The following is a 72,089-nucleotide window of genomic DNA, read 5'->3' as shown; positions in this document are numbered from 1 at the left end:
CATATGTTGCCCCTAACAGGAGCAGGTGCTGTTTCAATTTTGGTGTCAATAGCTCAAACGGAGGTTGAGTTATAGAACATTTTTTGTCGTTAATTGTGACTGCTGTATCTCAAGAAATAATGACCGGAATCAAACAAAAATGTTTTGACAAGTAGCCCTTAGTGGGTATAAGAGCTGATTTTATTTTGGTGTCAACAGCTAAAAAGGGGGTAGCGCAATCGCCCGTTCTTTTTTTTTCCATTGTGAGTGCCCTATCTCAAGAAGTAATGCTACGTTCTGGTTGAAATTTGGAATATATGTGAATCCATACGTAAACAGGCTTTGGTTCAATTTTGATTCCAATCGCTCCAAGAGGTGTTGATTTTTTTTTTTTACTTTCTTCTATATCTAATATATAGAAGAAAGTATTGGATTCCTGCAAATTTTCGAATTTCGAATTTTGACGGATTCGAACGTTTTGAGGTGTGCTGAGTCCATTTCGACCATTTTTGGAAAATGTCTGTCTGTCTGTGTGTGTGTGTGTATGTATGTATGTGTGTGTGTGTGTATGTATGTTTGTCACGTCTGTGTGTGACCAGTTTTTTGTGGCCGCTCTACAACAAAAACTACCGCATGAAATCGAACGAAATTTAGTACACATATGTGCCCCTATGTGAACTTGTGCCCATTAGTTTTTGGCGCGAATTCCTCCAAGGGGGGTGGAGCAATGGGACGTTTTTCGAGTTACACGTGCTTGCTATTCCTCAGGAAGTAACTGGCGGAATCAAACAAAATTTGGTCCATATGTTGGTATTAACAGGAACAGGTGCTGATTCAATTTTGGTGTCAATAACTCAAACGGGGGTTGAGCTATAGAACGTTTTTTTTGTCGTCAATTGTGACTGCTGTATCTCAAGTAATAATGAACGGAATGAAAGAAAAATTTATCGGCAAGTAGCCCTTAGTGGGTATAAGAACTGATTTTATTTTTGTGTCAACAGCTAAAAAGGGGGTAGCGCAATCACCCGTTCTTTTTTTCCATTTTGAGTGCCCTATCTCAAGAAGTAATGCTACGTTCTGGTTGAAATTTGGAATATATGTGAATGTATATGTAAACAGGCTTTGGTTCTATTTTGACGCCGATCGCTCCAAGAGGTGTTGATTTTTTTTTTTTTTTGAATAAAAATAGCTTTATTAATGCAACAATAAGAAAGATAAATCGTAATAGATTGTCGTCTGCGTATTTCTCATGATTTTAATTGAATGGAAATGATCGGAAATATTATCTCAATGACTTAAAATTTTTAACTGTTGCCATCTTATGTTTGTTAACAAATAAAATATTTGTAATTAATTCAAGCAAGGCTTTTAAAATAACTTTCAATTTTCGCTCTTTGCTTTGCTTTTGCAATAATTCAGACATTGGGATGGTCGTCAAGTTTTTGCATGTGTAATTTTGTTTTTGTTGGGAATATTGCTTCCTCGTCAAGCATGGGGAGGGATCAGAAAAAAAAAAGAAAAATATAGAAGAAAGTTTCGTGATGGCCACAACATACTAGTTTTTTTTTCGAATAAAAATAGTTTTATTAATGCAACAATAAGAAAGATAAATCGTAATAGATTGTCGTCTGCGTATTTCTCGTGATTTTAATTGTATGGAAATGATCGGAAATATTATCTCAATGATTTAAAATTTTTAACTGTTGCCATCTTATGTTTGTTAATAAATAAAATATTTGTAATTAATTCAAGTAAGGCTTTTAAAGTAACTTTCAATTTTCGATCTTTGTTTTGTTTTTACAATAATTCAGACATTGGGATGGTCGTCAAGTTTTTGCATGTGTAATTTTGTTTTTGTTAGGAATATTGCTTCCTCGTCAAGCATGGGGAAGGATCAGAAAAAGGAAAAATATAGAAGAAAGTTTCGTGATGGCCACAACATACTAGTTTTTACTTCCTTTTACGAAAAAGGAAGTATTGTATTCGCGACAAAATTTTCTCTCAAAAATCGACCTTAATTTCCATTTACTTACCGCCGAATGAATGTTGATTTTTTTTTTTTATTTATTCGACCACATGTGCCTAAGAACGTATAGACACGCGAAATATCCGTTTTGACGATTCCCGAGTTAGTTACAACGAGTTTTCTCGTGACGTCTGTATGTACGTATGTATGTATGTGCGTATATGCGTATGTGCGGATGTGCGTTAGTGCGTATGTTCGTATGTATGTCGCATAAATCAAGAACGGTATGTCCTAGAAAGTTCAAATTTGGTACGTAGACTCCTAGTGGAGTATAGTTGTGCACCTCCCTTTTTGGTTGCATTCGGTTGTTTCTAAGGGGGTCTTTTGCCCCTTTTTGGGGGGATATCATTGTTAGATTCGATGTAAACTCAAGTGGTGTTACAATTTGGCGAACACTTGGCGATATACTGCCAGGTTTTTGGTCGTCAAGTTTTGTCACCAACTTGGCGACAAAACTTGGCGACGGGAAAATATTTCTTTTTTTTATTTGAACAATTTTCTGTTCAATTTTGAACAGTTCAAATCCCTTAATATAAGCGCCTTAGGCGAAACTAAAAGTAAATACAGATCCCGAACTTAAAGGCAAATTTACTTCAAGCAAATTTTGTTGGAAACAACTCCCGACTCCGACTCCTAGAATTTTAGTGCAGTCGTCTCCAAATCCGATTCCTGCACTCGAAAATTCGTCGAACTCCGACTCCACGACTCCAGCTCTGCTTCGGCAAAAATTTAGAAACGGAAAAATGATTGACTCCGACTTTTGGAAATACCAAGTCTTCGACTCCGACTCCGACTCCTTTATCAAAAAAAGTTCGACTCCGACTCCAGAAACAGTGGCAGAGTTGCGAACTTTAAGGGAAAATGACCGATTCCAACTCCGAGTCTGAATTAAAAACCTTCGACTCCTGATTCTGACTCTTTTACCCCAAAATGAGACTGACTCCGACTCCGACTCCGTAGCCATGTTTTTTACTTTGAAATAATTACTGTGTGACACGATTTTTCTAACGTGAATACTATCACGTTTTTTAGTTACTTATTTAACTGTAACCGAAATTGCCAAATAATATGGGTGTCTAACACGTCACGTTTCTTTGCTATAGCCTCTCTAACATTTTCATGTACCCTCGCTTATAATGTCATAAAAAGAATTTGATTTCATATAATATTTCAATAACTATAAGTATCAAACAGCCTACAAGTATATGCTGTGAAAAATGCCATCTGCAACAGTTACTCTTTAACAGAATATTTTATTTCAATTTGACTTCCTGTATATTTTTGAAGTGGCAACACTTAGTTTTTTTAATTTACCTCTCATTCCAAAAGAAAATGATTTTTCCACCCTTGCATATCAAACTCAATTTGACGAAAAATTTTGTCAAATCTATGGAAAAAAAATGCAAAGGATTTTTGTATTTGAAAAGTATTTTTTCCGAATTGAATGATGCTAAATTTAAAGAAGGCATTTTTGTCGGCAGTCAAATAAGAACGTTTATAGAGAACGATGATTTTTATGGAAATCTCACTTTAAAACAATTAGCGGTTTGGTTGTCTCTAAAGGAGGGAGCTCCGAGGATTTTTAGTCGCTCAAAATAAAACTAAAAATGCCAAAGTTTTAGTGAAAAACTTGTTGCAAAAATTTGAAACGATGGGTGCAGAATGTCATACAAGATAGATGCATTTCTTGCATCCTCACTTTGATTTTTCCCCTCCTAATCTTGTAATGGTGAGTGCTGAACAAGGTGAACCCTTTCATCAAGATATTAAATGTATAGAAGAACGTTACCAAGGAAAATGGAATACAAAAATACTGGGAGATTATTGTTGGTTTCTAATTCAAGAAGAAAAGTTAATTTTTCATCATTTTCTTTTATAACATTTGGCTTATTTATCTACTCAACGATAAAACCTGTGCTATTTCTCCTCACAATGTATGTATAAATGTATATTACTACTATATCTGCATTGAGATTCAAAGTATAAGTTGATAAACATGTTTCGATTGGATTCAAAATTTCAGTTTTTAGCCATTTTTGGAAATTAAATTTGTCATAACTTTAAAATGGTACTTGATACAAGAATATAGTTAACATATTTATGTTTAGCAGGCCCAACTCGATATAAATCAGCTATTTTTCTCAATGTTACAGAAAAAAAGTAAAATTTTGTCACACAGTGTTATTGTCGATAACATTTCTTTTTATTTTCACTCGACAGTTTTAACGTGTTTGGAGGAGAAATTCGGAGTCCTTTATGTTTCTACATAAAGATGTGAGCAGACGTTTATTTATTTATTATTATTATTATTATTATTGAAATTATTTCTTTAAGCTGTTTTTTTTTAAGTACATTTTTCTCATTTGTTAAAAAAAAATAATAGACCACAGGGGAAAAACAAACGGTATTTTTTTTAACAGAATATATTTATTTTAATGAGCTTATTCGCAACTCCAGGGCTCGAATACGCTACCTTACGATGATTAGCAATACTATCGAAAAAGGTAAAACATTCCATTCCACGTGTTTTCTTTGGGGTAAACTACAGGCTTCAGACAGTTTGTGGTGTAATGCGCATTAAGAAGAATAGAAAAGAAAGCTTACCACAAACATGATGAAAAATTAGTCATTCACTAAGCGTCAAAGCAAGTTATAAGTTACGGAGTTTGTTAGTTTTATCTTTTTCATCCGGTCATTAGACAGTGGCTGCAGCGCACCCTATAGTTTATTGGAGTTGCGAATTATTTTTCATTCTTTTGTTTTTCTTTTTGAAAGCGATTGAAGATCTTTTTAGTGGAAAAAAAATACATTAGCCGCATTTTTTTAAAATGTGCTACTACCTTAATTGTTCGTTTATTTATTTTTTACGCACCTAATGATGTGGGAAGATGAGGGAGGCATATTTTATTAAGTTTAAAATGTTAAAAAGTTATGTTTGAAATGATTTGCGGTTTTAGCTAATTTTGAGAATATTGATCAAATACTAGAAAGTCAATATTGGTATACGGGAAAGTAGGTTCGTTTAGTTTCTGGCGGAACTTCTTGTTTTGAATGAGACTCTACTGAATTTGCAAAACCTGAAGTCCCTGAAAACTAATAGATGCTTTCATTTCTGCATGTAAACCGGAGATTAGTTTTTCTATCTCAACGACTACGATTATAACTACTATCTTATTACATACACTTAGAAGTGTATACATCCCAGCAGAACGTTTCAGTATTTAGTAGATCCTCCACGTTCTGCGAAGACATCGTTACAGTGGTCCTGTACAGAAGCTATCGATTATGAATGCACTCCTAATTTCATGAAACTAGAACCTAAAAAGGATTTCCTGAAGTAGAAAGTTTCTAAGTAGCAATTTTGTACTCACTTTAGGGCAACAAATATCAATATTCAGAACTATCCTCAGTTTAATCCAAGACTTCAATGCCAGATTTTTTTCATGTAAGACTGTAATTTAAGGGAGAAAATTGTTGGTAAACCACTTTTCCGGTGTTTGTAATGTTTAGTGAAGGAAATATGCAAATTAGGCAACAAAATCAACTATGAATAAAATGGTTTGTAAGCACCAATTGTGTTGAGTTAGGGTGAAAAGTCTGTTGAAAAATGCAATTTTCTGAACTCTTCAAACTGATCCGCAGGAGTTGGATGCTTGAAATTTGATTGTGGAACAGTAAATGCTTCCGTTTATACCAAGATCTTGGGAAGGGAATGAATTGAGTGGGAAGTTGCAATTTTCAGTAGAATCCCTGATGAGAGACATCCTCCTGACTGTTCACTGTCATGCAGAGAAATCGGTACTTACAACCAAAATTATTCTTGAATGATTTCGCTGGGTAATTTACAAGTTTTGACCTTCACATCAATATAGATATTGAAAAAGGGATTTTCCAACGTGTTCCCCCCCTTTATAAACAGTCCTACATGAATACGTCAAGTATTAAAGTTTTGGGTTGGATTAAGGTTCGCACTGATATATGAAAATTGTTGGCATAAAATAGGTACACTACTGCTGCTAAGGAGCCTGATAACAGATAAAACCACAAGAAAGCCTTAATAGGCTCTGTTTTCAGGGAATCATTCAAAATTGATATGCTTTAGGAACGGGGATCGGATGCAAATCGTTTAATTTTTCGTAACTTTAAATCGAATCTAACAGTTCTAATGATTTTAAATTATAAATATTTAATTCATAATTGAAACACAGAAATCTAAATGCAACGTTTTTACTGGTTTATAAAAGTACTTTTTTAAATTACTACCAAAACAATGCAGAAAACGTAGGAAAGCGGAAAGGAAAAACACGTTTTTCGAGTTTCGTTCGAGAATTATTTTAAATTGTTTTCAGTATCAAACTAATACTAATGGGAAACTTAATAATTCGGCTAAAATCTCAATTGGATTATGTACAAACTTTCGTCGTTTTGTACAATTCTAAAATTCAGCAAATTTTTCTCGCTGTTTGGAAAATTTGCCAGTTTTTAACCGTTTTCCTGCCTAAAATACCATTTTGCTGACGACAACTACCTGTCCTAATTTGTAATAGACTATTTTAGTAGATTTTCTGATCCTTTACCCCACGAATTTATCCCCTCTTTAAGAGGCATTTCTGGGAAGCGTTTATACTATAAGACATTAAATGCTTTTGTGCTCATTTTACGCTTTTTGGTGAGGAGGAGCAATAAATCTAATCATCTGTTTTAGATGCTGATAATTAAGTCCCCATAGTCATTGTTGCATCATATGATCTCTGATGCTGTTTCAAAATAATCTGAATCCTGTAGAAACGAGTGCTGTACACTTTGATACATGTATTTTTTACGCTCAGCTCTTAATTTTGTTTCGAGTTATAAATTATAACCCATTAATAACGTTTATTTATTTATTAATTTGTTTTCCCGGTTCTTGCCATTTTTTCTTATACTACATTCGAAATCGTATAAGAAATGGGCAAAACACTTTCCATTAACACTCTCGGAAAAATGAAAACAAAACCTTGCAGATGAGCAACTGTTGCCATTGTCTTTCACTATGCATCCATAATGTTGTCGAAGTCCATTTAACATTCGCGACTGCCGAATGAGCGACAGCGGACGAGAAACATAAAAAAAGCACCAAAGGGAAAAGTCCTGAGCCTCTGGATTGACGCCAAAGCGTGCAAATATATTTAGAGCGACATCAAAAATATCCTTTCGCTTCCGTCGGCTGAGTTTCGGAAAAAGCGCAAATCCACGCCAAGGCAGCGATTCGAACTCTAGGAACTAACTCTTCTGTATTTTCGCTGATATCTCCGGGGCCTGTCAAACTCTTGTCGCCCTTATAGCTGGGGAAGAAAAAGTATCGATACAAGAAAACGGCGGCAAAAAGATCTTTGCCACGGATATTGGCAACACCCCAAAAGTACCTTCTGTGCCCGGCCGAAACTTGTTTCCTGGAAATAGTGCACCATTGAGAAATTTAATTTCATCCTTGCATTCAAAGATTCGAACTAGTAACAAGAAATTCGATATTGATACCTTGAGGCTGCTACAGAAATCGAACAAGAGTACCTCAAGCAAAATTTCAGATCAAGAAAGAAGCTTTGACAGATTGTGCTTAAATCGTGTATTGTGTTTTGGGATGCCGACAAATGCCGGTTCTTATTGCTATAAATTCTTTCTTCAATGTCAGTGATGCTTCTTACAAGTGTGTTTCAAAAGAACAAAGATCTCCCTATACTGTCCTCGTTAATTTCCCAACCCTCTACATCAATGGTAAACAGCAAATGAAATTCCTTGCATTATTTTGTAATGTGATGCGATTGATAATTAGTACAAGATTGGTTATTTCCTTAAAGTTTGCATTGAAATGATTTCAGTAAGTGAAATTTGTTTCTATTGTGAGAAAGATACAACATGTTTAATGGATAACTGAATTCTGTATGGTGATGTGCATAATATAAGCTTCATTATTATACAGAAGTAGTGCTAATTCAAGTGCATTTATTCTACCTGATGGATCAAAATTCCAGAAAAATTCTCTCCGTGGATTATTTTCTTTGGAATCTATTAAAAAATGAAGCACGTCTTTTCAGTTAAAAATGGAAGTTGACTAACGATCTACTCACTGCTTTGTGTTTTTTTCGTGGAAATTTCGTTGCGCATTAAAGCAAGTGGTAAACAAAACGTGCTATGTGGTAGTCAAGTGCTTTGCATGGGTAAATTTCCAAAATTAGTAGTATTTTTTCTTCACTTAATTGTTTTAGTTTTGGTAATAATTGGTTGATTTAAATTAACCAAGTCCTTCAAAAAGTTTACGGGTTAGATACTTAGGGGAATGTAATGTTTACAAAGGAATTTATTGGGGGGGGGGGGATATATTTTCATTTAAATTTGCAAAGCGCAAGCAGCATAAACAATGTAAGATTAAGACTACTGTTCAATCTCTCTTAAATAATGACGTAATTAAAGTTTTTAACAAAAGATTGTTAGTAGATGTGTCAGCAGGTTTTACAAAATTGTAATCTGAAGAAAATTGTTCGTTTCTTAAACCAATTTCCAAGTGGTAAAAGTTGTTTAAAAGTGACAAATCTTGTACATTGAACGTAGTGTAATAATTTACATTAAAGAAGTTACAAATTTCTATAAACATTATTTGAATGCATACCAAATTTTAATTACAATACGTTGGTTGGTTGAATTTAGATACCATGTTTTGTGAATTTCAATTTTCAATATTAAAAATTGTAAAAATGGTTTTTGATACTTAAAACAAATACAACGCAGTATTCAACCTGGCAAATATAAAGAATTTCTTAAGCAGTTTTCAATTCAAAACTTACTCTATGGAACGAAGTTTGAAGAGTGGTGCAAAGAAAGAGTCTTATATATATGAAGGAAAAGTAATGCTTTAAAAATTCTTCTTATTATGCTCATTATTTTTCTATTTCAATAAATAAAATTGTACGCCAGAGCTGGTTAAATGGTATTAATACTTGAAAAGTGGAAAAAGATGATTTATTACACCTAGTAAGATCCCGCAGCATAGGGGCTAAATTGCTCTTTCTTCCAAATGTTTGCAAAAAGTTTAGAAAAAAACATGGTTACATTTCTTAGTGAATATATTTCTCATGCCAATATGCGTAAAATTTGAAAAACATTGAAAAACACTCCTTCATAATTTCAATTTGGTGTTTTGTTACAATAAACCTTTACATGTCTCAGTACATGTTTTATTTCTATGATAATAAGATGAGTGCTGCGACTACTTTTAAGATCTTTGCACCTTTAATTGAAAGACTACCATTAGCGTGAAGGCGTTTCGGATTGCCGAGTTTCAGGTCCTATCCCATAAACCAGCTTCTTCGAGCAGTATATGTCTCCCAATAGCCTCTCTGCTCCTGTATCGTCTTCTGTTCAGCTATCGATGCGTCGGGGCGGCCCGCCGCAGGCACAGGGGGCAGCGACGCCCCTAGCGCTGCAGAGCTCCGAATTCGAAGACTTCATGAACGCATACCGCCCCACTCTGGAACTCCCGAGGCCCCCACCCCCGAAGCCTCCAGAGGAGAGCAAATTGAGGAAGTTCATGAGGAAGTCGAGTGTTCTCAACAAGAGCAGGAAGGAAGGGGTTCAAAGAACGCCGAATGATCGAGAAAAAAGCGTGGGAACTGAGGTAGATAAGAAACCTAAGAGGCCTCTATCTGCCGTTGTGGAAGGGACACCATTACAGACTATAGTCTCGGAGCCAGAAGCCATTCCATCGTCAAAAAATCCAAAACAATCTATATCAAGGACAGGACGAAATGGATCCGAAGAACAGCAGCTTAAAGTTCCGGCCGCATTGGAAGTGCCCAAATCGGCAATGCCAAGAACGGCCAAGATGTCAGACCAAGATATGGTGTCTGATATCAAAATTCCTGTTCCAACTTCCAAACCTCCCATCCCTGCTGCTGGTCCAGTTCCCAAATCGCCAACGGCAAAATCGTCCAAACTTGCGCAGGAACAAGAGCAAAAATCTACTGTCGTTGCATCTCCAAAACCTTCCACCAGTAAACTTTCCAAGAGTGCACTCGAACAAGAATCTGTGGGTAAAACCACAGTTTTGCTACCACCCCCTAAAAAGGCATCCGTAGCCAAAGCAATGAAAAATGGTGGCGATGAGTACATTACCAGGGTTGTTCCGGAAAGTACTGTCGTTTTAAACACAGCCTCTCCAATACCGAAGAAAAAAGTTTCCATTCAAGATGATAGGCGGATATCGGCAGTGGAAGATGCTCTTTGCCTCATCATAAGTGGGAATAACATTGGACGATTCCTACCGCCTCGTCATGTAAGTAAAAAAAATTTTTTTTCATAAGCATGATTTAAATCTATTCTAATATGCTTACCTCTTCCAAAGAAACATTTGTTGTGATCTCTTTTTTTGGGTTTTGGCACTGCTTCACGTAAACGAATCCTTCCCCAGGATGGAGTGATAGTATTTTCATTCTGTCTGAAAATACGTGCGACGAAAGAGCTTCTGGGCTTATCATTTCTCGTAAGTATATGAAGTGCGAATTCCAACATGGCAGTGAACAATGTGGAGCTAAGTTCTCCACCTATACGGAGCTTGGCAATATTTTCGTTTCTTGTGATCCATTTATTTCCAGTTAGTAAAGAGCCTAGTTCACGCTTAGAGCTCTAAAATATATAGGCAATTTCTTGTTTTTATATAATGTATTTCGTTCAGATAGCATATCAATCAAATTGAATACTAGAGAGACTAATGTATTAACATTGTGTTTTGTATAATCTAAACGAGGAAAAACACAAACAATGAGCATGTTTCGTAAATAATTTTAGCTTCTTTTAAGTTATGGTCAATATTTGTGTGTTTTATATGAATGTTCACAACAGATGCATGAAACGATAAACTTTATGGACCGAACTTACTTTTATTAACCAAACTGATAGTAGCGGATACAAAAGGAGGGTCATGGGGGTCATGACTCCTCCAAAACCGCCGACAATATTAGTCGCCCACAATGTTTTCAAACACTTTTTTTTTTTTTGTAAAATGTAAACGATTTTAAAAGTAAATATTTGAGATACTACTTTTCATTGCTAATGAAATTAATTAGTGACCTTTATGTCGCATTAGCGGCCTTATTCCTGGCTAATTTAGTGCTTTTTATTGACCCCCAAGCAGTTTCAGAATGTTTGCTCCCAAAACCGTAGCTTCGTTCAGGGGCGGAGGGTCATTCTTCAGCATGCCCCCCCCCCCTCCTCCTAAAATATCCAGCTGCAATTTATATTTCCCGTGCCTTTCTAAGCTTGTTCTTTAACAGTTGAAGTATGATGTATGAATGCAAATACATCACAACATTTATAGAGATGCTAAATGATTGCTTTTACCGTGACAAATGAATTGCGGTTTACCAATATCAAAAGAATAGAAATTGATTTTCTCATGCAAAATGTTTACATGTAAAGACTGGTCATTTTTTTCATTACTCTGCAATATTTGGAGACTATAAGGAGACTAGTTAGGTGGCAATTGCCATTAGAAATTAAAAGGTCAATAATCTACCTTCATTCTCCTACAGACCCGTTGCTGTTTAGATACAACAACGAGTATTACAATCCAAAAAGTAATACATTATAAGAAAAGAACATTTTGAGAACAATTTTTGATTTTTTAAAAAAAGTTTGAAAATTGTGAATTTAGTGTGAAATTTTGATTTTAGTGAAATGGGAAGTAGGGAATCATTTTCTAAATTAGTGACAAAAATGCACACTAATCAATTACTAGGTCGCCCCAAAGTTCGTAAACACTTGCCAAACAGGAATTTTTAGCATTTTGTAAAAGTTTTTTGTTTTTGTTATTTCTTGGCAAATAAATTTCAATTCTTTGCAAATGTTTACGAACTATTGGGACACCACTAATATTATCAAAAGTTAACGCAATTGAAAAACTCAAGTTTCACAGTACGTAATACAAAGTTTGAACGTGACTTTTTTTTCTCGTATTAGATTTTTTTTTTTTTTTTTTTTTTTTGAGAGAGAGAGAGAGAGAGAGAGAGAAAGAGAAACAATTTCTCGTGAATTAGTTTTCTTTCTTTCCTCTCTCATTCGTATCCTGAAACATAAAAAAAAATATTCTTTTTCTGTCTAATGTTGTATTTTTCGTACAATCTTTTGATTCTGAAATACAATAAATTTCTCTCTCTCCTGTCTTATTACTTCTACACTATGTGTTTTTTAACAGCTATTAAAGATTATGTAACATAGAGTGATTCGCCAGTGGTTGACTACCTGCCAGTAGTTGACCATTCGAGCACATGAAGTGTTCTCTTATAATCTATAATTATAACTAAAGTTTTGAATTTAGGTTAGAACGATACAGTTACAAAGACATATTAAAAATTTCAAGAAAATCACTTTTTTTACTAGTGAGAATTGTCATGAGATAAAATGTTTAATTGTATTCCTCGACGTTAAATTTTATTCTTCAGGTTCATTTACTGATATATGCTGATCATCTATGTTTAAACTAAGTAAATAAAAAAATGCATCAATTTACTAATCATTTATGCTGGGACTGAGGGGTGGTCAACTACTGGTTGTCTAAAATGCAATTAATGCCAGTAGTTGACCAGAACGGTCAAGTAATGAACTTATGTTGGTTTTAAAACTTTTTTTCTCAAAACCAAAGTGATTGCAAACATTTTTTAGCTTAAGATAAAATATAATGCTACTTTTGTTCAAAAAAAATATTTTTGCAAGTAATTGACTAGCTGAATGTCCGCTGAACCAAAATTTGTAATACAGTTATTTGAACAGATGTTCTCCTAATTGCGAAAATTTTAAACAACGTTGTACTAACACAGATCATGTTATAGTAAATTAGTTTCGGAAATTTCGAATTGCAACACTAACATTTTTCTTGCGCAAATTGATCCATGTATTGAAAATCCTGAAATTGCGTTGTAACGAGTGTCGTGTGACAAAAACTGCAGAGATGAAGATTGTTTATCCTAGTGACAGTATAAAAGAGAAGCATTTTGCATAACCCATAGGATAAGACAGTAGTAGAAGCACCAACTATACTAAACACCACGTGCAAAACTTAAGGAAAAAGTCTCTAAATGCAGAGTGGAAAGCGTTTTTCTTCAGTTGGTGCTTAAATTTTCGAATAAACAATTTTCGTCACACGTCGATAGATCCATCACCATTTTTGGCTCACCAATACTCTGATCAATTTCCGCCAGGAATAGGTGGATGTTGTCATTTGAAAATTTTGAGATTATATCGCTGTAACCGTAGCCAGGAGATCACTGTGCTGTTTAAAATCACCAACCTCAAACGCATTCATTCAAAAAGCCGTATCTAAAATTTTTGATCGATATGTTCAGCGAATAGGCCGCTAGTACTCCGTGTACAGGGAAAGTTACTTTAGGACACCCCGTATAAACCATTGAACATTTTTCACGTGAGGGTTACTTAACAGTAACGTTACAATATTAGGCATTATTCTAGCAGCTATGCTGACTAGATTTGGGTCGACGGTAACGTTTGGGTCCTGCGCCGACTTACATGATGGTGATGCCATATCTGTTTGGAGTGACTGCTATGGATCTGGCGGGAAATTAAATAGACATAGCTAAGTTGGCATAACTTTTGGCAACTTATTTTTGGCGCCAAATTTGGCGAAAAATTGCTAAAGATCGCCAAATTTGGCGACTTTTTTTAATTTAATAGTCATCACTGGGCAGAGTTTAAAAGTATGTGCAAGCGTTGATTTTTTCAGCTGTCGCTTTTAATTTGTTTTGCAAATTATCCACGAAATTCACTTATCCGCGGTTACCATGTCACCCTATCCTGCAGATAATTGAGAGTTTACTGTACTTACAGTGATCACTCATAATATCAATGCATTATTTTTAGTAGTATGTTTTAATATTTAAGCGTTATACGAGCGGTCTAGGGTGGCTAGATTCTCCGCCTGAAGTGCCTTCAGCGTCTCATATACTACGTCATATGAGTTTATAGGCTTGGCAAGAAATTGAAGATATAATATAAAGTTGGCACTATATTTTTGGTGACTTAGTTTTTCGTCAAATGTCACGAAGTTTTCACGACATTTTAACTTCATCACTGTTGTGTAACCATCATCAAAGTCACGTGACATCACTGATGACGTCATCGATCCAACAGCCAATCAGAGGCGCCCTTTAAGGGAACATAAGTACATACAGGCATGCATTTGGTCAGATTTTAACAGTGTAGATTTCAGATTTTACAGTGTTTAAAAGAAGGTCAACTACTGGCACAAGCTGGTCAACTACTGGAAGTGAGTGGTCAACTACTGGCGAAATCTCCCTTTTTGACTTATATTCGAAATAACTTGAAACATAGTAAGTAAAACAGAAAAATGATTAGTAACCGTTGATTCTGATAGTTTTATAGACACAGAAAAATTTTCAATTTTTTTCCCAGTTTTTTTTCCTGTGAAATTAAATAGAACTTGTAGAATTTTTCACTAAATGGTCAACTACTGGCAAATCACACTCATATAATTCTCTATTTGCTACATCTATTGCTTTCCGGCTGACGTTTAGTTTATACACTGTAAAAACGATTCAGAAACGTTCCTGGAAAATAATAGGCAGCTGATGTGCCCAATTTCTGCCAGTAACATATCTCGCAAAAACCAGGAACGTTTTCCGCTAAAACTCAGTAACCTTCCTGAAAAATCCAGAAATCTTCCCATTTAAAGCCAGTCGTGTCCCCAGAACTTAAGAGCAATCTTAGGTAGTGATAATATAACAGCTTGGCACCTTCCTGATTAATCAAGACAGTTGCAAAAGCAGTATTGCAAAAATGGCCGAAGCTAAGCCAGAATTTCAGGTATTATGCATCTCGCTTGTTTGCAATTCTTGCAAAGCTACGTAGTCCATACTTATTCACTCCCTTTGGGAGTTCAATCAGCATGGACGAGTCGTATTCAAATGGAAGCCGATACACCTTATAAATACTTTTAGTTCATCTTTAAACTGGGAGTTAAAAATATTTTTTACAACAGAGAGATATCTGCATTTGGACAACGTGTAGCAATTCAGGAAACTTTTTGACAATGATACTTGATTTTTTCCAGGAAGTGGATAAAAACCACTGAAATCCCGAAACGTTACACGGAAACACTCAGGAACGTTTCGGAATTTTTTTACATTGTATATTGTACTTAAGCATTGGCAGATTCACCATGTTGCTACTGCGAGGGGACCCATGACCAAAGGGGCCTGGTAAGAGTTATAAAATAGCATATGATAAATGTCTTATATAGTTCCGTAATAGAGAAAGGGGTCCCAAAAAAGGTATTGCGGTGGCTCCAAAAGTGTTTGTAATCCAAAATTTCGAAAATTTTGAATTGTCGTTTCCAAAAATTTTGATTTGACAAAACCTTTAAAAAACTGAAAAATTCTTTTTAAAAAAGAGGAAAAACTTTCAAAATGGTGTTTTTCAATTACTTTTGCATGCATATTTGAAGATTTTTTACGTTGAGGGGGGGGGGTGCTAGCTTCTTCATAGTTTCACACTGTTTTCAGAAATTTTTTTGAGTCCACTTGCATCCCTGCCCAGCTCGTAAATCCGCCACTCTATTCAAGTTGCAATTAATCTTCAGCGAAACTTTGGCTAAATGATGTGACAGAAAATAACTCATGCATTAACGTCGCTCTAAAGTTTAAAAATACAGGGTGTTTGAAAAGTCCATGATACATTTCAAAAATTCATGGAAAAGCAACAAATTGTCATATCTCTATGCGATTTGCACGATAATGTTTCGCAGGCTTCAGAATTCATTCTGACATCGTAAAAAAAGGAAAAAAAGAAAAACGTGTTCCTATAAGTAATTTCATTGATGGCTATATCGTCACAGCAAGAAAAACAAATAAGCACTGTGACAATAGAGCGATTACTTAAAGTTACATTTTTTTTTCCTTTTTTATTACGATGTCATAAAAAATTATTGAACTTATGAATTATTATGGTGCAAGCCACATATTGGTGCGGAAATTTTACTTTTCTATGAATTTTTAAAATGTGTCATGGCCTTTTCTGAAAACCTGTATTTTAACCCAAATTATTATTTGATCAAGATTTTATTTCAAAGTAATATATTCTAAAGAAGCAACTTTGATAGTCTTTCTTATTTTATTTTATTATTTTTAACATCAGAAGATGGATTTAGTGACATTGAATTGAAATCCAATCACTGGCACATGTTGCAGTACACAAAGAAGGCATTGATATAAAATAAAAAAAATACTGTTTTCCTTGTTTTTATTTTTTAACTGCATACCGTCAAGCGCGCTAACTTTGATCCACAGCATCTTTTTCGACTTTTGAGCTACGTTACGTCTGTCGAAGTGTAAATAAAGTTTCGAATTGTTTTTACAGTTCAGCACTGGCTTTCAGAAAGTGATGACTGTTGATTTTAAGCCTGTAACCTTCTTTTGTGACTATACTTTTTAACGTGAACGCATTGTTACACGTAGTAACTCGTCACAAAAAACTGCATTATTTTGCTAATATTAGTAGTTATGTTTTTTTTCTTTTAAATTTTAATCAAATATTTTTATTTTTCATTTGCTTTTACTATTTGCAAAAAAGAAACATACATTTCATACAAAGAGCTCCTGCGTATTGCTTAACCCAGGTTTTCAAATGTTTCCTTTCCCCCTCTCTGTATAAACGAGCCCCCCCTCCCCCAATACGTATCATTGTTTCATATTTTGTAACAGTATTTTCTATATTTTATGAGGCAAATAGTATAGACTTCATAAGCAATTTTGTACAGAGCTAAACGTACAGTTTCATGTCTAGGAGAACAAAGATGAACGTTATACTTTCATTTCATTATTTTCACTTTTATTTTTCCAATAAATTGCTCAATTATTTATTATAATTTAATAAATAATTAAAAGTTTCCGAAAGAATAAAGAATTCTTTCGGAAACTTTTCAAACATTTTTGAACTTTGTGTATAACCATTTTAAATTAAAGATCATCTTTTAGAAATTTTCTCCAATGTTGCCCTTGTTTCTAGATGCAACATTAGAATTCCTTTTCCTTAATTTCCACTTATTAAAAAATTTATTTCCATAATAAAGTTTACGTTTTTCCTTCTTTTGAATTAAAGAACTCCATTGCTTTCACGTTGCTCTTAAGAACTTATTGTTGGTTGTATTTCTTATCAGATGTATGAGACAAGATTCCTATAATTTCTATCAGATGTATGGCAGTAGATTCTTATGATTTGTATTTTATATGATTGTTATCAGATATATGAGACATGTCAGATAAAGTACCCATTTGCAGTTAATTGAAAAATCAACTTTGTACTGAAATTTTTTTGAATATTATAGGTAGTTAAAGAGTTTAAGCAAATAATTTTGGGAGGAATACTGCTTTTTTTCCCCAGAGATATTTGCCTTCTTCTAAAAATGTTAGAATACATTTTCACGAAATAATAATGTAATAAATCATGATACCAAGCTTCTTAAAGCAGTGTTGAAAAACAGAAAAGATACTTTAAAAAATATATTGAAATATTTTAACTTTTGAAAAGGATGTGCGTGGTCCGTCTACTTTTCGCTTAAATTATCTGATGCAAATAAAAAAGATTTTCGGCAACATTTTGTAAGATCTTTTTGAGTACACATGAGTTCCGTTTATTGTTCTATAAACGGTTTAAAATTTTAACATTGGGCTCAGTGTGAAACTTTTTTTCTTTCATTTGTTTGAAGGAACCACCGTGACAAGGAGGTAGATGGATTTCCGTAAGGTTATTTTGCTTTGTCATAAAGTATTGTGATCTGTTCGCGATTGCATCATTTTAAGGTTACTTTTAAAGCTCTTCAAAAATACCTGACATTCGTGTTTAAAGACGAATTATCTTAAAAAGTACTACCGTAAAGTGGGGCTACTTGAGCCGTTAGAGGCTACTTGAACCCATGACAAAAGAGTGTTTAAAGTCGGTCCTGGTCCTATAAAACTCAATGTATAGACTTAAATACCCTTCTCCATGACAAGTAGCATTACTAGGTAGAGGCTGAAGCGTGACACAAAGTTTCTGCTATTCCCGCCTTTTCCTGATTGAGATTATGATTACAAGTTGTCTAAACAGTTGTTTTCAGTGTCTGAAAACTTTCACATGTTAGTTCATGGAAACATCATCAAGTTCAAGATAGTTTTATGTTCGCATTCTATTTCTTAATAAAATAACAGTGTTTTAAGGTTATAGCTATATAACTAACACAGTAATTAATATAAGTTAGTAAAAGTTCACTCGTTGCCTTAAAATGGGGCTACTTAAACCCAGAGTTCAAGCAGCCCCAGACCACATTTCATCACTAAATTATATTAAGTAAGGTTTGTAATCTTTTAAAACAAAGAGGTTAGTTACTATTTCTACCCGTTTATTTGCATATATGGGGATAAAAAGGGTCCAAAAGTAAAAGAGAACCCCTTGAAGTAGAAAAGAATGAGGATTATTAAGGGGAAAAATTACAATTGTGTCCAGATTCAACTAATTCCGGAGAAATGTCTTAGAGAGTGGCATCAGCCCATTTTCACTTGAGTATATCAACTCTAAAAAGGAAATTAAAAGATAGTTCACAAAACAAGCCTGCATGCTGTAGTATTTAGTAGCGAAAAACAGCAGGTATTAAATAATATCAGAGAAAATATATTCACCCAAGCCATTAAACTGAGGAGTTTTCCTTCTTTCTAATGTTTAAATAATGAGCATTTCAATTGGTTTTAACTGTAGTTAGATTATATTTCTGTTTGATAAAAATTATGTTTGCCTAAAGATATGTTTTTATGTATACGTTGAGTTTATATCAAATTTTATACATAATTTGCAATTTATATAAATAGTTTGCTCACTAGAATGTTCATTTTGAGCTTTCTTTCAAAATCATTGGTCTCTCTTGATACCACCACCTGATTTACAACTTTTTCTAACGGATTTGCTGAATGGGGCAAAGTATACCCAGCGCGGGGCTACATGAACCCAATTTTTAAAAATAGAAAAAAAATATTAAGAGTTGAAATTGTTGTTTAAAAAAGGCTTGTGGTGGCAGCAGAACATCTGAAAAGTGATAAAAACAAGGTTATCAGTTCACATTATGGGTTTAACCATAAGTTCAATGCAAAACTAGCAAAAAATAGGAAATTTCAGGTCTAAGTAGCCCCACTTTACGGTATCACTGCAGCTTTTTTTTTTCACTAACAGTTCAGAATGGTTGCAGATAATACGTGTATGCTGCTAGGTAGTTTTTATTCCTTGGAGAGGTGCCCATGGGAAAGCTTAAGACGCTAGTTGTGCCATCATTTTTACTTTTTTTTTTAATATTTTGAGCATGAAAGTTTTGGAAGAAAAAAATATGTGAACTCATTCAACGAGAAATAGATGCATAAATAGACACTCTTTTCAAAGTTTAATTGCCGTGTCTTTTTTTTAATGAAGGAAAAATTAGATGGAGTCAGTGTCCGTTGCAAAACAAGATCAGACGATTTGATTTCTTTTTAATTTATTATGAACTTTCTGGAAGTAGCACAACTTTGTATGATGAATACTTGTGACAGAGATGAGAGGGATAAGGGTCAGAAATGGCTAAAATGAAATATTTTTTCTTATATATTCTTTCTCCTTTATTTATTTTTTGCAAGAATTTTCGACCATTTGCTCTAACTTTTCATAGATTCATTTACACCGCAAAAATAGTTAAGTACTAGTTTTGAAGTTTACGAATAACGTTATTTGTTCTTTACACAGCAATTACTATATTTTATTCACAAACTGGGTTAAAATTAAGTGGAATTTTTCGCTTCGCTTTACTTCCATCTTTTTGATCATTTTTAGATTGACTGTTCTTTCCATTAGATGATTTTAATCAAACTTTCAATGTTGTAGGAAAAAATCATTTTTGTTAATGAATCAAAAAGATGTAATGATTGCTTACTCATAAAATCTTACCCCAATTTCAGATATTTTACTTCAATAAAAATTACAACAGATTAGAATGGCACCGTTTCTCTACATTGAGAACCTTGAAAAGCCTTCTTTTAATCAGCAAATAATAAGTGAGAACCTTGTACCTACATAATATCTGATTTTTTCCTCAAAATTGCGCAATTGTGCAAGCACGATACTTATCTATCTCTATATCATACAAACATGCACACAATAAATGACTACGGGTGCCGTGAAAAAATTCGAACTCTTTAAAATGTGGCACGACTTAGAAAAGGTTAGAAACCTCTGATTTAGACGTTGAAAGATAGTTACCGAAAGATTTTTTTTTTCAATTATAGAAAAATTGCATGCAAATCCCTCTTAAAACACGGCTGCTCACAGCTTGGTTTCAGTATAACACGATAGGCTAAATTGAGGGAGCTCTTTTTCTCGACGCTAGAACGCTCTAACACGATAAGAAAATTTGGAAATATTTTGCCTTTCACTACTTTCCTGTGTGCTAGATCAGGGTTTCTCAATCTGTTTTAATTTGTGGTTCCCGTACTAGCACTAAAACCTTCACTGTAAAAACGATTCAGAAACGTTCCTGGAAAATAATAGGCAGCTGATATGCCCAATTTCTACCAGTAACATATCTTACAAAAACCAGGAACGTTTTCTGATAAAAGTCAGTAACCTTTCTGAAATATTAAGAAATCTCTCCTATTAAAGCCAGTCGTGAACCTTCTAGAAAAATTAAATAGGTTTAATTTATTCGATTAGAACCTTCCTGATTTACCAAGAAAGCTCCAGAGGTATTAGAGCAACCACGGCCACGCGAAAATTGCAAGCAAGAACCAAGCATACTCCTTGCCTGCAATTCCAGCCTCGCAACGCTGTAGCTATCCAGTGACTTATTTGCTCCCATTGGAAACTTAGTCAATCTGGACAGGCCATAAACATTCTAAAGCCGATACACTTAATAAACACGCTTCGTCAATGTTTAAACTGGTAGCAAAAAATATTTTTCACACCAGTGCAAGGTCTGCATTTGTGCATCTTTTAGGAATTCAGGAAACTTTTTTGCGAAGATACTTGATTTTTTGGGGAAATAGGTGAAAACCTCTGAAATCACGAAACGTACCACGGAAATAACCAGTAACGTTTCGGAATTTTTTTACAGTGTACCGTCGCAACACTCTTCTACTGCAAAAATCGTGTCTGCAGCAGAGCTTATAACGAGACATTGCTTTCAAAAGTTCTACGCCTCCAAACACTTGATTCAGATGCCGCTTTTTCAGAATTCGTTTTTTTTTTTAAATTTCTCATGCATTAATGATCTTAACCCATTGTATATAAAATGTTACAAAGAGACACCGGACACAATAACTCAAGTTTAATAATATTTGCAGATATGACATCATAGCACTAAAATATATATGAGGCAGTACTGTAAAAACGATTCAGAAACGGTCCTGGAAAATAACAGGCAGCTGATGTGCCCAATTTCTGCCAGTAACATATCCCGCAAAAGCCAGGAACGTTTTTCGCTAAAATTCAGTAACCTTCCTGAAAAATCTAGAAATCTTTCCGTTTAAAGCCAGTTGTGTCTCTGGAACTTCAGAGTTATCTTAGGTGGAGATAATATAACAGCTTGGCACCTTCATGATTTATGAAGACAGTTCCAAACCAGTACTGCAGACATAGCCGAAGCTAAGTCATAACTGCAAGTACGTATCAAGCATCTCACTTGATTGCAATTCTTGCAAAGCGACGTAGTCCACACTCTCCCTTTGGGAATTCAATCAGCATGGACGAACCGTAATCGAAGTGAAACCGATACACTTTATAAATACTCTCAGTTAATCTTTAAACTGGGAGCTGAAAATATTTTTTACAACAGAGAGAAGTCTGCAATCGGACAACTTGTAGCAATTCAGAAAACTTTTTGACAATGATACTTGATATTTCCAGGAAGTGGATAAAAACCATTGGAATCCCGAAACGTTACACGGAAATACTCAGTAACGTTTCGGAATTTTTTTACAGTGAAGCAAAAGAGTGCAAGTGACAAAATTAAAAATTTGGAGATAACCAGTATAAATGATAAGTGAACTTCTCCTCTGTCTTGGGGCAAGAGATAGCACTAGTAGCCCTAGTAGGTGCTGCTGTATAGCATGATTTAGGAAAAAAATTTAATAAAAGCCTTCCCCTAGGACTTTATCTTTAAACGCGTTTTACTCAAAATGTGAAAATATCCTCTAACATCACTTTACTTCTCACTGCATCATATGCACTAATACACACACACACTTACCACTAAAGTTTTGAATTTTTTCTCTTCAGCGGGTCTACTGATGCTTGAAGTCACTTGCTTTATTTAGTTTTACTTGTCATGTGTAAAGTTACTAAAAGCATTTATTTATTAATTTCACCTCCCCAGCTATTTTTGAGGTGGAATTTAGGTTTAAAGTAAATGTGACAATAATAAATGAAAATAGCTCTAAATTTGTCGTTCTTCCTACATTTATGAAAGTTTAGACTTTGATGTAAAATTACACTGCGTGAATTTCACATAAATTTTGGGTATCATTTAATTTTTTCTATGATTTTTTTTTTCGACTGATTTGAGATTACATTTGAAGGATTGGGAAGGTCGCATACAACCTACAGGCCACAAATTGAGTATTGTTGGTGCAGAACTTTTTAAGCTTCAAAATTGATTGCGTGTATTGTGATTATCTACCTACATCAACCATATGGGGGAAATAAATTGGGTCTTTCCATTTACCCCGCAATCACTGGAGTAAGAAAAAACACTCTGGTTTAAAATAAGCATTATTTGATTTGTTAAGAAACATTCATGAAGTCAAATTTTAGATGTCCTGTAAACCTCAGAGAGTGTACTCTTGGACGTGATGCACAAAATAAATTTAGTTTTTCATTTCATTCAAAAGAAAGGGAAGGACCAAAATTTGAAACATTGAAATTCTATTTCCCTTTACCTCAACTTTGACTCTATATATTTATTCCTTTTTTAGACTAGTTCCAAATTTTTAGCAGTAAGTTACCGTTCCTAAGCCCCAGAAATACATGCAATATATCAGACAATCCGGTTATCACATCCAGAGACTTTAATATCGTTTTTATTAGAACTCTTCAGTCTGAAGAAATGAATAACCGAATTGGAGGCAGATGTCATCTCATTGAAGCTGAGAGTGACCAACAAACTAGTAGATAAAGTAAATTTATCTCACCAGTGAGTGTCCGCAGCGTGGTCGCTGGTGAGATAAATTTCCTTTATCTACCAGTAAGCTGGCAGATAAGGTCATCTTATTGAAGCTGAGAGTGACCAACAAACTAGTAGATAATGTAAATTTATCTCACCAGTGAGTGTCCGCAGCGTGGTCGCTGGTGAGATAAATTTCCTTTATCTACCAGTAAGCTGGCAGATAAGGTCATCTCATTGAAGCTGAGAGTGACCAACAAACTAGTAAATAAAGTAAATTTATCTCACCAGTGAGTGTCCGCAGCGTGGTCGCTGGTGAGATAAATTTCCTTTATCTACCAGTAAGCTGGCAGATAAGGTCATCTCATTGAAGCTGAGAGTGACCAACAAACTAGTAAATAAAGTAAATTTATCTCACCAGTGAGTGTCCGCAGCGTGGTCGCTGGTGAGATAAATTTCCTTTATCTACCAGTAAGCTGGCAGATAAGGTCATCTCATTGAAGCTGAGAGTGACCAACAAACTAGTAAATAAAGTAAATTTATCTCACCAGTGAGTGTCCGCAGCGTGGTCGCTGGTGAGATAAATTTCCTTTATCTACCAGTAAGCTGGCAGATAAGGTCATCTCATTGAAGCTGAGAGTGACCAACAAACTAGTAAATAAAGTAAATTTATCTCACCAGTGAGTGTCCGCAGCGTGGTCGCTGGTGAGATAAATTTCCTTTATCTACCAGTAAGCTGGCAGATAAGGTCATCTCATTGAAGCTGAGAGTGACCAATAAACTAGTAGATAAAGTAAATTTATCTCACCAGTGAGTGTCCGCAGCGTGGTCGCTGGTGAGATAAATTTCCTTTATCTACCAGTAAGCTGGCAGATAAGGTCATCTCATTGAAGCTGAGAGTGACCAACAAACTAGTAGATAAAGTAAATTTATCTCACCAGTGAGTGTCCGCAGCGTGGTCGCTGGTGAGATAAATTTCCTTTATCTACCAGTAAGCTGGCAGATAAGGTCATCTCATTGAAGCTGAGAGTGACCAACAAACTAGTAAATAAAGTAAATTTATCTCACCAGTGAGTGTCCGCAGCGTGGTCGCTGGTGAGATAAATTTCCTTTATCTACCAGTAAGCTGGCAGATAAGGTCATCTCATTGAAGCTGAGAGTGACCAACAAACTAGTAAATAAAGTAAATTTATCTCACCAGTGAGTGTCCGCAGCGTGGTCGCTGGTGAGATAAATTTCCTTTATCTACCAGTAAGCTGGCACTCTCAGCTTCAATGAGATGACATCTGCCTCCAGTTCGGTTATTCATTATTCCAGACTAATGAGATCTAGGAAGAACAAAGCTGCATTCTCTGGATGTGATAACCGGGCTATTTGGAATATTGCATGTAGTTTCGCTGAGTTTTGTTTTTAAACATTATTTATAACCCGTTTATTATCTAAAATGCGATGAACCTTGCGTTAGAGTTTCTTCCTCATAACAAAATATTGGCCACAGTTTTGAAGAGTCATTCCCCATTTCCTTCTATCCTTCTTTGTATATGGGTATGTTTCATTACTTACTAATAACATGTTAGAGTAACGATAATAATGCTTCGTTCAAAATTTTGTTTCGGAATTCAAAAATTATATTTAAAAGTTCGATTGAGGGAGTGAGAAGCAAAGGAATGTAAGTGGGAAAATTAAAGATTTGGAGATAACTAGTACACATGGTACAGTGAACCTCTTCTCTGTCTTGGGGCAAGAGACAGTACTAGTAGCCCCAGTAGTTGCTGCTGTACAGCATGATTTAGAAATAAATTGTAATGAAAGCCTACCCAGGACGTTTTCTTTATATACTTTTTACTCAAAACTTGAAAAAGTCCACTTACATCCCTTTGCTTCTCACTGCCTCAGTTGATGTTAATTAAAGAATGCATTTGTTCTTAATGTTCAGCGCAGTTAAAAATTGAACCGTTTTTTTTTTTTTTTTTTTGAAAAGCCAGTCGAACGACAAACTCTAAAATTTCAATAAAACATTTTTATTGTTTTCGGATCGGATATTTGCATGTTTTTATCATATTGTTTAGCTTTAAACGCTCAGTGAAGGAAGAATATCTTATCAAATCATTTTTACTTATTTCTTGTTTTTTTCTATATCTATTTCCTTCAGATTGGGTCCTCTTTGTACGTTATCATTTCAATAACTTAAAACTCATAGATGCAGTAATTATGCGTGTTTACTTGTTGATTAAAGAATTTTCAGATTATGCTTTCATTTTAATTTTGTCCTTTAATATGTTTTATTTTCTTTATTAATATTTTATACTACATTTTTAACAGTATCTTTAAAACAAGTTCTCATATTTCTTTTACTGTTTCTTCCCCTTGCTTCATTTTCCTCCTCATTTGTTTATTTATTTTTTCTTTATTTTTCTCACTAGAATTTTTTTCTTTGGTATGATATTTAATATGGATAACAAACTTGAAAAGATTTACTGACATTTATACAAAATTATAACTTTTAGAAACATACAGCCTGAAGTAATATGGCCAGGCTGCAATCATAAATTGTGAAAACGTTATTGTGTCTGAATCGATTTCCTTTTTTTTTTTCTTAAAGATGGGAAAATATATTTTATGTTTATACTCTTAAAAAAAAAAACCGCATTTAACCGAAATGTAAACAGTTAGGTTCAGTTTAGGACAATCATTAAATATTCACTCTCATTTTTATTTCATTCAGCATCAATTTTTAAAATATTGCAAAGAGATTGCGAATAATTTACATTCTGGTTTGAATTTTGCGTTTAATATGAATGCGTCAGGCACTCAATCATTTGTATTACTTAATAGGTAATGAAATTAGGGAAAAAAAGGGGGAGGGCACATGTGAACACAGGAAACATTTGAGCATGGTATGTTTTACTAAAATAAAATGAAAGCAAAAATCTTGAAAAATTCTCAAGTAATGGCAGTACCAGTCCTAACTTATGACCAAGTTTTTGGAGCAGTGAACCGTTTTATCTTTCTGTGGTGACAATTTCTTTATTTTAGAAGGTAATGTAGTTAACTTTATCACTCTTTTTCTCATGAAAACCTATCTTAAACTATCTATTAAGCTAAACTTAATTGTTCCAAATAGGACTTGCAATGCCGGCCCGAAAAGGCAATAACGGAATTCGGTATTTTTTAAAACTTAATATCGGAATACTGATATTAATACTGGTATTAGAAATTTGTCCAAAAATGATCAAAAACATATTGTTTCGTTGCCATATTTCATAATTTTGTGCAAAATTGTGTTTGAAAACGTATTGTGAACAAATATAAAATGTAGGAACCAATGTCATTATTAAAAATCAATAATAGTATGAAACATATAATGCATCTATTGAATTGTCTCTTATTCTGCAACTTATTTTAGGGCAAAAATATCCTGAAAAAATTGAAAATATTCTTTCTTAATTCACGCAGATCGGTGGTACTGTTAACAATGCGCGATACATTTCCTCTAATTGCCTCAAATTCCTTCATCATCAAATAATTCGATCTCATACGTGCTATTTTTGATAAATCCTTTTGTTTGTGGTTCTTTTGTATTGTGTGTAGTGTTATATTTAGATTTTTTTTTTTTTTTTTTGGAATTTATAGCTAGTAAGCTAGTAGTGAATTTTCTGCGAGAGACGATATTTTTCCAACACTAACAAATTAAATCATCTTCAACGATTTCTTTTTGATCAGAATATGTTTGTGTTTTTTGCGATTTATCAGCCCTTTGATTTGAAATTTATGATGAACTTAACTAAACTTGATCTTGTTAGTTTCCTTTATTCGTTTTCGTTTTCTTTTAGAAATTCTTTACTATTATAGTTATGTAAATATCTGAAAATATGTTCTAGTTGATTATGTCTTAACTCTCTGCTAATTTACAAGGCACTGTTACAAAAAAATTCCGAAACGTTACTGGTTATTTCCGTGGAACGTTTCGGGATTTCAGATATTTTCAGCTGTTTCCCCGTAAAATTAAGTATATTCACAAAAAAATGTGTTTCCTGAATTGCTAAAAAAAAATGCACGAATGCAGACTTTTCACTGGTGCGAAAAATATTTTTGCGACCAGTTTAAAGATTGACAGTGCGTTCATTAAGTGTATCGTCGTTAGTTTGATCACGGCTCGTCCGGATTGACTGTCCTATAAGAGCAAATACGTCACTGGATAACTGCAGGAATTGCAGGCAAGGTTATGCTTGTTTCTTGCTTGCAATCCTGGTGTAGCTTTGGCCATGTTGCTCATATGCTTCTGGAGCTTTCTTGATAAATCAGGAGGGTTCTAACCAGTTGCAGTGAACGTACTTAATTTGTCTAGAAGCTTCCCGAGACATGACTGTCTTTATCAGAGGAGTTTAACCAGTGTTTTTTAAAGTTTCAAGCTTATTTTCAGAAAGGTTATTGACTTGTATCGGGAAACGTTCCTGGTTTTTACAAGATATGTTACTGGCTAAAATTGGGCACATCAGATGTCTATTATTTTCCAGGAATGTTTCTGAATCGTTTTTACAGTGTACAATTCCTAAATATTACCTTGCCATGTATAAAGCTAAATAGCGAGACATGACAACAAACCAATACCGCTGACAACAAATTACCATTTGTAATGCTAAGAAGAAAAAGTTTTTGTCAAAATTTAGATGTGATAAAGTGCTACTGCAATTTGATGGCTGGAATAAACTATTCATAGGACAAATGCATTCGAAATTACTCTTGAAATTGGCTTTCACAAAAGGGAAAATGAGTGATCTGTGAAATGAAAACAATAAAAATACGGTGCACATAAACGCATGAAAATGCTATTCATCTCACTATATCATTTTACAATCTTTCTGCTACTTTTATTTAATGATATTATATTAGTTCGTGCTTTTGAAGCCAAATGTTTACGTCTATAGATTGATTTTGGTACTGTATCAGTGAAAAGGTAATGTACCTTTAAAATAAATGTAGAAATCCAAAACATTAAACTGAAAACTCTTTGACTAAAATTTTTTCTTATTTTCATCTAAAATGTAAAATACGATATTTTACCACTCCAATTACCGGTATTACAAAACTGCTAAATATCGGTATTCGAAAACCGGTATTATAATCACAAACTGCAGACCATCATATGAACATTCAAGTAAATTTATGACAGTGCTTAACTTTTTTAATGACATTGAGAATTTTCTTTTCCTTTGCAAGTTATTTCTAGCGCAGATGATGGGACACTTGTGAACGCAACATTTAAGGGCACATGTGAACAGTTCCCGCAACCCCTCCGTGATATTAATATTAGTGTAGAGTGTAGCATAATAAAGTGTTGAAAAAAACTGTATATGGGTCATTCTCCAGAAAATAATTTTTGAACGCAAATATTCATCAATTTCGAACCTTTTGTTTCCTTTTTTTTTTCATTCTTACATGAAAGTGTTAATTACTACACTGTAAAAACGATTCAGGAACGTTCCTGAGAAATAATAGGCAGCTGATATGCCGAATTTCTGCCAGTAACATATCCCGCAAAAGCCAGGAACGTTTTCCGCTAAAATTCAGTAACCTTCCTAACATTATCCTGGAAGCATGCTGAAAAATTCAGAAATTTTCCCGTTAAAAGCCAGTCTTGTCTCTGAAAAAAATCCAGTAAGCTTAGGAAGGCACATTATAATAGCTTGGCATCTTCCTGATTTATCAAGGAAGTTACAAGAGCATTATTGCAATTATGGCCAAAGCTAAGCTAGATTGCTGGTAAGTAACGAGAATTGTACTCGCCTGCAATTCTTGCAAAGCAACGTAATCCATACTAGTTCGCTTCCTTTGAGAGCTTAATTAGCATGGACGGGCCGTAACTGAACTGAAGTCGATACACTTCATAAATATGTGCAGTTAATCTTTAAACTGGGAGCTAAAAATATTTTTTACAACAGTGAAAAGTCTGCATTCGGACAACTTGCAGCAATTCAGAAAACTTTTCGACGATGATACTTGATTTTTCCAGGAAGTGGATAAAAACCATTAAAATCCCGAAACGTAACACGGAAATACCCAGTAACGTTTCGGAATTTTTTTAGTGTAGAAGTAACCATAAAAAATGGATCAGCTGAGTTCCAGTTATTTTACTCATAAGTAAAAAAGTAATAATAAAATGCCTTGTTCACGGAATTAAATAAAAAGAAAAAAACCTTTAATGCATAAAAGTCGAGGCCAATTTAATATCAAAGTAGTAGTAAATTTGTTAATTTTGCAAACAATGAGCTATTTTAATGATTAGTGGGAATCTAATATTAAGCTATCTTAATTAAAGTACGGCTTAATTAGTTATTCTTTTAGTTCAAATGTGTGTTCAATGAAATAATAGTTTTAAACAGTAAAAAAACACGCTTTTGTAGTAAAATGAACTAAAAAGTAAAAAATAATCTTTGGATGATAGTAATTGACCAAACGCATAATTTAATGCAATAAAAAAACCGTGGGGTGCTGTCTATTTACATTTTTGCATGGACAGCAAATGGAAGAAATTCAAGACAACTGATAAGAAGCCCCCCCCCCCTCCCCACACGCTTTTTTGTATTACATTAAAATTAAGTACTTGGTCAATTACTATCAAAAGATTATTTTTTACTTTTTAATTCATTTTGCTACAAAAGAGTGTTTTTTTTTTTTTTTAGTTTTTTTTAACTGTTATTGTCTTTTTTCTTTTTCTTCTTTTCTTTTCTGTTTAGTTTAACTTGTTTTGCGAAAAAACATTAATTTCAACATAATTCAAAACATTTAAATTCATGAAATTTGCCAAAAAAAAAGTGACTAATGGTCTCGGGCAGCATTTAAATTGCGGTCCCTCGAACTCCAAAAAGAATAATTATACTCCTTAAAGTGTAATAAGCCAAGCTTTAAAAACAATCAACTGCGTTGATAAATTGCCGGTAGAGTAATTGACTAATCCATCTCAGTTATCGATGTATGTGTGCGGAAATCATATTTATATTACTTTGAAAATTGTACATTTCAATAAAAGTATTGTTCAACAATGGCCTGATCAGCAATGAATTGCCAATTGAAGGCTCACCTAAATTTTGGCATGAAATTAGTTAAAAACAATTATAGCTCTTGTTCCAATTACCTTGGAAGATTGGAACGATTTTGTCTGATGCAGTAAAATCAAAGGTTTTTATAGATATTTTTAAATAATTTTTAAAAGCATTTTTAATACATATTTTTAAAAATTTTCCTTTTTACATTGTTGAAATTAAGGTCAAAATATTGGTTAAAATTGGAATAAACTATCAATTAATAGTTAATTAATTTGATTATAGAATATTGCATTGTTATCGGGTCTGAGGTCGCGTGCCGAATTTCAAAAGAATCCGATCGCAGAACCGCGAAATTTTGAGTTGCAAGATTCCGTTGTAAGATACATACATAGATACAGGTGAAGCTAATAAAAGCGTGTTAAAAAAAGTATTTAGTAAATTTTAGAATATACGGGCAATTTATAATTTTGGTAGAATGCCTACGAGTGATGTATTTCCTGTCCATCATTCATTTTCACCTCAGAAATAATGACATTGATATGGGTCTGTTATGGAGGTGAGGAATTTTCCATTAATATAGGCCTAATAGATACATATTTCAAGGAAATATTTTTTTTCTTCGTTGCTACAATCTGCACATGATAAGCATATGAAAACATGTTCACATCTTTTTTAACACGCTTTTATTAGCTTCACTTGTATGTTTGTGAATAACTCTCCTTTGGACTAAGAGTTAGTGGCTTATTACTGTTAGTACATTCCACCACTTTATGAGCGTTCGTGACTGAGTGGTCTAAGGCGCGGGTCTTCGCTGACGTCCAACTCCGGGAATCATTGGGCGTGCGTTCTAATCCCGTCTACATCGAAATGAAATTTATAATCTTGCAACTCAATTTTCGCCCACTTTTTGTGATCGGATTCTTTTAAAATTTGGAATGCAACCTCAGACTCGATGACAATGCAATATTCTATAATCAAATTAATTTATTAACGATAAGTTATTAGTTTATTCTAATTAACGCGTTTTTATTAGCTTGACTTGTATGTTTGTGGGACCAACTTCTCTTTGAACAAATAGCCAGTGGCTTATTAGAACTACTTACAACGTACAAATCAGAGCTGCGGAGTGTAACAATGTTTGCACATGGATGTACCAGAAAGCATTCAAAATGTCTGATGCAAATAATGCAATAGAATACTAAGATACATTTCATTAAAAAAATCGAACACACGCACAAAGATTTCATTTACGAGTTGCAAGTGTTAGCAATATTTAGTATCAAAATCTTATTTGGAAAAAAAAACAGTAATACGGACTTTATATTTTTCAGAGATAAAAAAATACAAACAATTAATTTTTGATTATTTGAGTGCAATAAAATAATAGTTTAAAAAACTAAAAAAACACGCTTTTGTAGCAAAATGAACTTAAAAGTAAAAAATAAAATAATAGTTTAAAAAAACAAAAAAACACGCTTTAGTATCAAAATGAACTAAAAAATGTTGTCTTAAATTTCTTCCACTTATTATCCATGCAAAAATATAAATAAGCAGCCCCAACAAATTTTTTTTTTGTTACAGTAAAATGAAGTGTTTGATCAATTACTTTATTTACTTGTCATCCAAATATTATTTTTAACCTTTTAGTTCATTTTGCTACTAAAGCGTGTTTATTTAGTTATTATTTTTTTACTTTTAATTTACATCCCTGAAATTCAAGTTCGAAGAAGTGAGAAGTCACAATAACCACACTTCTTCACTAATAATAAAGCTCTCTGTCTGTCTGGATGTCTGGATCTCTGTGACGCGCACAGCGCCTAAACCGTTCTGCCGATTTTCATGAAATTTGACACAAAATTAGATTGTAGCATGGGAGTGTGAACCTCGAAGCGAATTTTCGAAAATTCGATTTTGTTCTTTTTATATTCTAATTTTAAAAACATTTTACCGGGAAAATTATCTGTCCGTGGACGAGTAAATTACCAAATTATCATAACGTGGAACTGTAACATGGGCGAGCAAATAGCCATAGTAAATTGGCGAGAAATTCATCATCCATTAACTGTAAATATATAGGCAAACCAAATGACCTTTTAATTTTCTACTACGGGCAAAGGTGTGCGAGTACCACTAGTAGCTTATAAAACAAAATCTATATCTTGTTGTTTTTCAACAAAAATCTCACAAATTCTTTATGGCTGAAAACAAACAAGTGGGATCCCTTGTATCATGAAAAATAAAATTTGATGTCATTACTGCCACGTGTTAATGAGGAAGGGGATTTTGTGTTTAGGAGGTGAAAATTTATTGTGTGGCAGGACTCCTTCTATTAAAACGAACTAAAACACAATATTTAAAAATTAAATATACTAGAAAAATTAGTATATTCAGTAAATTACCGCCCAATAGCCAGGGCTAAAGCAGAATTACATGAAATACACCGCCAGCTCAGTCATTTCCAGCCGAGGACTGCAGTTTCGTGCTTATTAGCACTCATCAGCCCGGCATAGGAAAGCCCGGCAGACGAGTGACCGAAACAATGGTTCGGTTAAACTCGAATATTGAAGGCAAAGGCATGGTATATTCAGTAAATTACCGCCCAATAGCCAGGGTCTGCGCTAATTCTATATTAGCTACCAGTTTGTTGTGCACTCTTGGCTTCCTTAAGAGGTTTTCCATCTCCAGCTCAGTCACTTTCCTATGCCGGGCTGATGAGTGCTAATAAGCACGAAACTGCAGTCCTCGGTTGGAAATGACTGAGCTGGCGGTGTATTTCATGTAATTCTGCTTTAGCCCTGGCTATTGGGCGGAAATTTACTGAATATACCATGCCTTCAATCCTCGAGTTGAACCGAACCATTGCTTCGGTCACTCGTCTGGTCTGCGCTAATTCTATATTAGCTACCAGTTTGTTGTGCACTCTTGGCTTCCTTAAGAGGTTTTCCATTTCCAGCTCAGACACTTTCCTATGCCGGGCTGATGAGTGCTAATAAGCACGAAACTGCAGTCCTCGGCTGGAAATGACTGAGCTGGCGGTGTATTTCATGTAATTCTGCTTTAGCCCTGGCTATTGGGCGGTAATTTACTGAATATACCATGCCTTTGCCTTCAATCCTCGAGTTGAACCGAACCATTGCCTCGGTCACTCGTCTGGTCTGCGCTAATTCTATATTAGCTACCAGTTTGTTGTGCACTCTTGGCTCCCTTAAGAGGTTTTCCATTTCCAGCTCAGTCACTTTCCTATGCCGGGCTGATGAGTGCTAATAAGCACGAAACTGCAGTCCTCGGCTGGAAATGACTGAGCTGGCGTTGTATTTCATGTAGAACAATTAGTATTTGAGACTCTTGTGAAAGGAATAATAAATAAATAAGTATATACTTTTAATTAAACAAGTTATTAAGCAACATAAACAGTCACACAAGGTGTGTGACAAGCCACGGAGGTGAGAATTTACATGTTGTGAACCAAAAATATACTAAAATAAAAATTATTATTAAAAAATTTTTGGCAGGTTTAAATAGATATATTTTTGATGATGCTAAAAAACATTGTTAAATGAATTGTTCTTTAAAGATTTTACTGTAAAAGGCGTGTGACAGAAAAGTTACACTTTTTGAAGAATGACCATATATTTATGATTATAGCTTTTCCATATTCAGATTGTAAATTTAGTGTTGCTAATTATTAAAAATTTACTTCTTTATTTTTATTAGTTTTTATTTCTTCAATTCTTTTGTTACAAAATAGTGGTCTTCAATTTAGAACATTACAACATTTACAGGAAATAAAAAGGTACAAATTATTTTTATTTAGTAAAATCTAAACCTTAAAATTGTTTTAAAATACATTATCGTACTCTATACGAAGCTTAAAAGCAATATTATAATTAGAATAATTTTTACATAATAAAAAAGATTTTGCACTATGTAGTCTCCTAAGTTTTTTTCGTGTCTATCCAGTGATTAGAACATTCTATGAAACCTTAAAATTTGACAGTGAGCAGTTTTACATTTGGGGGAAAATACTTTTTTCAGATACAATTACTGTACAATTCAAACCGACGCTGTATAAGCGGCAAACCGTTCAATGTAATTGGTAGATACGTATAACTTCTATATTAAAGAGTTTCTTTAAAATATGATGCTTGTCTTGAATTTTTCAGTCATGTTCATGTGTGCCACAAACCTATTTACATATGATCCCATATAGGAACACACAAGTGAACATCTAAAGATAGTTTTTAAAAATACCATAAAGTAGGATAATAAATATATTTCAAAAATCTCAAGAAATTCATTGACGCAAGGAAAAGACTATTCAATCATGAGAACATTTTTGCGCTGAGAACTGAACATTTTTTTTTTTTTTTTTTTTGAAAAATAAGGAAATGCTTTCTCCTATTGGCGAATGATTTCACTCCTACCATAATAAAAAAATTAGCGTAGACCGACCAGTGAATGGACATCCCTCATTGAATGAACAGCTCGTGATTTTTATGAGAAAAATAAGTTTTAAAGCATTCTTTTCAAATGAATTGGTAGCTGTAACATCTTTCAACGCATTTCCAGAAAGAAAGCAACCAGAAAATGCTGTGTTTGTTCACATGTTGGGATATTCATTCCCTGGGTTTGAAAACTTTATTTTCCATTTAAACCACACAAAAAACCTGATAAAGAAAAACCATAAAAGTGTTTTCAAATTTTTGAACATAATTGCATATATCATCTAAAATATTTTTACTTCCATGTGCCAAACGCTACATCCTTTTAACGATGCTACGAATTTTCGGAAATGATATTGATCTTAAATGTCCATTCACTGGTCGGTCTACATTACTCTGTCAAGTTAGAGGGTTCAATGTCAGTACGCACATTTAAAAAAAAAAGAAAGAAAAAAAATCGATGGCGTTTAAGTAGAACTAAAAACACAGCAAAAACATTAAGGACGTATAAATTAACCACTGATATATGAAGTTGGCTTTTCTTTCAAACAAAAATATACTTATCGTTCCCATTATCATCTTCAAAGTTGAATTGTATTCAGGCATTTTTCCCATGCCTTTGCATTCCGAATTAATGTCTTTTACAAGTTAGGCGCTGAAAAGCATTCCCAGATTCATGACCTCCCTTTTTTGCCAGCTCCTTCCAACAGTTTGTTCCACTAAATTACTTCATAGAACAATGAGCTTTTGAGTGATATTTTTTTCTACAGTGGGTCGAGAAAGAAGACTGTCTATAAATTGGATTTAGATAAATTTCATAAGAATATTTTTGTACATTTTTAATTAAGAAATACATTTAAAAAAACTAACGCGTAAATTTTTTCTAACCTTTCACAATTATTGTTTTCTGTAAAAAATAGAATATAATATATTGAGTCATTTAAAAAATAATTAAGAATACAGCTGGTACGCTCGTAAGAATAGAGCTCATACGCTCGTAAGAATAGAGCTCGTAATATTATACCCTTGTTTTTTTTTGTTTTTTTTTAATTCCTTTAATCAAAACATAGGCACTATAATCAGAAGTAGTTTTAAAAATCACTTTAGAAAAATGGTTTCAAATTACCGTTAACAGACGAACCGTTGTTGTTATTATAGTTGTTCTTTCTAAAGAGGTTGCACATGGGTTCCTCATCGTCAATGAAGGTTTCACTGTCAAAGAAAAAATAAAAGTATAGTGTTAATTTAACTTTAACCTTAAATGATAATACTTTTAAATGAATAAGAAGTAAAGAAATGGGAGGTATTTATTTAATCTTCATTTAAAGGACAATTTTACATTTTCCACTGGCCTCGAACAATATTTAAAAATTAAATGTTATTTTTTGCCTACTTTCCCAATAAAATTCAGAGAAAGAAGGAAAAAGCATGAAAAAAGGCATAATGTATCTTTAAAATATCGGGAAAAACACAAAGTCGTCAAAAATAAATTAAATAATTAAATTCATTTCGAAAAATTAAAAATTGGAAAGTAGAATATTGAGATGGGGGAAAATGTCTGTGGGTCTGTCTGCTCCTCCCCCATCCTCAATAAATTTTGAGAGAAAAGTCCGAGTTAATCTTTTTTTTTTTTTTTTTGTTCGAAAGATCGCGGTAAGAACACCTCATTCCCATATTTCATTTTTCGATTTGAACAATTTTTTGTTCAATTTAGAAAAGGTTCAAAACTGCTTAACATTAGCGCCTATGGGGAGCTCAAGGAAAATATAAATTCCGAACTTATATATATATAGAAGCGAATTAGCTTCAAACAAACTTTGTAGGAAATAGTTTTAGATGAGGAAAAATTGTAGAAATTGTTTTTTTTTATTTGAACAATTTTCCGTTCAATTTTGAACAGTTCAAATGCTTTGACATTAGCGCCTACGGGAAAACTAAAATTCAATATAGATCTCGAACTTGAAGGCTGATTTACTTCAAACAAATTTTGTTGGAAATAGCTCTTGATGACTAACTCCCGACTCTGACTCTTAGAATTTTGGGGCAGTCGACTCCTACTGTTGTACCCGAAAAATAGTCGGACTCCACATTCCCGACTTATGCTCTGACTCTGTAGCATTGGCAAAAATTTAAACACAGAGGCAGAATGACCGACTCCGACTCTTAGAAATTTAAAGTTTTCGACTCCGACTCCGCAAATATTGACGGAGTCGTGGGGAAAATGACCGATTCCGACTCCTAATCTTTGAATTAAAAACCTTCAACTCCCGAATCTGATTCTTTTCCCCCAAAATGAGGCTGACTCCGACTTCGATGCCATGGTTTTTACTTTAAAATAATTATTGTTGATATGATTTGTTTTTATTTTCACACAAAAGTTTGTTCGTGTAGTGTTTGGCGGAAAAATTCGGAGTCTATTTTTCTACATAAAGATATGCGCAAACTTTTTTTTTTTGACATAATGTATTTATTTTAATGAGTTTATTATTATTTTTCATTCTTTTTTTTTCTCTTTTTAAAATCAAATTAAAAATTTTTAACGGATAAAAATGTATTAGCTGCTTTGTTTAAAATGTACTACTATTTAATTTCTTTCTTTTTTCTTTTTTTTACGCATCTTTCTCTTCAGATGAGTAAAGCATATTTTATTTCTAGAAATCAGGTTAAAATGTCAAAAATTATGTTTAAAATATTTTGCGATTTTCGCTAATTTTAAGAATATTGATCAGATACTAGAAAGTCGATATTGGTTTATGGGAAAGTAGGCTTGATAAGTTCTGGACGGAACTTCTTGTTTATATTTCGGACGATCTTCTTTGATCATCAAATTTATCAAAGTAAAGAAAAAAGAAAATAAAGAGAGAGGATATTTATTCAATGTGAAAATAATCATTTATACATGTCTTCCTTTTGAACATATTTGTCAACAGTTTCAACTCTGGAGTAAGAGTTCAGTTGAGGTGTGAGCTTAAAAATTGTAATAGTTTTGAAATGATTTATATGTCTTTTCAATGCTAAAATATGAAGAATCAGAAAATGTGCAAGCGCTTTTTGTCTCCATATTCAGTAGCGGATTTACTATGCCATAAATATCACAATTGCGATTGACCCCGCACTGCATAAGGCTTCCGAAAGGGATCTAAAACTGTACATTAAAAAGAGTGAAACCTCCTAGTAATAACGAAATTTTGGGAAAATATTGTTAAAAAAAAAAACAGTAGAAAAATAGAGATTATCCCTTGTCTTTAGATACCACTCCTCAAAGTGTATTTTATCGAATATTATTAATTTTGTCGAATATATTATTAATTTTACCGTTTCCAATGACTGAAAGTTAACGCTCGTGACTTTAAATTTCAATCATACTCCTCACAGAGATTGCGCGCACGTTGTTATTTTTGAAACGTCTAGCCATTTAACTCCTCAACAAAAAAAGAAAAAAAAAGATAGAAAGAAAGAAATTAGCCTGTATAAAGTACGAAAACGTAAGTCGGAGGAGTGAAAATGTATTCGTGTTTTATTTTTTTAATTATAACTGAGAATGGTTATGCTATATACCAGTGGTTCTTAAACTGGGATTCCGTAGGAAGAGGCGAGGGGAGTCGCAAAGTGTCCGTGACATCAAATCTTTATTGTTAATAAATCAAAAAGATACAATAAATCTTACCCGATTTCAGATATTTTACGTCAATAAAGATAACAAATGAGAGTGGTTCGGTTTCTCTTCATCAATAGTCTTAAAAGGCTTCCTTTCAATGAGCAAGCAATATGTGGGAACTCTGTGCCAGCATACTTTTTGATTTTTTCCACAGAATTGTACAAATGTGCATGTGCAATAGGGTGGTTCAAAAATACATGTAAGAAAAAAAGTTCCTCCTAGATAACAGACACCCCTCAATATTTTTAGACTTGCGGGTAGTAATATACTGGAAGAATTTTAGCTTCCTATTTCAATTGAAAGGAGGTGCTCATCCCCCTCCCCCAAACTTCATAAGTATGGGGAGAGGGGTTAAAAAGTACCTTGAGCTGGGGATATACATATTATAATATGCACGAGTAACATGCATATACATTGAAATAAAACAATTATTTACAAAAAAAAAAAAAAAAAGCTGGGGAAATTAAATTTTTCTAAACTTGTGACATTTTCTATTTCTTTCACAACATTGACGGCTCATGTTAAATTGAGGGGTCATTGAGCACCCTCTTAAAATTTGAGTAAAAAACTAAAACTTTTGCAGCATAATACTATTAGTAAGTCTAAAAAAATAGGGGGTGTCACTCTAGCTGAAAAAAAAGTTTTTTTGAACCACCCTAATGTTCAAGCATTATGTATCTATCTCAATATCATGCAAACATTCACACAATAATGACTAGGAGCGCCGTGAGAAAATTCCAACTTTTTAAAGGGTACCGCAACTAAGAAACCTTGCTATATACACTCTCTGTTTTCTAGAATCCGGATCCAATCCTGAGTATGCGGGTGGTGCCCATTCCAGAACGCAAGTACCATGTTATCATGGAATTCGAAGAGGCCGCTCTCCCTTGCAAGCCCCACACATCAGCGTCCGGCCTGATGGTGATGCCGCTCGAACAGAACACAAGGTTCGAGTCTCGAAGTCAGCTCCATTTCTTCTCTTGGATTCGGGACTCTCGTATAGCCTCCATGGGACTGTTGCTGGGCAACGTGGAAAAGATTGGTGAGGTGCAGTTTTTCTATTTTGGAATGATGCGGTTTTAATCAATTTTCGCTTATTCTACTTGTTTGCTGCCCAGTTAGAGTAAAATAATGTTAATGCGTAGTGCTAGTTCAACACCCTTATTGCACTAGCTAATGTTGAAATATTTTGGTGAATCTCATAATAGTTTAGGTCGTAAATGTTTTAATAATAATGAAATTCTGAAATAGATAAAAATCTCCAAATGAAGATCCATTGTTATCGGGTAAATATATCGTCTCCTCAAAGCAACAGTAAGATATCTTAGTGGTATTTCTGGGATTAGATATCTTACTGTTCTCTGAGGTGACGATAGGTTGAAATACTCGCTGAAAATAAGGAGTTTTTAAGTGCACTTGTATAAAAAAAATAGTGAATGAACTTAACAGCCCAGCACGGCTCAACTAACAGTAGTTGAACCTCAAAGAATTTCTGTATACCAAATGTAATTTTTTATTTTGATCGTAATTACCAAAAATTGAACGAACGAACTGTATTGTTGAACACAGTTCAGAACCTTTACTGAACTCATAAATTCCACCAACGAAAACTGTCATGTGAAAATTCCATTTTCGCATACCTTTTTTCCTCAACTTTTTCAATCTCTCACTGTAAACTCAACATTAAACCAGTTTCGGAGATGAAGCCGTTGTAACAATGCAACAGATTTATTTCACAAAAACTAATATTGCACCAAGGATTAAATTCTAACAGTAATTTTTAAAAATAAGTACATAAACTCTATCTTCTTATGTTTCTGTGTAAATAAACTAGTCCCTAAAACTACAAAGTCCCTAAAACTTTGTATAATCTGCAAAAGTCTACCAAATAAGAACTGTGTGAGCAGAACTGACATGGATGCTAACCCCTTGCAATTGAAAAACAAAGTCAACAAAAACTAATCATCTTGTGGCGGTTTATAAAAAGCTAATAAGTGTGGCGTACGTCAGAGAGCACATAACATTACTTTGCCACCGAGCCATGAGATCCTTTTGGCTCAGCGGCTAAAGCACTGGATTAGTATCGCAAAGGTCCGTGGTTAAAATCCCGACACGGACACGCATCGCTCTTCCACGTCGCGTCGTCCACATCCGTACGCCACATATTGGTGTTCCGGCAATGCAACAGGTGGCACCATGTAACGCAGCAATATGAATACGCCACAAGCACTTCATTAGAAAGGTACTTCTTAGGAAGTGCCTGTTAAGAAGGCACTTCCTAAGGAAGGTGCCGAATTTAGGAACTTGTTTTATACCTTCCAGACTTCCTCAAAAGCAATCTACGTAACTGTAAATTTGCATCTATGCATCCGTGATCAGCAGGAGATAAATCCAAGTCACTGTAGAACAGGGTTTCCAAAGTGGGTGCACAAAGATAGAGAGACAAAGGGGGCCACAAAGAATCTACGGTATCAATGCATATACATAGAAGAGATGAACTAGGGTGCCGCAAGAACATTCGTATTCTACTAAAGGTGCCGCGAATCGGAAACTTTCGGGAATATTTCGCAATCCCCTTATTTGCATGGAAGTTTTAGGAACTTTTGTTTTTATCTCTAGTTCATTGCACAATGCATTGAGCGATAATGCTCAAAGTTACGCTCAAAGTTTTGATGCAACATACGTTAAAATTCACATAAAACAGCAAAATTCCCCCTACATATCCTATTCAATTGGAAGTAAATCATCTGTATAATCATCATCATACAACTGAGAATCTTCAACGTGGGCCATTTTCAATCACTGAACTGTGGCATATACTCACCAGGGCGGTCATTCCAAGCTCGTCAGCTTGCGAGATCGAGATTCTCGCTCACGTGATCGATTGTGACGTAGAAATGTCGCAAAGGAGCATTTTAATCTACTCGAATGTAGCTTGCGGCTAGGTTCGAGTAGCTTAGATTACTATTTCGATCACGTGAGCGAGAATCTCGATCTCGCAAGATGACGAGCTTGGAATGACCGCCCAGCTTACGTGAGCTCCATTACCCTTCATCGCCACGTTGGTCTTGAATGCACTTGGCGTAAAAAGCGCTACGATACAAATGGAAAACATGAATGTACAGTAGGGTGGTTACAAGGTACATGGGGAAAAACTTTTTTCAACTAATCTTTTGCGGCACCCCCTCCCCCCCAAATGTGCCAATAGACTAGAAAATGTGATTTGGAAAGTTTCAAGTCATTTCGATGATATTAACACGTGCCGCAAAGAGGCTAAAGTTACGAAAAATGGCAATTTTTAGCAAAAAATGTAGTTTTTCATCTGTAAAACCGAAACTATTCATTCTAGAAACTTCGGTCTGGTCTCATTTTATAGGGAATTTTATTTTCTTTAAGTCTAATATCATCTAAGTTCTTGTAAAAATTGATTAAACATTATTCAGGATTTTTCAAGTCAGGTTGTAGCTAATATCCTCGAAATCGCGTAAAAAGAACGAATCATTATAATATAAATTGTATTGCTTCTTTTAGTTAATGGTTGTAACCCCCTTACAATGTTTAGCTATCAGATCAAAAACAGCAATATTATCAGAAATATATGCAGTGAAATCCTGTTACAATGAATACCGATACAACGAAATATCTGTTTCAACGAAAGAAATGTTCAGCTCCGATTTGATTTCCATTACGCTGGTTTAATTTCATTGCTACTAAAACCTCGTTACAACGAAGAAAATTTCCAGTAATTTGAAGTTCGTTGTAGCAGAATTTCACTGTAATATAGTTAAATCTCTAAAACTCAAAGCTAAAACAAACAACTGCATGTAAAAGTTATGAAATTAGCTGTAGAGGCCATAAATACGGAACGTTGCTTTCCTCCTCGGTGGTCAGCGCTAAAAACTAGCTTAAAAATCCCAGTCTTGTAAGGGTTTTCGACCCCCCAGAGAAAGGAAAAACAACAATTCCCAGGAAAGTGGCCAACTTGTTAGGGCTTTCGTTAAAATAAGTCATTTTATGGCTCTTTTCTGCAGTACAAACCTGCGATTTGTGAGTACAGTTGTTACAGAAAAAGTTTTTGTATTTAGCATGTCGCTACTACATCTTAGAAGTTGGTTTGAAAGCATTTTTGATTTGCAAAATAGGTACGTCCACTAGTCCTCAACCAGATATTTTTCAAGAATTTTAGGATTAATGGTATAGATAAGAGGCAATTCAAAGCAAGTATAGAATATTAAAAACAAAATAAGCAATCCAGGTGAAATTTCAAGCTTTCTTTTTGAGAAATAAAAACAGTAGCAGCTTAGGGATGCCTATAAAAAGTTCATTCCACTTTACTTAAGTTATTTAGGGAGTCTTTCTCCAAACAATGTTACTTTTCGAACATCTGTCCCTATTCATCACACAAGATGGATGGCAAATTCCATATGAGGCAGTGAGAAGCAAACGGATGCAAGTGGACTATTTTAAGTTTCGAGTAAAACGCGTTTAAAGATCACATCCAAAGCAGGCTTTCATTGAATTTTTTTCTAAATCATGCTGTACAGCAGCACCTACCAGGGCTACTAGTACAATCGCTTGCCCCAAGACCGAGGAGAGGTTCACCTACCATTTGTACTTGTTATCTCCAAATTTTCAATTTTGCCACTTACATCCCTTTGCTTCTCACTAATTCATATGACGTAGTGAGAAGCAAGTGGATGTAAGTGGACTTTTTAAAGTTCCCCATGAAATGCGTTTAAAGTGCAGATTCTAGGTAGGGTAGGCTTTCATTGAACTTTTTTTGTAAATCATGCTATATAACAGCCCCTACCAGAGCTACTAGTACCATCTCTTGCCTCTAAACAGAGGACACGTTCCCCTATTATTTGTAATGATTATCTCCAAAATTTTAATTTTGTCAATTACATTCCTTTGCTTATCACTGCCACATATACTCATTAAAAATATATCTTCTCAGGGATCAGCTTTCCTTAATTGATTTAAAGATAAAAGGTGTTGAAAATATTTGATTGTTTATCAACAATATTTATAGAAAAGTATGGTTTATTGTCTGCGATCCAGCTTTGGCCCCCAACCAAGATCTATAGTTAGTAAAATCTTTGGTTCAATACAAGAGTATTTATGAAGATGATGTACGCACAGACTAACTAAAATAATTAATCATTTGTGGTCCCTGAACTCAGAGAAGGTTGCATTTCCCTTTTTTGATGATACTTTAGGGAGAAAAAAAAGATCAAAACAAAGAAAGTTGCAAAATTAAAATCCGAAGTAGGAGATAATGAAGATGATTGTGATGATAGTGATACAAAAGCATAACTCAATCTGAAAGAAGCTTAGTTTACTTTACAAAGAAGTTGATTTTTTCATTTCTCCTCAAACTTTTTAAGAGATACAATATTTTACAGAGGTTCGAAATCGATGCAAAGTTTTTAAATACTGATCTTGATGAATAGTGTGAAAACAAATATTATATTAAAGCTAAAAAGATAGTAAACAGTTTAAGGGTTGTCAATGGCACAGCTGAAACAGGTGTAAAACTAATTTCTAACTAACGACAGTTTCTATTACAAGTTATGTCCGAATGCAGGCGCATTTTTCCACATTCATCCAAATCCGTCATATCAAAGCCATTACCACTTTAACTTCTCAATGAAAAGTACTAATATAATGATGTATAATTTAACAGTACAAGCAATAAAATGCCTTTGATTTTTTTTTTTCTTTTTTGTAATTTTAACTCTGCTTTCTCTTCTGAACTACTTAGTTACTTTATTTTAAATCAACAATTTGTTACGTTTAATTTTTAAAGTACCTCCAAATGAAGCCTTTTTAATGGATAAATTAAAATCAACAATGAGCAAATAAATGTAATTGAATATTGTAATGCTTTTAGATATTTGCATGAAAATTCCTTATTGATGGTATCTTCCATGACCTGACCTAAAAAATGTCCAGTTCCATGCTATAAATTTTGTTTAAAAAAAGGATAAGATAACTCGTCACGAGAGTAAAATTTCCTATAAAATGAGACCAGAACGAAGTTTCTAGGATGAAAAGTTTTGGTTTTAAAGAAGAAAAACTACGATTTTTTGCTAAAAATCACTGTTTTTCGTAACTTTAGCCTCTTTGCGGCACGTGTTAGTATTATCGGATTGAGCTGAAACTTTGCAAATGATGTTTTCTAGTCCATTGGCACAGTTTAGGGGGGTGCCGCGGAAGAAATTCGAAAATCGATTTTTTGTGACCACCCTAATGTACAGCTAAATGTATATACGTACAGCTAAATGCATAATAGCCGTTCTGAATAAATTGATTTGAAAATAATAGGGTACAATTACAAGTTACTTACAAGTTAGATGTTGTAGAATTTTGAAGCAAACTATCTACAAAATAATTACTGAGGACAAAAAAAAACACACCTTCCTTTCAAAAATGACTACATCCTTACAAAATTTTTTAATGATGTTTGCAAAATGGTGGAACCTATTACGAGTTTTTAGTTTTATTATAGTATTTCGAGATATGTGGGTGAGCGGAATTGCCCGCTGAGCGTCATTATCCTATTTTCTAATACCTCCTTATACTCGCCGTTGCTAAGTGAAACTGCAACTTTTCAAAGACGTCAGGTCCGATCTTAACTGCTTTTTAATCCTGATGATTCAATTTTTATCTTAAGCTGAAGAACCTAGAGCTTCACTAATAACATTGAATATTGACCATGTTCAACAAAGAGCAAACTAAAGAAACATTTTAAAGCAGGATAAAAAAGACATTGTTAGTCTTGTTCTGTCGCCTTTATTAGAAGTCACATGATTTGATATAGCGTTCACTCTGGAAGAAAGCCATGTTTACGCAAATAAATGTTGTCATTATTAGAACTTTTAAAACCGTTGGCTGTATTTTTCTTGTCTTTTTCCAGCAAAAGGCTCTTGAAATGACCCCGCCTCTTACGTCATCTTATCCATATCATAACTGGGCATCAAATCGAAAAATAAGTGCGATGAACATTGTGACGTCATAAGGCATCTCTGCCAAAGGGTAAGAAGGGAATGGGGGGAGGTTGACTTAAGAGTATCATTGCACCTAGTCGCTGGAACAGTTCTCTACCTTTGATGGATGAGTGGCAATTATCTCGTTCAAATCTCCGGTTAAATAATGTGGGGAATTTCTTTTACACTTTTCTTTCCATGTTCTGAAAAAGAAAATCCTCCAATGTTGTAAATCTCGTAAATATGGTAATACAAGTTGGTAGTAGAATAGGTTTGTAGAAGTAAAAACAGTTACACGATTTCACGTTTTACAGGTGATATTAACACAAAGGCCAAAGGTGGAGCACATATGTTCCAAAGGTGGTCCGCACGCTACAATTTTGAAATTGTTTTATTAGAATAGTTAAATTTTATCTTGCATAGAAAATTGCACTTGGTACGTGTGACAGAGAAGTATACAATTTAACATGAAAAAATACGGCCAAATTATGAAAGATATGGCGACCTTTGGCTCACTTAACCTTACTACATGAAAGAGTAAGAGCATTTATTAATCCTAATTTAGGCAAGAAACTGAAATTAAATAATAACATTTTGCAACCTAGTTTTTAACCCACGACGCACAAAGGAAGGGGGTTATAAGTTTGACGTGTCTGTGTATCTGTTTGGCACTCTAGCGCCTAAACGGACGGACCGATTTTGAAAAACTTTTTTTGTTCAAAAGGAGAGTTGATCGAGAGTGTTCTTAGCTAGGTTGCGTCTTTGGATGACATTAATTAACGAAGACATTATTTTAAAACCTATTAAAGGTTTTTGTGATGTTTTTCAGTGAAAACATATTTAAAAATTTAAAAATTTAGCACCAAAATGAAGGGCGATTTTTCTGTCTCTGATAGAAGGAATTTAGAACTTTCATGTTATATTGAATTCAAAATATAACGCTTGTTAAAGCAGATTTTAAATATGACTAAGTCTTTACTCACGCGATTGGTAACCGAATTAATTGTTGCCGACAAGGAAATTAAACGCAGAGATAGAAAATTCTTATTTGCTACCAGTTTCTATTTGTCAACAAATAAAATACTTGTAATTGATTTTTAATAGTACAAGGCTTTCAAAAGGATTTTCAATTTTCCCTCTTAATTCTACATTTGCGACCCAGTTGGTTTTTTTTTTTTTTTTTTTTTTTTTTCAATTTTTAATTTTAGTTACTTGTTTCTTTGAATGTTTTAGTAACCTTGCACGATTTTTTCCAGCCGAGTTCCCTTACGTGACATATCTCGTAGTTGGAGGAGGGAGACACGAACTTTCCCAGAAGTTGAACTTCGTTCGGGATCGCCCACCTGTTGATAGCGGGAAAGAACTGCACTTCTTAGGTATAACAATGTTTCTATTTTTTCATTCTGTTTATTTATTAAAAGTTTTGAGTAATTATAAATATATATGCACAATGGGAGGATATGCCACGCATATTCCTCCATGGCAAAAAGGCAACAGCTCCTTTAATTATATTAATATTTATTGTCTTAAAACAACACTTTTCTGTTAACCGACATTCATCCAGTGCTACCCTCTGACTGCTTACTTTTCGATACCAGTCGGTGTTTTCAAAACATCGACGTTCATGTACCACCAGTCCACTGAAATCAGAGCCCAATTTCCCAATAGGCAGAGTAGGCAGCTGCCTAGTGTAGCCTCAGTGTAGCGAAATATGTTCATCTCGTGATTTCTGCAGGCAATGTTAATGTAGCAAAATTTTCTCGTCCCTCAATATCTACAGACAATGTCAGTGTAGCAAAATCGTCTTATCCCACGGTTTCCACAAGCAGCGTCCGTGTAAGCGAAATTTGCTCATCCCGCCATTTCTACGTACATATCGAATGTTTAAAAATTTAATCCCACTATTTCATCGTTTAAATGCCAGTAATGCATTCACCAATCTATTTAGACTGACAGATCGTCTTTTGAAAGCCGCATGCACTCTATTTCAGCTAAGAAGGATTTTCAAGCATTGTGCTGTTTGTTGTACGTAAAAGAAACGAGCTGATGTGTGCCTCACATGACTTCCTTTTACTCCAATTTAACATCATTTTCCCATTATTGGTATTTTTAATGTGATTCAATAGTTTACTTCCTTAATATAATTAACAGTGACCAAATTGAAACCAGATTTTTTTTAAAAAATGCCAAATTTGTCACCAAGTTGGCAAGAAAACTTGCCGACAAAAAGTGTCTGCCGAATTGTAATACCACTTGAGTTTACATCAAAATTAACAATGATTTCCTCCCCAAAAGGGGCAAAAGACCCCCCCCCCCTTAGAAACACCCGAATGCAACCAAAAGGGAAGGTGCACAACTATAACCCACTAGGAGTCTACGTACCAAATTTCAGCTTTCTAGGACATACCGTTATTAAATTATGCGACATACATACGCACATACGCACATACGTGCATACAGACGTCACGAGAAAACTCGTTGTAACTAACTCGGGAATCGTCAAAATGGGCAACTCGCGTGTCTATACGTTCATAGGCACTTATCCACGTGTGTTCGAGTCGAAAAAAAAATCAATATTCATTTGGGGGTAAGCAAAATGGAAATTAGGGTCGATTTTTGAGTGAAATTTTTTTTTGCGAATACAATACTTTCTTTTTTGTAAAAGGAAGTAAAAAGAAAACAATTCTTAAGAAACTCGAATTTGATGCACAGAATGCGAATATCCTTAAACCTTGTTTTGAGATATGTTACATCATACTAATCATAATTTCTAACACAATTTGTAAAAATTAGTACACACATATTTACACATGTTTTTTTACGAAAAATAAATTACGATATGCATATTTTGAAGGTAAATCGGAAAACAACATTAAGTAACTCCAGGCAGTTGATGTTTGGGCTCCATTTTTTGTTTGGTTTCGATGTCGATGTTTTATTTTTAATGAAAAATCTTTACTAATAATAAAGCTGAAAGTCTGTCAGGATCACTGAGACGCGCATAGCGCCTAAACCCTTCGGCCGGTTTTCATGAAATTTGACACAAAGTTAGTTTGTAGCATGAAGGTGCGCACTTTTGAAGCGATTTTTCGAAAATTCGATGTGATTCTTTTTACTTCCTTTTACAAAAAAAAAAAAAAAAGTATTATATTCGCGAAAAAAATTTCACTCAAAAATCGCCCTTAATTTCCATTTTGCTCACCCCCAAATGAATGTTGAGGTTTTTTTTTTTTTTTTTTTTTTTGAGCAATCACGATTGCTTATTGTTCTCACTTGACTGTTTTTGGCGTCCTATCATTTTACTTTCCCACCGCCACCCTCCGCACCATCACCGTCGACCGGCTCCTCACGGTGCTGCTCCTACAGCGAAAGCCGTCTCCAGGTTGCATCCATGTGTCCTACACACACGCGCATACATACATAACTACACACACACACACGCACGCATACACACATACAAACACATACACACACATATAGACACCTACTCATACACACACACAAAAACATACACACAACCACCCACACATTCATGCCTGCACACAGACACAAACACATATGCCTACACACACATACACATACCCCCTACACACAAACACACATACCCCCACACACAAACACACACGCTTACATACACACACTCGTGATTGCGAAAAACATAATTTGAATTCAAGGTGTCAAAATTCAAATTATTATTATTATTTTTTTTTTTTTTTTTTTTTTGATTCGAGCACACGTGGATAAGTGCCTAGGAACGTATAGACACGCGAAATAACCATTTTGACGACTCTCGAGGTAATTACAACGAGTTTTCTCGTGACGTCTGTATGTACGTACGTGCGTATTTGCGTATGTATGTCGCATAACTCAAGAACGGAATGTCCTAGAAAGTTGAAATTTGGTACGTAGACTCCTAGTGGAGTCTAGTTGTGCACCTCCTCTTTTGATTGCATTCGGATGCTTCTAAAAGGGTCTTTTGCCCCTTTTTGGGTGGAAATCGTTGTTAATTTCGATGTAACTCAAAAGTGTTGTTATAATTTGTCAAACACTTGGCGATATATCGCTAAGCTTTTGGCCACCAAGTTTTGTCGCCAACTTTTCGACAAATTTGGCGATTTTTTTTTTTTTAATCTGGTTTCAATTTGACCACTGTTGGTGATATTTAGAGAGTAAACTATTGAATCGCATTAAAACTGCCAATAATGAGAAAACGACATTAAATTGGAGTAAAAGGAAGTTATGTGATGCACATATCAGCTCGTTCTATCCCAATTTTAAGAACAAAACTCTCATAAGATGGACGAGTAAATTACGAAATTATTATAACGTGGAACCGTAACATGGGCACAAGTCAGTTGGCGAGAAAATTCACCATACATTATTTGTAAATATACAGGCGAACCAAAAGATCTTTTAATTTTCTATTACGGGCAAAGCCGTGTGCGCGTACCACTAGTTACTAATAAAAGAGCAAAAGTTGAGGCTACGCAATAATTACAGCACTACTCATTTTTACATAATCGTTTTGGGCTTAAATAGTAATTACTTTTTATACCTACCTATAGTTATGGTAAACCTAACTTGGCATCATTGTGAAGGGTACGCAAATCCTAATCACAACGTTACGACTGACGCTGACAGGTTAGGTATGCCCCAAATATTGTCATATATTTCCTTTTGTGGAACATTTTTTTAAATTGTGGAGTGCACAGAATTTTTGCATAGGCGTAAAATGCACAGGATTTTTTTTAAATATGCGATTCGAACGTGGGATAGTTACTGACATGATTTTGGAGCACAAAAAGAGTTCCAGTGTCATATATTAAAGTAAAACCTCAAAATTTTGTCATGATTGCATGTGAAGTTTACTATATGATTTTTTTCAATTGGAAGTGCTTGGGAAATTCATCTGTGACTTAAATTAGCACTTTTCCTGATATTCACCTTAAACTTTAACAAGACCAAAATAAAGTAGTCTGCACTTAACTCCAAAGCAAGTGAAACATTTTTGAGCGTTGATTTTAAGCAGATGAAAGATTTTAATAGGTGAAAAAACAACAGGTTAAGGGGGTCCGGGACACATTTTAAAAAACAAATTATTTAACAGTTCAGAGTTTTTAATTTTTTTGCACTGATTCACCATCTATTTAATAAGCAAAATCATAACCTAAATATTAAAAAATAAATTTTATTTAAATTTAATTAGGTTTTTAAAAAAATAGAGTTGTTTTAAATCGCAAAAATTCAAAATGTTCTTGGTCAGTTTTCAAATTGTCTTCAAAAAATTATGCACAATTATCCAAGCTTTAATTTTTATTCGGCGATTTAAAAAAATATTAATTAAATTTAAAAAATAGAAAATATTTCGAAAAATTCAAAGAAATTTTTTTTACATCATATTTTTTGTTGTAAACTTTTTTTATAATTGCCGGATAAAAATTAAAGTAGACTGTTTGAAGAAGATAGGCTCCAAATTTCATTACTTAATCTTAATCAGTTCTTACTTATAAGAGTTCGAATGCAAAAAGTCGAGGAAAACTGCATCATAGAGAAAAACGCGTTTAAAGTTTTAAAGTTAAATATAATATTAGTTAAATGAATGGAACAAAAATAATTACGTCTTTCGTTCTAATTAGGCGGAACAACCTAGAAACAAGATTCCTTTCCCAAGACGTCCTTTTAAGCAGAAAAAAGCGGAGAAGTATTTTAAATGATTAAAAAAAATTGTAACATTTAACGAGTTTTGTGTCCCGGACCCCCTTAAAGAAGGGCATTTGTAATAGCTAGAAAATACCCCGTTGACATGGCAGATGCAAATTGACTCTTCAATCGAGACATTGTCCATAAAATGCAACGTCAATAAATTGATATAACGTTATCTCAGGGTAACTGTAGGGTAATTTATTGTTTCTCTGAAGTGTCGATATATGCAGGCGATATAAGAGAACAATGTTCTTGAGTAAGCTCATCTTCTTTGCTTACCACGCATGTAAAATTTCGGCCGAGCTTAGCAGGGAAATATTTTTTGAGATTTTACATTGTCAAAATTCCAGAAAAAGTTCATTCAAAACTTTCTACTTTGTAGTCCTATTAATTAACAAGCTGTTTTCAATGGGTTACAGTTTCAGAACTTAAATATAAATTCTTTTAAAGATATTGTCTCGGCCAAAGTTACCCATTTAAGTCATCCGCATTAAAAAAAAGGCTTGCTTTTTATGTGCTGTAGCTCAAATTTATCTAAATAACTTTTGTTTTTTTTAACCGTCGTTAGGAATATCAGATCTTTTCACTGCAAAATATATGTGTTTCATGCTGGTGTCTTCTCAGAAAAAAATAATATGTGTCTTTCACGAGAAAAACTTCCACCACAATGACTATAAACGGGAGATAGCCATTGAAATTAATCTCCTCTCATTCATTATCTGAAGGGGGTTATCAGGTGTTTTTACTTGGCAAGATTTCAACATTCCTCTTCAGTGGTATTAGTTTGCGAATAAAATACAATCAAAACAGAAAAAAAAAATATGTATCTTATTCCGAAAATGTGTAATTGATGATGTCAAGTACGACGCACCATTCTGCTGTGTGCATTGTGCAGGTAAAGGGCAGTATCTGCAGAAATGAGTTTTCGAGATATTTGAAGAAACGCATTTTGGATTCAACACCTAACAATAGAAAAATGCTGGAATTAAGCGGTTTTTTTTTTTTTTTTTTTTTTTTCACATTTTTTTTCACCAGCATGAAATAAGCAAGCATGTGCAATAAAGCAAATGAACAGAAAATGACAAAAATGCAAAAAAAAAAAAAAAAAAAATGAATGAAAAAATAAAATATTTGCATTCTGCCCTTTACCTGCCCACGGTAGTATTGTTCCATTGTTTTAAAGTCTTAATGAAAAATTGGAATACCCCGCGTTGCCATAGTGACAGAAAGGCATTAGGCATTTTAGCGAGAGCTTTTCTCGTGAACATCCAACAGCAACCTACAGACCTGTCATTTAGAGGGTTAGGAAGGCGCGATTACTTCCTCCCCCCAGCTTTTAAGAAATTAGTGTATTTACATATGGATGCCTCACTTGCAAGATCGACTAACTCCATAAAACAAAAAGTAGAGAATAGTTATGAAGAAGATGGTGTTATATCCAGAGGAAGTAAATATGTCCTCGTGTTACATTTTCTTGCATCACATGGTCAGAAATGTACTGAACCAAAACTTTAATACAAATTCACGTGCTGAGCATTGATGAAGCACTATTAAAGCAGAAATGAAGATTTTTTTAAAAGTGGAGTTAAATCGACTTTGCAATTGAGGCATTCATATATAAGTGGGCATGGTTTGGTTGTTTTGCGGAAATATTTGCATTGAGAATTTGAGCTTTAATCCCGCCTGGATGAATTCGAAATGACGGGCCAGGTAATCTGTGCAGCAAATTCAAAAAATAGCAATTTCTGAAAGAATGATGAAAATAGTTAAAAAACTAAAAGCTGATAGCTGTGCTCACCTCTGACAGTGTTCAAAGAACTGAACACAGACTTTTCATCTTCGGTAATACGAATAGAGCATCGCAATATTAATCACGTTTCAGCTTGAATGAGAGATTGCTTCCAATCCCATATTACGTTCTAGGAACTAAGCATTTTTTTTTTTTTTTTTTTTTTTTTTTTAGGGTTTCAGCTGAAAGCAAAGACACTGTTAAACTATGTGAATCACATTTTGATTTCAAAAAAAAAAAAACATAGACTCTTCAGTTTTAGTAGAATAGGAAGTCGAAAAACAGGCACACTGATAAAACTGTCGATTGTATTTTGCACTTTTTAGGATGAAACGTTGTAGCACCAGCGGCACCCCTTTACGTGCGCCATATGGTGCCATAGGGGTAAAAATCGACCCCTTGCCATAGGATGCCATAAGGAGTCAAATATCCCCTTTAAAGGGGTGCTGCTACCCCCCCTCCCCCCCCCCCAAAAAAAGGTGTCATATGCAACCCGCAGTTTTGACATTGTATGAACGAATCATTTTTTATTTTAATTCGACATTCTCCCGCCTCATTTTGGGTTCAGATAACTAAACATGGATTTTTTTCATTTCAGCTGGATACGAAGAGACTATCACGATATCTCGTCCACCCCTCGCTGCTGCCCCGGAGAAACCAACGGACAAAACAGGATTCGTCGTCTGCCTATATCAGGTACTACCCGGAGATGACCGGACCAGGTTTGAACAAAACTGGATCATGTGGACCGGTGCTCGCCAGATTTATAGGACCTTGCCCGAGTACATGGGTCTGAAGAGAATGTCCGTTCTCAAGAGTGTCTTGCCCACCCAAATCATCAACTACACCCTCCTGTGCGAGTATTCGAATATCATGGACCACCTGACGGACGCTTGCGTCATTATAGACCACCTGCGAGCTAGGTGCTGCGGATTTACGGGCATTTATAGGATCATCGATTCGTTATAGCACAATTTCAGTGATAGAATTACCTCTGGAATATTAAAAATGATGTTCAGACTGTATTCAGCCAGTGTTACATGGCTGTGAGTTGATGCAGTCCAAAAATTGAGTTGGTGTACGTGTTCGCCTAAATGGGATTGAGAATGCATTTTGTGCTTAGAAATCCATTGGAACTAGCATCACGTCCCTTCCAGGCCCACATAAAGCAGACCATTCCATAAGACTCCCGAGTATATCTATAAATGGAATTGTTTAATCATAAATTAAAATATATCCAATTGAACAGTTGAAAGTATTTTGCAATTTTTCTTATACGAGTACCTCAAAAGTTATCTTGTTCTCTCTAGATTATGTATTTGAGCATTTACATTTTTACTTTTCTCCGTGTGTAAGAGAATCTTATAAGACGACATCCAGAATTATGTTTTGTCTTCCGCATGGAAGTAATTGTATTAGTTTCTCTTCATACGCCTACTTAAATATGACACTCTCATAACTTTCAGTAATTTAAAAACTTTAATATTTCAATATGGAATACTCCTATTGACAGCTGCTCCCTCCTTACTTTTAACAATGGATCTGTTTCTTTTAACATCTCGTGATGTAGATAGGTGAAATTGGAAGCAATTTTTGTCGCGGTTATACCTTTCACAATAATGAATGACGTATAATTTTTCTAACGGTATGTGTTGATAAGAAATTTAAAAATTGTTATTTGTTCTTTCATTCCGGAAGTGATGCCGTATTTGTCGGATCTTGATGATTTTAGCCTTTTTAAAAGTGCCTGGATTTTCTCATTCCTTGCCGATACCAGATGGATGAATGTTTTCGACGAATAATCGTAATTTCATTATTTAAGAATAGATCGCTGGAGATCATGATACTTATGAATGGTTGCCGAGAAAGACAAACCTGACGTCGTGTTAGTTCCCGTGTCTGCAATTGTGATGGATTTGTACATGTTCATAGAACTGACTGGCAATGACTATTTAATAAAGTAGAACTTTGTCATTGTCATTGAAGCATTTAAACCAATGCTTCAGTTATGACATAGTCTAGTCCAACTGATTACATCACAGGTCATCCTTTAATTTATATCATATGTTGATGAGTTGTTTTTTCATCCCACAAAATTATTTGGGTAGGTTGCAGTTATCATTTTGCTATTTTCGTTTCAGAAAAATGTCTAAATGTTTCTTGCACAACGAAGTACAATGTGCCTGGCTCTGCTTGGAATCAGCACAAGTCTCTTTCAAAACGACAACGAGCACGTAGACGAACGAACGACTATTTTTATACTATTAAGGTCCACTTGAGAATTAGCTGTAACAACAGGTGATAAACATAACCGCAAAAGCTACATAATGTAGTTTAGTTTTTTGTCATAAATTGGATAGTTGGATCTTTTATTGAACTTTGCACCCCCATAGTACTAAATAACAAAATATGTAACTCCAGCATGACAGCTATTGTAAAATATATATACATAAACAAATACTTGAATCACTTCATATTCTCCATTTCCCAAAGACAAGGGGTCTGATCAATTTCAATACACTATTTCGCAAGCATTTATTAGAACACTATTGTATCAAATCCGTGCAAAATATAATTCATAATTTAAAATACGAAAGCATCTTAAATCATAATTTGTCAAAATGAACAAAAAAGATGCTGTTTATCCCCCCCCCCCAAAAAAAAAGAATTGAACGATTTTAATATGGCAAATTACGTACGAAGCTATTTTGGATGCTGCGCAAATGATAAAAAAATAACCTCGAGCCTCTTTTAAGATACTATAATTAATTAAGGAATAGTTAATCATTTTAGGAATTTACATGGTTGTTGACCATCTAAAGCACGGTGACTTCGTTTAAGGCCACCTAAAAAAAATTATGGCTTTTTTTTTCCCCCAGCTAGTTGCTGAAGCCACTGTGCCAGATGGTTGAAATAAAAAAAGGCTTAATGTCCTCAAACGCAGCCACTATGCTTCGAAGGGTTTACCTATTGAATTCCAGTTCTCAAAGATTCGGATTCTATAAACTTTTCTGTGAACTTTTATTTAAAATTTTACGACGTTTCTCAAAGGTTTCAATTGACAAAATAAGGCTTTATGACTACAAGTATACTAAAAAAACTCCGGGATACATTTTAGCAGAAAAATTGGTTCTAACTGCCAAAATTGCTTAAGAACGATGGAATTTTAATTAAAAACATATCAACTTATTTCTGTTGGCAGCATTTGAATTTAATGCCGCGCGTTTCTTTTGTAAAACTAATTAAACCGTTATATATTCAGAGAAGTGCATCGTAATCAAGGAATGAAATTTGGCACTGGGTCTTTTGATTCACTAGAAGAAAAAATAAAATGAAATGCAATTCACTTGAAATTTTGTGACTCAGACATTCATGGAAGACATTCAAAGAAACACATACCCTTCAAATAGTTCAAATTCAAACTTAAGAATCGTGCCCGTCCTATGTAGATTTATAATTAGTTGTGAGCTTAAATAATCCGAGTACTAATGATTTCACTGTTTATTTTTCGAACATGTTAACTTGCTAATACAGAGGATTAAGCTACAAATGTTTAAGGTAAATGCACCAATAATTGGCCCTGTACCTATAATGAGCCACCTGTTTTGATTTGTGAAAACACAAGTTCATAGATCACTAATGGAAACAAATGGAACAACAGATGATTGTTTAAAACAGTTTCTTTCAAACAGACAACAGAAAAATAGTTTACCGTTGTTTGAATTACAGACTATAAAGTTAAGTTGATTGTTACTTCTTGCCACTTCTGCCAGATTTCGTTAAGAGACTATTCTTACTTCTATATGTTATTTTGTTAAAAATATGTCCCATTTTGTTATTTGATTGGGTTTTTTTATTTCATTAGACATTTTGATGAACTATGCTTATAAAACATAAAATAAACTTGTAATAATGGTGGTCCGTTTCAGGGTGATGTATTGTTCAACTGTTCCATCAATGAGCATTCTGGCCAATTACTGAAACACAAGCTAATTTTTAGTTTGAAGTTTTGCTGTTTACTTTCTCCTTTGATAGGACATTCTGCATGTTTTTAATTTCAATTTGTTATCTGATAATCAGAACCAATAATGAACGAAATGGACGATTACTGATGTAATTGTGGTCCATTACTGATACACTTATTGCTTATTACTAACAAAACCCAAAAATTCACAAACAAAATAGTTCAACTACTCTTTAATAATTGTAATTCTTGATTACTTTAATACATTGAAAAAGATCAGCAACGTTTTGGAATAAGCAACCATATTTAATTGACCCAACTTAGAAGAGCCCATTACTGGTACTAACCTATTACTGGGCATAGAAAAAGTTAAGGTTTTTTTTTTTTTTTGAAAATCTAGGTATATTTTGATTGTTTTATGCATTAATAATGATATGTGAATGTTGGAACAATTGCGGAAAAATAATCTTATGAGATAATATTTCGAAACTTCTATTGTAAATGCATTAAAGTCCTTAAATAGCCAGTTATTGGTACATTTACCTCATTTGTCGTCCCTTAACAACTGAAAAATTGTTTCAAGTTTCTCACTACTATTTCATGGGTGTCTTAGTAATTTTATACAGAAAAAGGTAAAATTAGCTTCGATTTTATAAAACTTTGAACTTAAAGCGTCTTCTTTACTTCCTCCATTCTTGCGGATGCACGTGACGAATTTTTCAACTACTTTCGGTCACCCTAACGTTGAAAATCACTAATTTTCAATGTAAATTTGTAGCCTGAAAAAAAAAAAAAAAGAAAATTTACTTGTTCGGATTATCTTCAAAAACTGAGTATAAGTTAATTATTTTGGTCTACAATCAAATCTTTGAGGAACGGAATTTAAAAAACTTTTTTTTTTCTGAAAGTACTTTAAAAATGTGATTGAAAAACTTTTTTAATGTGATTGCTTTCAATTTACGATATTTTAAGACATAAATATGTTGTAGATTAAACAATATGAAATACATGGCTAGAGTTTTTTTCATTTAATCGTTATTACTCAACCGAATATCATAATTTGAATAAGTTATTATGCTCATTTTACTAACCTAAATCAACCATAAAGCTTTTGTTTATAGAGTTTTCCATTCTAATATCTATTAATTTCACTTCAAACATTGTCTGTTTATGGGTGTCAATTTTCAGTCTAAAGTGGAAGGACATTCTTTTGTAGATGTTTTATAAAGAAAAGAGTTACATAGCTTACAATGTAGAAAAAAAAACATTCCTTTACTTTGAACCATTGATTCAAATGTAGTTTATCTAAGGGACTCCAAAGGAACAGGTGATTTGTATGTGGTCACATATATTCTTCCTATTATTTTTTTTTCCTTCTGTCGATAAAAGAATGAGTGAAAATGCCCTTAGTTTCACACTTTTGGAATTTTTTTCTCCTTTAGAATTAGTGAACGGCGTATTTGAGGACTGTAAATGGAAATTCATGTTGTGTATTTATTTGAAAAAGAAAATAATGGTTAATTCTATTGTTACAAAGAAAACTGTTTATTAAAAATATTTTTGAAACCTGAGCTTCATTGTCTTATTGGTTGAAGCGATTTCATGCTATCTGAATAATTGTGTGATAACCAGGGATGCAGAGTCAGAGCAAAAATTACTGACTCCGGAAATTTCAAAGTCTTCGTTTTCGACTCCTTAACCACAAAATCAGTCCGACCCCGCAAGCACTGGCAGAGTGGCGGACTTTGTGGGAAAATGACAGACTCCGACTCTGACTCTTGGAATTTTAAATTACCGATTCCAACTCATTTACCCTGAAATCTGTCTGACTCAGACTCTGACTCCGACTCCAAAAGCGCTGGCAGAGTTTTGGACTTCGTAGGAAAATGACCGACTCCGATTCTTCGAATTCAGACTCCAGCTCCGACACCTTTACTAAAAAATCAGTTCGACTCCGACTCTAACTTCGCAGCCCTGGTTATAACTACCATAAAATCTCCAGCTTCGCGAAAATATTAATAAATACTGAATGTGCCGTTATAATTACACTGAGATGACAAGAGTCATGGGGTATCAATATTCAAATATACAAATGGTAATAGAGATACGTACAAGACGTATGTATGGGCATTTCATTGCTAGAGTTTTCATTTGTACTCAAGTGATAAACAGTTTCTAATCTGATTATGACCGCACGACGGGAATCAACAGACTTCAAACAAAAACTGGAAGTTAGATTTATAAGTGCGAGATTTTCCATTTCGGAGTTTGTTAAGAAATTTAGCATTCTGAGTTGTCGTCATAAGAGTGACAAAAATTTATACAACTTCAGGAATAACCTTTCATCATAGGCAACTCATAGGTCGACCTGGACCGAGACTAGCGTCATGGGAGCCTCCGTGGCTCTGTCGTAGATGAAGCTTCTACCATTACTCTTATAAGCTGGAGGTCTTGGGTTCGATTCTTGCCGTGCTCTGGGTGTTATATCCTTATCTTATGTTGTAAATCTTTCCTGTGTGTGTCCGGAGGAAAGGCGCTTGATACGCAGTCCTCTAGACACAAGTCCGTCTAGACGCAATCCGTGGACACAATCATTATTTTACTATTCTCAGAACGTTTTCGCCTTATTTTATTTCTTGAAACTCTGTAAGCGATTCGTGTAATCAGCTGTTCGGATTTTTGGAGCTCGGATAATTGAAGTTCAACCGTACTTTAAAACAATGAATATAAAAATCTGGGTTTTGAAGAGAATTTTATTTCAAATAGTTACAAGCGTCATCATTATCGAATTTGAACCCAGATCTTATAGCAGGCTAGTTCACTTCCATCGTTTACATCAATCAACTTCAGCTCGGTTCGGTACTTGCCCTGAAAAAAGCGAAGAGGAAAATCTCAATTATTTACCTAAATACTCGGTCACGAGCATGACGAAATAGTGTTGGAAAATTGATTTAATTACTAAAAGAGAAATACATCCTGGCATAAAACACTCATTACTTTCTTGATGTTTCCTTGCTCAAACATCATCTGACATCTGAAACTTAATTGATTTTTAACATCAAAATTACATCTTCATTTTTCGTTATTTTTTGTTTTGAATCTCTTATACAATAGCAAGGATCATTCCATTAGTGAAATTTCTCTGCTACGTTAATGGAATTTAAATTGGTATTTGCAGTTAAGTAGTACAGTTGTGCTCATGTAATTTTCCCATTACTGAGCAATGTAAAAGTATGATTAGAAAATATAATATTTTAACTGTCCTATGATCAGGTTTCGGGCATCAGATTACCCGAGCGGTTAAAATCAATACCTTGGCGACTAGTTATTTCAGAATAAAGTTTTTGAGAAGATGTGTCACACTAAATTTTAATGTAAGCTCTGAGAAATAATTTGTCTGGCGTCTAAATATTTTTCCTGGCTCCTAAGACTCGACAGTTATCGCTGTTCTCTGTGACAAAGATTTTAATAATAAGGTTTTTTTGGAAAAGCACATGTATGTGTATTTAGTTATTTAGCTAAATAATTGAGCAAAACATACTGATCTAAAAGATTAAGACTGCTCAAAAGAAGCTGTAAAAATGTCTATTATTCAGTTTTAAAACAAAATTTCGGCAGTTTAGAGAAGATTTCTCGTAGTTTCAGCGTCAACGTACGTAAATGCACTTTTTTTTTTTTTTAATATTTTATGAAGAGGGGTAGAAGCAGGATGATAATTATGATTGTGAACTGGATCACAAATGGAAAAAGATTGAGAAACGCTGAACAACATGAAAATTGAGCTTATATTTTTTTTTTACTCGACAGTGTGGAAATATGGGTATGCAATTCCTACAGAATTATTTTCTTCCCTGTTCTACACAAAACACATAATAAGTTTAGTAAAAATTACAATTGTACTATTGCTTGCTATTTTTGTTTTCATTGGTCTACTCTAGAGTGCTAGTTTTCGCACGTTCGAATTACTGGCATAAAACGTACGAGACCTTTTGACTGCTAACAAGAACGTGACTAGTTACTCCATTCAAGAAAACTGTTCAAGAACGGTCTTCACTGTTTTTCCCCTCTTAATCTCAGAATATATTTGCCGTCGTCTGCTCATTCTCTATGGAAAAGATGGACCGTAAATGAACAAACAGGTTGCCAGAAGGTTCGTCATTATGCCACTTTTGGGTATTTTCTCTGGAATAAGCAAAAAGTAAACCGAAGGTTATCGCATTCTTCGGCTGTTTGACACCAATATGTTCTTGTCCACGCCAAACGCATGACTGAGGGCGCCAAATAGCACTTTTCCTTATCTACATCTAATTTATCTTACCCATGAACACAGGATACATATTTGTTTTTTTAAGTTTGAGCAACAATGAAGGGGAGAAATAGTATCAAAACAGTTCGATTACAACCTTCCCCCTAAACTTTGAAACCTTACCTATACTATTCCAAGTAGGGATCGTTTGTATACAGAACTTTGCATAATTCTTTGCATTAATTTTTGAATTAAAGCCCCCAAAAAAGTGTGTACCACCTACAGGCACACACACACGCACATTGACATTTTCCTGTAAATCGATTGATCAAAATGTGTTCAGCATATCTTAAAGCATTTAAATCCTTAAAAAATCGCAAATTTCAGAAATTCAATAATTTACTCTATGCATTTTTGATATGGAGTTCAAAAAAGAACGCATGCAGGTATCGTACGTGAACACCCCAGCGACCTCCGCACCTTAGAATCTAATCCTCAGGTTAATCGAGTTTAAATGCCACGGAAGGTCGTGGTAGGTAGGTCATTGTGACTTTCATGATTTCAGCATGGTGCTGAAGAGGAGGAAGAATGTCCACCACCCTGTACCCAAGGCTTGCAACCGACTCCAGGACTTTAAGACCCATGAACTTCACGAGCACGTGCTCCTTATTAGTGATGAGCATAATCGAGAACTTTTTAAAATCGAGATCTCGGGAATCGAGCACTTCTGATTATCGAGTGATGCATAATCGAGATTTTTCCTAATCTAGAACTCGAGCGATTGAAAGGAAATCTTTTTAAAACAAGACCTCGAGCGATTGATAATCGAGATCTTTTGAAATCGAGAACTCGAGCTGTGATAATCGAGAATTCGAGCTGTGATAATCGAGAACTCGAGTTGTGATAATCGAGAACTCGAGCTGTTTTAATCGAGAACTCGAGCTGTGATAATCGAGAATTCGAGATGTGATAATCGAGAACTGTAGCTGTGATAATCGAGAACTGTAGCTGTGATAATCGAGAACTCGAGCCGTGATAATCGAGAACTCGAGCTGTGTCAGTCGATAACTCGGGACGTGATAATAGAGAATTCGTGGTAATCGAGTTCTCGAGTGATCTTGAATAATCTAGTGATTCGATTAAGAGAACTCGATTATGCCCATCACTACTCCTTATGTACTCGGTGGATATATGACGACGTCGGGTTTCGAATCCAGAACCATCCGTTCACAGACTCTAAAGTACTACATCTCTTGAACTTTACCAAAATTTCAACTGTCCCCTTATCCTCATTTTGCATCCCAAATGCCATTCACATTGACCATAGCAAAAAGTCATATCCGTCGATCGTCACGCTACGTCATTATTTCGAAAATTATTGAGAAACCAGGAAATTAAGCATTTACCTTCATGATCCACCTGGCGACCATAGTCATGTCAGGTATTTCTACAGGCACATCCTCACCTCCGTACTCTCCAGCCTCCAGGGGGCATTCTTGATCCTCGCCATTGGGTAAGAAAGGGGCCACTTGCGGACGGAACACCTTCAGATATTCGCAAAGAGGAAGTGTGCTGAAAAAAAATAAAAAAGTAGGAAAACATACAATAAAGAGTGGGGTAAGTTAAGAGATTTCGGAGAGGGAAGAGAAGAAAGAGTTAGTTATAGTACACGCGCGTATACAGGGTGTCCCAAAACGACCTCATAAACTCTGCACAGCTAGATTGGGAGCACATAAAAACTGTCCAAAAAATCGTTCCTGTACGATCCGAGAAAAATACGAAAAACAATGTATGACGTCACTGCCGGTGCAAGGATAAAACACTTTATTGGACATATCAACAACGGTATTTGCATATTTTTCTAGACGATAATGTTTGAAACGTCACACGTATTTGCTGTTATAGGTAATGTACGTATACCGCTGTTGATATGTTCAATAAAGTATTTTTTCTTGCACTGGCAGTGACGTCATACTTTTTCTTATTTTCTCGTAAACTATGGAATGGATCGTATAGGAACGCTTCTGTGGGCAGTTTTCATGTACTCCCAACGAGGAATCTAGCTGTGCAAAGTTTATGCTTTCGTTTTGGGACACCCTGTAGTCTTCCGCGAGTCGAGTACTTCTTTGTGACATGGTTAGTCGCGTAACACTAATGAGGTGTTTTCGTCTTCACCCCGCAAATAAGTATCTTGCCAGATTATTTGTTTTCAATAATCAAGCCAACCGATCTTAACAGTTTTTATCAAATGTTCTTGATAGATTTCAGGCAATGTTAAAACCTGTTGACACCAATTCCGTCGGTAGATAAGGTAAACCCTTGTCAGTTTTGTCACTGGCCATAGGTACCCATTAGGAGGTAGGGGAGATCTCAAGTCCCCTTCTAGACATTAACATACACTGTTCTGTAATAGCAGGACACAATCCCGTTTTAATTTTATGCCTAAAAATTACATTTCCACATACAACAATTTCTTTTCTATAAAATTTAAAATATTTTAATCTCCATTGAATTTACTTCATAACCTTAACAATGTGTTTCAGATAACAGATTTCATCCTGTCTTCTAAGAAAAAAAAGTAAAGTTCCCTTAAAATAGTTGAGTGTGTCTAAATATCTGATTGAAAATCTTCATGAATCTAATTCTATTTTTTGTATACTTCGTAAACAGAAAAAAAAGGAAAAGTTTTTTTTCTTTAAAACAAAGTATTAAAACATAAAACTTCTTAGCCTCTCTCTAAAATTTTATATTTTACAGGGCCCTAGGCAGACAAGGCCTTGGGTCCTGTCCTCCCTGATTGGACCAGAAAAGAAATCAGCTACTGCTCAGCGACGGTGCCTTCAATTTTTGCCCTGTGTCAAGTGCAGTAAAACAACATACTTCAGGAGGTCCTAAATCTTTGACTTGAAAGTCAAGATACGATGATCTCACCTATGGTTAAAACTCACAAATTGAAAGAATAAAGGTTATAAAAAATTAAAAACAAAAACAAATTAAAAGGCTCTGAAAAATTATTGAATTTCTATACAGAGAAGTTGTATGGCTCAATTTTTATTGTTAGTGTTTTCTCTAATTGAGTTATAGTGGGCTCTGATATTGAGGCATGAGCTCGACAATATTTACTTCTTTTTGGGGATTGTTAGGAAGAGTGATTGACTTTTTGAGTTGAGTGACTTCCGTAATAGTTTTGCGCGCGTGCTCCATTCCTAATCCGCCATAATAACACGTCTCCTTTTCACTGAACCCTCAAAATCGAAATAAACATTGTCAATGTCATGCTTCAACTTATCAGAGCCACAATATATCTTGCAATTCTTATTATGGATACACTCACCAAGATCCAAACTTGCCCAGAAGGCAGGGAATGGGGATGTCGACTGTAACTCCGAAAACTTTGTGAAGACGGTAATACCTTGTCCTCAGCTTGGCCTCCAAAGGAACGTCACGAAGAACGTTCACGTTCATCGTCACATTCATATCTCCCCTCAGGTCGATGGGGTCGGGGTTAATCTCGAATCGATTCACCTGGGCAATGCCATCTTGTCGGGCTGAAGGGAAAAGATTAAAAAAGTGAGCAATCAAGATTGCCTGCTGTTCTCACTTTTCACGGTATGTGGTTTAATTCATTGTCTTTGGCATTAGTAGATGTGAGTCACGTGATCCTTTAAAACTTCATTGAATAGCTTCTGCAAAAAGTCTTGTAACCTTGATTTATATGTAAAAATAAGATTACTTTTTATGACATCAAAATTATAACCAATAAATAAATATTCTTTGGCATCATTCTTAGTTTCAATAAAATCAAGCTGAAATTATGAACAAATTTATGCAAAAATATAACTTTTAGAAACACGGAGTAACTAACTATAGAGCAAAGAAATTTGAACCGGAAAAAAAGTTTCAGAAAAAAAAACAATGTTTCAAAACATGGTTGCAATTTCTGATTGCAAAAACTTTATTTTTTTTTTTGCAATTTATTTATTTATTTATTTATTTACTTACTTACAAACAGCATTTGATGTTGGAGAAATTCTTGTAGGGTTTGAGGAACTGGTTCATATCACAGTCTGTTATATCTTGATAGGATAGTAGTAAAAATACAATGTAATGTACGAAAACCAATGTAATTCTTTACGCATAATATGAGGAGTGCATGGAAGATAAGATAAATGAGGTAGTGGAAAGCAAAGGGATGCAAGCGACAAAATTAAAATTTGGAGATAGCCAGTACAAATGGCAGTGGTTATCTCCCCCTCCTCTGTTTAGGGGCAAGAGATAGTACTAGTAGCCCTGGTAGGTGCTGCTGTACAGCAGAATTTAGAAAAAAAATCAATGTAAGTCTACCTAGGACGTAATCTTTATACACGTTTTACTCAAAACTTGAAAATGTCCACCTACATCTCTTTGCTTCTCACTTCCTCAAATGTCATATTTTTACTCGAGTGATATTCAATGTGGCAGTATTGAGTGTTTGTAGAGTAGAATATGTTGTTCTAAATGTTGCTATTGCTGTGTTCACAACCCGAGGACGATCGCCCCAAAGGGACGATTTGGCTCCTCCAGCGGGCGATCAATTCATGAGGGCGATGAGTATTAAAGACGAGATAATAATTATAAAAAATCAGCGAATATCGGAATCGAAGTCGTATGCGAAACCGATTGATAAAGAGTTCAGACAACGAATCACAAGCTAAAAAATAAACAAATTAAAATTCATGAGCTTCATCCTTACACCTCGGTTTATTTCATCTTTTATTTTCAAGTTTATTAATTTTCAAATTGTTATTTTTGTTTTCTGTTTTTTAATTTTTAAAGGGGCAGTGTTTTTAATCCCAAAAATTATAATTTTGAAAAAAATGGTAAAAAATGTGCTTCTGGTTTTGAAAAGTACGTCAATGATCTTGTTTAAATATTTCTTTTTAATTACCTATCAGTTTGTTTTGGCAAAAAAAGGGGGGGAACGTTAAGAAGGTACTTTTATTTATTTATTTTTCGTTTAAGAGTCATTGAGTAAATTTGTCCACATTTTATTTCAAATTAAAATAAATCATCTATATTTTTAATATTGTCGACGGTTAGTACCAATTTATGGCTTCTTTCAAGTCAGAAGGGGGGGGGGGTTGATAGGTGTCAGTCCATTGAGAAGAGATAAAATGAAAGGAATGAAAACTTTCATTCATGACACCAAGAGCCCAAGTCACGTGACAGATTTTAAAGCAAAACATTGGAAGAAATCTGGTTTCTTTCTCTTGTTTCACGCAAAACGGGCCGACCATTCGTCGTTGTTGAGTCACGTGACTTGGGGTCAGTTGACTTGTTTGGTCAGCTGTTGCTAAGCCAACGATTGGATTAGCTCCCTTCATTTTAATTCCTTTCAGTCAACCTCCAGAGGGTGGGGGCTGAGTTTAAAAAGATTGGGAGCTTCTGCTCAATATAAACACGTAAGAAAGAAGAAGAATTAAGGCGAAAAATCCCCAAAAGTTCACTGTACAATGCAGAAAGGCTAGAGTTTTGAACTCTCTCAATAAATTCTCTAAAACATTGGATATATTGACACTTTGCTTTTCTTTCCTGAGCCCTCCATTTGACTTGAAAATAAATTATTTCAATAATTAGCACTTTTTTCAAGAAACTATTAAAGATTCTCCAAAGAAGCAAAAGAATAATTCTTATTTAATTTTATTCCTGCCATTTACTTACTGCAATCTTCGAATTTGAAAAAATTCTTTGCATCCCCCAGAGCAATCCAGAAAACCAGCAGATGAAAGATGCATGCGATGGCGGCCATGTTTGAATTTCAATGTAAGTAATAAATCTTATTTTTCGTTTTGCTCCAGTAGATTGTGGGATTTAAAACATTTGTTCACGTGAGATAAACGAGGAGAAAAACTCCATCTGCTGCTGCAATTTTATCTGTACTGCACTCCAATTTTCTGAATACGATAGGTGAAAGATTGATGTTTACAGTTTCCGTACGTCAGATGTATTATGTATGTATAAGGATCTTCTGAAAAACAACTGGTATTAAAATGAATTTAACGTGTGCTTGAAATATTTTCAAAATTTCTATTTATAAAAACCGATTGCTAAAAACAATGTTTAAAAAATGTGATGTGTGCATCACATCACTCCCTCGCAACCTTATTATACTAATACACTGTTAAAAATTCAGGAAACTTTTATGGTAAATATTACTGTAAAATGGAGTGTTTACAGCACAGAAAAAAATTACAGTAAATTGTACTGAAGAAAATAAACGATTGCAGCGCTAGTTGATACACGACGTAGCTTACAGTACGGAGCAAATAACTCAGTATTTCCCCTCACTTGATACGGCCCAACTCGTAGGGTGAGCAGCAAAGCCGCCTGCCCATCCGTAAGCCCCGGGATCGAACCTGCAGCTAGCATTTTGCGTTGTTTAACTCTCGTTTGTTGTATCGTAAAATTTTACAGTAAAATAGGATTTTACCGTAAAAGTTACTGACAACTTCGATGCCAGTAACTTTTACCATAAAATATCAGGATTTTTTTAAACAGTGTATAATTGAGTTATTTTGTAGCGCAAATGGAAAGGGGTTCGTGTACTCACGTAAGAATTCTAAATATAAATGCATATTTTAACATTTAAAGTGAAACATCCTTAATGTGAACTTTTGTGAAAAAATTTCGCGAGCCGGAAAGGTTTTTTTTTTTTTAACAAAAACAAAAAACAAATAAATAAAATAAAACCGCGCAACATCCAGCATCTACCCCCTGACATTCACTTGAATTTTGAATTCTTGAAATCAAATCATGTTATTTATGTATGTAATCACGAATTGCGATAGGACACTACACGTTGGCAGGCCCGACGAGATTCCATGTCGGAAAGAAAAGCAAGAAAGAAAGAAAAAGAAATAAAAGAAGAAAGGATGAAAGTAAAGGGGGGAAAACTAAGATTATGAGAAAACGTAAAGATTAAGCGAAATTTCCTCTTTTGATTTTTACTGTTGTTGCGCTTAAAATAGAGTAAATTGTTTTTTAGTAAGCAAATTTTAATTTTTTTTTCTCCCCCCCCCCTTCTTTTCTTTTTCTCCCCCTTTTCTTTTTTTTTCTTTTTTTTTGGGGGGGGAAGCGGGGTGGAAGGGGCCCAGCGACATAACTGACTAGAGGCGAGGCCCGCCTTGGCTCTCTGCGCCCCTGCGCGTTGGAGGTGTCAAAATTCAAATTAATGTTAAGGGCTAGATTTTAGATGTACGCTGATGCTAAATGTTGTGTGCTGGATGCTTTATTATTATTTTTTTTTGTCTAAAGAGGATTGTGTAAAGTCGAGAGAGTAGGGTATAAAAAGAGTCGATTTCGGGGACATGCCACTGCCCAGGAGGAGGGACATGCTCGTGGAGGCCCGTGAACCAGAGGAGATTGCATTATAAGCATAGAAAAAAAATCAAAGGAACATCAACTACGGTCAAGTTACTGCACTAAGCAATTCATGATTGCACAAGAGAAAAACCAAGGCTTTAAAAATCTGGTTGCGCTAGTTAATTACAAAATGTTTATTACGATTACTTTTAAAAAATGTTAATGCAAAAATAAGTGATCATTATGATTAGTACATAATGTAAATGAATCTCCGAAAAAAAAACAGCAGAAAATTATCATATGTGTTTAACTTGTATTTCATTTTATTTTAAATTACTTAATTTCTTAATTAAAAATATGTAATTATTTTATAAATACATTATATTATTTATTTATTTATTTTTAGGCAATTAGATTTTTTAACGCTTAAATTACTAAACTTATCGCTTAGATAGAGGAAGACATCAAACACAAGAGGTCAAATTTCAGCCACAAACGATGCTAGTAGTATTAATTGTGTCACCGAAAGCTATAAATGTCATTAGATCTATGGTTAATATGAAAAACTCATTCATTGCCGCTTTACTGAACTTTACAGCACAAAACATATCTGGTAATAAAAATGACATGGCAATGAATATGTCATGAAACGTACATCTCCCACAGTCGATTTTACACTCTACTTTCTGTGTTGCTTTTCTCAATTGTGTTCGAAGGGCAACGATGGTGAAAAAGATGAAGAACGACTTTCTCTATGAAATCGTCCCGGTCTAGTAAGTTTTAGTACTGTTTATTCCATGAATGGCAACATCTGCCTCTTAATACGTATAATAGTACACAGATGGCACTTTCAGAATTCGGGCAGAAAGATCTCTAAATAAAACACGTGGGATATTTTTTCAGAGGCGTCCCCCCCCCCCTTCGAAGTTAATTTTTTGGGAGGGCAGAGTTCTCGATTTGTCAAATGGAACTCCATGTTTTGCCGAATGATAAAATTCGGGTGGTATGCACACATAAGTACAGCTAATGAAAAGGGACATTTGGGCATTTAAAGTTTGCTAGTATATTGCAATAATATCTATATGTTTTCCGAATCGTCAGACAAAGCTTGTCGAAGTTTTCCACAGTGACCTATCGTTACCTTCCATCGAGGAACCTCAGTACTTTTGCTTAACTCATTAAGGGAAGAGCCATTTTGAGTCACTTCTAAAAGAAAACTTTCTTCTTCATTTTGAAGATGCCGTGTTATGCTTATATACCACTGGAGAGAAGGAAAAATCCTTACGTTTAAAATTGTTACTCAAGTCGAATCGGTTGCACACTTAATGACAAGGAGCCATAATATTTTTTGCTTTTTAAAATGTCAAACGTCAAATGTTTATTTAGAATGCATTTTGTGGAAAACGCCCAAGAACTGAACTGAACTGAGTAGTTAAGTTTCGATAAATTAGCCGGACTCGCGCACCTCGTAGTAGTTCTTATCGCAGTTGTTATCAGTTCTTCACATTTCGCGCGAGTTCGTTACAGATATCTTCATTATGTTGTGTTTATTAATTAACAAGTTTTTATTTGCAACTAACATTGTAGTTTATTTTGCTATAATTAAGTTTTTCTAAGTTAAAAAGTTCTAGTGTTTGTGTCACAATTTCTACACGAAGGAATGTCTGAAGACTACAGTACAAATGATTTCATTGCCCCGCGACTTTTGGAAGCGTTGAAGAGGTTAAATACATGGTAAGAGTTTTTGAATTTAGAAACTTACTTTGACGCGCAACATGGCATCCCTGCCGGGATTGCAGTGAAGTTATTTGATTTGTATTTAAAAGTTAAGAACTTTGTTGAAATGTCTAAAACAAATGAAGATATTCAATCTAAAATGTCAAAAAGAAGTGTAGAAAATTTATGTAAAAAGCGTGCTGTAATGCGAGCTGCTGTAACAAAAGCAGTAAATAAGCTAGAAACAGAATTGGCAATGAGTGAAGTGGATGCAAACATAGTGGAAGAACTTGTAGAAATATTAACTTTAAAATTTGAAATGCTAAGCGCTGTAGATAGCGAACTAGAAGCTAATTTTGAACAGGACGAAATCGAAAAAGAATATGAAATTTCGGAAGAATATCGCGAGAAAGTGACTGTTTGGAAATTTCGAGCTACTAAACGAATTAATGAAATGCGTCAGAATTCGTTAGAAGTCAGTCGCATCAGCGAAAATCAAAATAGAAGCTTTGAAACAGCCAGCAACAATACGATACGCGTTAAACTGCCAAAATTGACTATCGCGAAGTTTTACGGAGATGTGAGCCAATGGTTAACATTCTGGAACAGTTTCGAATCTGCGATACATAAGAATGAACTTTTGAATAATGTTGACAAATTCAACTACCTAAAGGCGTATTTAGGTGGAACTGCCATGAACACAGTTGAAGGATTTCCAATTACAGCTGAAAATTATGATAACGCGATAAAAGCATTGAAGGACCGATATGCTGAAACTGACTTATTAATTAGTGCTCATATGAATAATATCATCAATATGCAACCTCTTAGAGACTCTAATGATGTTCGTGCATTTCGAAGATTTTATGACAACTGTACAACGCAAATACGGTGTTTAGAAGCATTAGGTTTGTCATCGGAAAATTATACCAGTGTATTATGCCCCCTGCTATTAAAAATCCTTCCTGCGGATTTAGTTTTAGAATATAGCAAATTAGAAAGTAATACCCATTCAAATCTGACAAACTTGCTTGATTTTCTGTCAAAATCTTTGATGTCGCGAGAAAGAGCAATGCATATTATGTCAGTTAACATAAATCAAATTTCCCCCAACGAGACTTTCCCGCCAAATAGGCAAAACACTGTCGAAAACCGTGTTAGAAATGATTCAAGGAAGAATAGGAAACAAATCGCTACCGCGTCTGAACTGATTTCTACAGATGAGATAGAAAATCCCAGAAAAATTAAATGCGTATTCTGCGATTCATTTACCCATTTCAGTTCTGAATGTGCATCCGCTAGTAATTTGTCGCTAGAAGAACGGAAAAATATCCTGATGAAAAAGGGAGCGTGTTTCAAGAGTTTAGAAATTAGGAAGCATATTTCTCGGTTTTGTAAAGCAAACGTAAATTGTAAGCATTGTAAGGGAAAACATTCTTCTTTAATGTGTTTTACTAAATGTAAGCAGAAACTTAACGTAGATAAGAATGTCCCTTCTGAAAATTCCGTCCTCTCAAACCAATCTTCGTCGAATGAAGTTTATTTGCAAACTTTAATTGTGCGTATTCGAAATCAAGGTTTAGAACATTTACTGCGTGCAATTGTCGATTCAGGGTCACAAAAAAGTTACATTTCTGAATTTGTTGCAAATAAAATGGGGTTAAAGAGTTCGGGAACTGAAATTGTTAAGCATGGGCTTTTTGGAGGGATAGAAACTACAGAACAGCATAATCGTTATTCTGTGCTCTTGAGTAGTCTTGATCGGAAGCATAGTTTTAAAGTTGAAGTAATGGATCAGAAGAAAATTTGCGCTTTTATTCCGAAGGCTAAGACAGGTCAGTGTATTAAAATTTTGAAGCGGGTTGGTATATTTTTGAGTGATATATCGTCAATGGGTAAAACATGTTTGTATGAAGAAAATAATAATGAAATACACATGTTGTTAGGAGCGGATATAGCGGATAAATTATACACGAATG

At 34.4% G+C, this 72,089-nt stretch overlaps 3 protein-coding genes across 3 annotated transcripts; 2 read left to right on the top strand and 1 right to left on the bottom strand.

The window, feature by feature from the left end:
- The first annotated feature begins 9,410 nt into the window (after positions 1-9,410).
- LOC129228418 (proteoglycan 4-like) lies at positions 9,411-11,328 on the top strand. Its single transcript, XM_054863097.1, has 2 exons — positions 9,411-10,313; positions 11,311-11,328. The coding sequence occupies exons 1-2, from the start codon at positions 9,411-9,413 to the stop codon at positions 11,326-11,328; spliced, it is 921 nt and encodes a 306-aa protein (XP_054719072.1).
- A 27,417-nt stretch (positions 11,329-38,745) lies between these two features.
- On the top strand, positions 38,746-53,824 carry LOC129228197 (uncharacterized protein C01C4.2-like). Its single transcript, XM_054862865.1, has 3 exons — positions 38,746-39,404; positions 46,608-46,727; positions 53,442-53,824. The coding sequence occupies exons 1-3, from the start codon at positions 39,182-39,184 to the stop codon at positions 53,810-53,812; spliced, it is 714 nt and encodes a 237-aa protein (XP_054718840.1). The 5' UTR covers positions 38,746-39,181; the 3' UTR covers positions 53,813-53,824.
- A 5,716-nt stretch (positions 53,825-59,540) lies between these two features.
- On the bottom strand, positions 59,541-66,878 carry LOC129228165 (uncharacterized). The gene is made up of 4 exons (XM_054862819.1): positions 66,754-66,878; positions 64,388-64,601; positions 62,460-62,625; positions 59,541-59,675 (listed from the first exon to the last, which is right to left on the bottom strand). The coding sequence occupies exons 1-4, from the start codon at positions 66,839-66,841 to the stop codon at positions 59,589-59,591; spliced, it is 555 nt and encodes a 184-aa protein (XP_054718794.1). The 5' UTR covers positions 66,842-66,878; the 3' UTR covers positions 59,541-59,588.
- Positions 66,879-72,089: the final 5,211 nt, after the last annotated feature.

The sequence above is a fragment of the Uloborus diversus genome, chromosome 8 (genome assembly GCF_026930045.1).
Source record: "Uloborus diversus isolate 005 chromosome 8, Udiv.v.3.1, whole genome shotgun sequence".
Classification (NCBI taxonomy): Eukaryota; Metazoa; Arthropoda; class Arachnida; order Araneae; family Uloboridae; genus Uloborus; species Uloborus diversus.
This window is presented reverse-complemented; position numbering and strand designations above follow the sequence as displayed.

Excerpts from the sequence above, each read along its gene's own strand:
- LOC129228165 (XM_054862819.1), bottom strand. The coding sequence starts at position 66,841 with ATGGCCGCCATCGCATGCATCTTTCATCTGCTGGTTTTCTGGATTGCT. Across the intron at positions 64,602-66,753 it reads TTTCAAATTCGAAGATTGCA|CCCGACAAGATGGCATTGCC; the intron begins GTAAGTAAATGG and ends TTTTCCCTTCAG. Across the intron at positions 62,626-64,387 it reads CTGGGCAAGTTTGGATCTTG|CACACTTCCTCTTTGCGAAT; the intron begins GTGAGTGTATCC and ends ATTTTTTTTCAG.
- LOC129228197 (XM_054862865.1), top strand. The coding sequence starts at position 39,182 with ATGCGGGTGGTGCCCATTCCAGAACGCAAGTACCATGTTATCATGGAA. Across the intron at positions 39,405-46,607 it reads GGGCAACGTGGAAAAGATTG|CCGAGTTCCCTTACGTGACA; the intron begins GTGAGGTGCAGT and ends GATTTTTTCCAG. Across the intron at positions 46,728-53,441 it reads GAAAGAACTGCACTTCTTAG|CTGGATACGAAGAGACTATC; the intron begins GTATAACAATGT and ends TTTTCATTTCAG.
- LOC129228418 (XM_054863097.1), top strand. The coding sequence starts at position 9,411 with ATGCGTCGGGGCGGCCCGCCGCAGGCACAGGGGGCAGCGACGCCCCTA.